Source organism: Rattus norvegicus, chromosome 13, assembly GCF_021556685.1.
Source record: "Rattus norvegicus strain SHRSP/BbbUtx chromosome 13, alternate assembly SHRSP_T2T, whole genome shotgun sequence".
NCBI lineage: Eukaryota > Metazoa > Chordata > Mammalia > Rodentia > Muridae > Rattus > Rattus norvegicus.
The window spans coordinates 8,507,911-8,579,999 of record NC_141546.1 but is presented as its reverse complement, the minus strand read 5'-3'; positions in this window follow the sequence as shown (position 1 = coordinate 8,579,999).

The following is a 72,089-nucleotide window of genomic DNA, read 5'->3' as shown; positions in this document are numbered from 1 at the left end:
GGGAAAGACATAGTCAGTTTTCCTTAAGAGTGTGACTTCTAGTTTATCCAATATATTCTAGGATAGATACATTGTCAACAATATTTGGTTATCACAGATTAGAGGAGGAGAAGCAAGGGAGGGAGGGAGGGAAGGAGTGAGGTGATAGGGAGAAGAAGAGGAGGAGATGGAGAAGAAGGAAGAGGAGAAAGAGGAGAGGAGAAGGGAAACAGTATTTAGTGTAATGAAAGGAAGGAGTGAATATCGTTGTAGTAGTGGGGGAATAAATATGGTCAATATATTTTATGTGGATCTTTAAAAATTACTAAAAAATCATTTAAATACGTTTTACCCACAATATACTAAAGCCAATCTGCATGCAAACATTAGACTGAGTCACATTTCTACCAATGCATCATATGGAATCATAGGCACTTTATGACTGACTCAAATGGCTGAAAGAATAACTTAGTGAAAGGGTTTTGTTTTATTCATAGTTACTGAAATCTCAGTCCATTTTCCATCATGGTAAACAGAATTTGGTGGGGTATCAAGTAGCTCATCTTAAGAAAGTCAGCAAGCAGCAAGGACTATGCCTTAGTATCCTCATCATTTCTCACCAACCAAGTAGAGAATTTAACTACATATCCTCTTCTTCTCAGCTTAACATCTAATTCATCTCATTAAATCATTATCTTTTGACATATAATTCTCCAAAGGCATATATCTCTCACAATGCAAAATGCATCCGGTTTATCTCCATAAATTATTGAAGATGCAATAATTCTATATTTTTTGCTTTTAGCATTTTGGATTTTATTTTGGATTGCAGAATGACAAAAAGAGCAAGAACACTAGAAAATCAGAATCAGATTTTTATGTAAAATTACTGTCTACAAAATTGTATTTGCCCTATAAAATGTGATGTTCAAAAACACAAACACACACACACACACAATATATATATATATATTTAAGGAAAAAGGTTTTGGATAAACTATGGCAGATGTAGATATAAATTCACAGTGTTTGCGACAGCATGCACAAGACATATGTAAGCTCAAGCCATAACCAATCACACCTTGAGCTATTCAAGATGAAAACATAATTGCATCCTTAGTTGCAAGATATTGAATTTAGATAACTGCTCAGAAAGACAGTTTTCTTTAAGAATGTGTCTTCTAGTTTATCCAATATACTGTAGGGTCCCCTGTCAAGAATATTTGGTTAACATCAATTAGAGGAGAAGAAGAGAGGTGTGTGTGTGTGTGTGTGTGTGTGTGTGTGTGTGTGTGTGTGTGTTTGTGTGATTGTGGTGTTTGAATACACGCATATGAAGCATATGTATATTGAGTCTGGCATGGTTCTGGAAAGGAAAGTGTGACATGGTTCTGCTCTTAGAGCCAACACAGCAGGATGTGGGTCTCCTCGAGTACTCATGGTTGATATGGGCATGAGCTTTCTTTGCATAATATATTTTACTTCACGTTCCTCCTTCAGAGAGTGTTCTCACTGCTAAGGATAATGACTCCATGGTAATCAGAAACAGCAAAGATATGGGAAAGCACAAATGTTTCAACTGATATTAAGCAAAATGATAAGGATCTGGCGCTCATGATTGCTTTTAAGGATATGGGAAAGAACTCATGAGTTCAAGAATATATATATCAGTGGAAGAGCTGTTGTTTACAGAATTCCTCAACTGTAGAAAAATATAAGGATAAAATATGAATTGTACAAGGGGCTTCATGAACCTGAAAATTCAGAGCAAGCTGCACTGATGATGCACTTTAATGATAAAGGTATTAAGGAAAGAGACATGATTTGGAAAATAGAGAAAAGAACCTGGATCCTGAAAGAGAAAGGAATAGCTAAAATAACAAGACATATATTGTCTCGCCCACCTCGTCCAGCAAGGAAGACGCAACACCGTTGGATCCTAGTCAACAGCCTTTATTGCAGGACAACTTCATTGCTGATACGGGGAACCCAAGCAGCAAGAGCACTAGCCTCATATAGACAGCAGGCTGAGGCTATGCTAATTGTCCTTCAGGGATTGGCGGAGCATGAATTAACTCATTAGCATGGTACTGCTCCCTCATTAGCATATTACCGGCCAACTGATGCCAGGTGCAAAGCCTGCCCATGTGCAGTACCCTTGTTTACCACAGGAGGGCGCCCTACATCTCCCCCTTTTTTGTTTTACTAGAATGAGGCTGGTCTAGGCCTCTTCAGTTACGTCCATCTACTATGGCTCCTGTCTTAGGTCGTTCCTCTAATGTCACAACCTTATCCGTTGTAGGGTAACTATCGCCACCGGGCCCCGTGTCTTAGATTTGTCTGTGCATGAGGAAAGTTGCCTATCTCTGGATACAGCAGTGCTGTGTGACAGTAACTGCTAAATGACCTAGGGCGAACTCTACAAAAGAGGCCAGCCAGAAAATGAGTGGGGAAATCATGATCACCCTATCGCGTGCAATGAGGAAACCAGCGATGTAGAAGGGCTGATCAAAGAATCATTGAGTCTCTCTCATCCAAGTGCAATGGATCCACAGATTCATGGGGTGCAAGAGCAGAGAACTCAGATACCAACTAATTTTTGAAGATAGATAACCAAATTTTAGGGGAAGCACTTGTTCAATTGCCACAAGTGCTTGAGTGACATCAACCTTGTCACGTTTCTCTTGAGATCTGAGTTTCAAACCATCCATAGCATGAACACTGATCCACAGCATAGGGCTGCACCAAACAGAGCCACTCCCCATAATTAGTGGGCACCTCATCTGGTTCTCCTCAGCTGTTACCACCAAGGGCCATAGTCAAGCCACTCCTATAATAAAATTTAGAATTCCCAATTGTTAGCAACTACTCCAGAAAGTTCACCCATTGTGTTTGTCTAACAAGAGATTGGGGGGAGGGTAACTCCAGACACTGTAGACACAATGGCTATAGCAGTAAATGACTGCTACAATAGCCGCGAAAGTAACAAGGTCTTTTCCAGGACAGTTCAAGGTCAGCCATTCTTTTCTGGAACAACCAGCAGGCAATGGAACCATGTCTGAGATCTGCATAACCAGGGCAGAGTTCCCCAGTCCACAGCAGCTTCACGCAGGTGGCATTCCTGTGAAGCTACAGACTGCAAGATGACAACACCAGTTAAGGCAGCAAGATTCGCCAGGGGAATGAGATGGGCAGGGGTAAGAGCTGGAGTCCAGTCTTCTCCAGCAAGCAGCAGTGCACAGAGGGTCTGAGTGTAGGCCACAGTGGGGCGGGACACACACAGCGGTAACACTGATTGCAGCAACGCCAAAATCTCTGTGATGACAAAAGATGAGGGGGAATCTTCCATCTTCCTCTCAGGGCAGAGGAATAACTCTAGGGACCGGAACCACGAGAGCTGAATCTTGATGCAACCAGGATCAGCAAGTCTCAGCAACCACCTCTGGCAGCTGGCATACTCTTGTAGCATCCTGTAGAAAAAACACAAACATTCCTTCTTCCCCATATAAAATACCTGGACAGGATCATGTCAATATGTGGATCTTTCTATTTCACCTAGGCAGAAGTATGCCTAGTTGTAGGGTGCCATAAACTTTGGCATCCAAATTTTAAAATTGAAATAAAAGGAGCATTATTTAGCATACAGGGATAACTCCCTCTTTTTATTTATTAAGATATAGATTGTCTAGTATCATTGTCCTCCCTCGTTAAGGGGCCCAGGAAATGCAGTTTGAGTTCTTAAATGTCCTATAAAGGAACAGTTGTTAGTGTTCTTAACCATTAAGCCATCTTTCTAGCACCTCACAAACTTGAGCACTGAAAGGACAGTGAGTTGTCAGACAATTCACACTGAAATCATCACTCACTGATTTCATGTAGAAAACTTGCCTCTAATAAGCACATTTCCTACGGGTTGCATGCACAAATATACAGGAAGTACAAAAGCATGCAAAGAGTAAAATTATCAATTTTGCCTGAAAAATTTGTATATGTAATAGGCCAAATAACAGTATTTTGTAATAACCAATTTGATTGCTGTTTGGAATAAGGTATGTTTCACCAGGTTTCTTTTTAAAATACTTCCATGACTCTAGCCTACAATTCTGTATTAACACAACTGAAGCTTTATTTCCAATGAGATTAACAAACAAAGACCTAAGTCCTCTGGTAAGGTGAGGTACTTAGCCAATTAACATATCCTTAGAAGTTTAAAATTAGTTTCAAATATTCTTTTCTGGAGTAGTGTAACAGCTACTCCCTAAATATTAAAGCTCATTTTAGGAGCAAAGATTTGTAGTAAAAATTTCCATATACACTGAAAGATTTAAGTTCTAACTTCTTACATTGAAGAAGCAACAAAATTACATAATATAAGGCTGTTAGCCATTCTTTTGTAAAATTTTTAATGATATCACTTTATGGGCTCTCTAAAATTATAAGGAAGCTCATGAAATGAAAACTCAAAATCAATCCTCTAAATCTATCTTGAAATGACAGTTGGAGTAAACAAACTGGCTGTAGTGCTCTCACAAGTTCTAAAACCTCATCAATCCTTTGTAAATCCTGTAACAATATCTACCTGTTTGATTTTTTCTCAATTATAAATAAGTTTGAGTTAGTCAATGTAACACTGGCAATCCTTAATCACAATCTTTAAATTCTCCTCGTAACACCAGAGCACAACCACAAGGTAACCTGAGTTCTGAGTAGTGACTATGCAGCTGTCCTTGGGGCAGTGGAATTAGCATCAAAATACAGATAACTCCAGGGCAAACCACAACATTGGAAAGCAAAACTCAACCTCCAACAAATGATCTAGTCTCCAAAATCCAGTCTCCAAAACACGGAGTCTATCTTCATGCTACAAAGTTTTACTGCCAATTCCTACATATGAACACATGATGGTGCAGTCTCCAATACCCCAACAAAGAGACATTGCCTTAAAATCTTTTAGAAGCCTGGTTTCTATGATAAGATTTCATAAAAATATCATCCCAATTTAGACCTCTTTCCCTAGAATGGCTCATGCCACATGCTTTGTAGAATAACTCTATCTAAATTTACCAGTTTTATGTCAACTTTCTGTTACCGATGTTACATTTTTTTAAACCATATCCAATAACTTAAAAGCCAATAGTCCATAACCAAGGCATGTAGAGAATATTTATACATTTAAAACCAATCAGAAACAAAATTGAAGTGGCTACACATATCTTAGCTACAGGTGCAAGACTCCAAGGACTGAATGAAACTGCTTTTTTAAGAGAAGCACCTTGTCACCTGCTAAATCTCCTTGAGACCAGGAATCCAAGTAGGCACACTCTATACAATTCTTAAGACAAAAGTTTATCTTTATGTTTGATTCTTCTGAATAAAATTCAGGTGGTCTACCTCTATCAAATTTGATCAGTATGACTCTGTGAGGTTTCCAGAGCCTAATCACATACCTAGCAATAGCCTCAACTTGAGCTACAACAAAAGCTGCACTGACACCATTTTTTATCTCTGCCTTCTCTCTGTTCCTTTTATCTCCTTTTCTTTTCCTTTTTTCTTTCGAGACTTTTTCTCCCTCCACCATACTTTCTTGTTGCTCTGCAAGGACCCTCTGACCTGTCCTAAGGGCTTCCTCACTTTGTTTATCCTCCAAGCAGGCAGGGACCATTCGCCAAAGAGGTTTTTGTCCGGGCTTAAGCTTGCTGTCTGTGGCTTCTCTATCCCACACAAAGAAGAAAAGAAACAAAATTACAAGTCCTACCCACAAAGGATCAATTGGAAACAACATTGCCGTAGTTCCCAAACCTTTTCGCCTCTATACCAAGGCTTTCAACTTCTCTAACCTCTCAGCCTCTATACCAAGGTTTTCAACTTCTCTGCTTACCTTCAGAGAACTTTATTCTTCGTCTCTGCCTACCTCCAAAGAACCTTATCTTCCCTTATCCGGGAATTTTCCGACGTCGCCATCCTGAAGCTGAAGACTTCTGGATCCACGAGAATATTCTTGGGTCCCCGTATGGGCCACCAATTGTCACGCCCACCTCGTCCAGCAAGGAAGACGCAACATCGTTGGATCCTTGTCAACAGCCTTTATTGCAGGACACCTTCATTGGATACGGGGAACCCAAACAGCAAGAGCACTAGCCTCATATAGACAGCAGGCTGAGGCTATGCTAATTGTCCTTCAGGGATTGGCGGAGCATGAATTAACTCATTAGCATGGTACTGCTCCCTCATTAGCATATTACCGGCCAGCTGATGCCAGGTGCAAAGCCTGCCCATGTGCAGTACCCTTGTTTACCACAGGAGGGCGCTCTATAATATATATTATCAGTCGTAAAATGGGAGTCTCCTCTATGACAACCATCAACAACTACATTTAATATAGATATTCTACTCACTAAATGAGGTAGTTATATGTGCAATCCAAATAGAGTTTGGAGATAGACAAAAAAGTTTAGTTCCAAGAAAAATATGATGGCTTAATTATATTCCTACTTTTTTGAATGTGTTAATAATTTCCAATAATAAGCCTTGGAGTTGCTGTGATAAAAAAAGAAAATGTCCAAAGTATATAGAATATATTGAAGTAGCTCAGAATTCTAAAAATGAACTTCAATGCTGTTTGCACTGTCCTAAACAAAAGCTTACAAAGTTACAAAAAAAGTTGAAAATAGTATTATATTTAAAACTTCTTTGTCTCATATAAAAATAGCCTCCATTTTGCAGTAAAAATAAAAACGGACCAGCGGCTATTGGTACCCTCATGTTCCCACTTCGTGCACACCCACATGAGTTGCACACTCTGGCAGTCTCTCTGCTAGCTGTTTTCTCACACTGTCACCTTTTCTGGGTGTTGCAATGCCTGACACATACATCACATTCTGCAGGCATTCTAATGTGGCATCATGCTTTGCTAGCCCCATGCATTCTATAGCTGTCCTCTCCAGACTGGTTATCTGTCCACTGGAAACTTTGCAACATATCCCCTGTAGCCTGGTAAACTCAAAGTTCTAGAAACTTGTAATCTATCAACAATATTTATCTGTTAAATTCTCAATCCACAATAAATCTACAAAATAAGTTCACTGCCATTTAATAAAGACATAAACTGTCCACCTAGACAAGATAAAATTGACATATTCCACTTGGATCTGGATCATTCTGGTCTTTCATCTCCACCTTAATTTTTCTCTCCTCCTCCTCGTTCCCACCTTACTAGACGTTTTCCCTGGCTACCCTTCCTTCTCATCCAATGACAGGCTTCACCTTTTCCTTCACCTGCTTTGCTGCACAATGACATTATCCCACACCTCTCTGTCTAGACTAGTCTACCAGAAGTACTTTTCATAGCAAATATATTTGCTGTCTGTCTGTTCTGTATTTCAGTTTCTAACAGTCAAGAGGCTAAGGTATAAAATGGTGATTTATGAGCAATCAAATGATATACTTGATAGGCAATGTCTAAGGATGTAGCTTATGCAAATAAAAGGCTGGGCTTTGTTATGCAAATTCCAGTGCTGTCAGTTTGTATCCACCAATGACTCGAATTCATTCTTCCACTGCTCCCATTTATTTCTCAAAATCTTCTATCCAGCTGACAATAGTAATCAACATATGTATGGGCATTTGAGTGACAGCCATATGTGTGTGTGTGTGTGTGTGTGTGTGTGAATGTTTTTTGTGTATGTGTGCACATACATGTGTGTGTGAGTGATGCCCATGTTTGTCAATATGAGTCATGCTTATATGTGTATGTACAAGTTATATATATTCATGTATGTGATGTGTGTAAGCATGTTCATATATTTGATTCATATGCATGTGTGTATGAATGACAGGGAGCATACTTATGCCACAATGTGTGTATAGTGTTGAGAAGATATCCGAGGCTTCCACTGTCTTTGACCCAGAGTTTATTTTTTCCCTGTACAATAGACTAGTGTCCAGATAAGCTTGTGAAGAATTCTGTAAGTACATTGGTAATTCACATCCAAATCCCTGAATTTACTGAACTCACGTTTTCATACTTGCACAGCAAATGCTTTATCCTCTGACATACCTCCCTAGTCCTCTGCCATATTTTTATACCTATAAAAATGAAGAATTAGTGACTTTATAACTGCTTCTAAATATTTGAAAATTTAAAAACAATTACATACTAATACATTTTTTGCTAGTCTACAAAGACAGGTGAAATTTCTTAGCTACAGTTGGTGAATGTTACTTCATAGGTTGATGAGAAAAATTACATTCATAAATGTAAAAGATATGTGCCTACTTGTACAATTAAAAAACAGAATCTCTGCAGTACATAGTTTAGCTCTGTGATCAGTCATGCCCTGTTTAATAATATTCTTACTGAAAATTTCCTGATCTCAGCAAAATATTTGCTACTAGTTTTTGACTACTCAACATTGCCTTTTTCAAATTCAAAGTAGATTTTTTTTTAATTTATTGAGAGATAAGATTATTATAACTGACCAGGTAATCTAGAGTCGTGAAATGTTCTATTTTGCTTAAGACTGTACAGTCTTTTTCTTTTTATCTTTTTATGTGTACTTGTTACTATTTTGCCAATTATTGCTGTCAAGACTGTCATGTTTTGCCACACTTTCACAAGATTCATGATTCCATAAAGAGTTTGGTGTATACAATATTAATTTATTCTTTTAAATTGATGTTTGTATACCTGTTTATTTTTGTATATATGGTTTGTGTTTGCTTATGTATCTGCATAGGTATACATATCCATGAAGGAATGTACAAAAACTAGAATTGGATGTTGAGTATGGAGTAATCCAAAATTGTTCTCCTTTTTTTTTCACACAAGACTTGTCATTGAATTTGATGTTACTAATTGGATATAATGTCTGCTCACTGAAATATATATATTACTGTAGCTCTGCTTCTGAATTTGTTTATTGGAAAGTTGTGCTATGCCTGTCTTTTTACAGAAGGTTTAGAGGATCTGAATTCAGAACCTCAAGCGTATAAGGTAAGCACATTGCCCACTGAGCCTTTTTTTACTGCCTTATAACACACACACCCATACACACACACACACACACACACACACACACACACACACACACACACACACACACCAACACATACACAAACACAGAGAGAGAGAGAGAGAGAGAGAGAGAGAGAGAGAGAGAGGGGGGGGGAGAGGAGAGAGAGTGATTATTGGTTAAAGGCATATTCTGGTTTTGTTGATGACCCAGTTTTGATTCAGATTATGTACATGATTGATCACAACCACCTCAGTTCTGTCTTCAGAGTATCAGATATTTTTATCTGAAGTCCTTAAACACCAAACATGTGCATTGTATACATACATGCATGCAGACAAAGCACTTAAAAACTGATAATATAAGTATGTTAGAAAATTTAAAAGTATATTAGAAGGAGGTGATATAATATGCAGTCCATATAAACATGTTAAATATGTACAGATGTAGAAACCAAGCCTTTTAATTGATATGTAGTAAAAACAAAAGCATAAAAAGCCAAGAGGAAATTTGTACAGAACTCTCAATTACAGGTTAACTCAAAGAAGTTAAGACATTCCTCATTCATTTTTTGTTTGCAGTAAAGTAAATAATGAATCCCAAAAAGATGCATGGTAATTTTTCATTGCTATATAAAGTTGACTGTGAAGCTTTGAAATGATATTTTTCTTATTTTAATAAAGGATAAAATAGGAAGTAGAAATACTGGCCACCCACTGTGGTCTAACTACGTATTAATATATACCACCAAGCCTGTAAAAACATTTTTGTGAGCGCTGTATAGGAGAAAACAAAAGATTGTCCTTTCATCTACATTGTAACCATGCTTTATTGTGTATTATGAAGGCTATTACTTGGTATGTTATTTAAATTTGCACAACTCCCTGCATTGGAGACTAAATTAGTTGCTAGTTTTCTATTTTTTGTTCGTTTTTTTTCTTTTTTTTTTTTGTTTTTTGTTTTGTTTTGTTTTGTTTTTTGCCATGAAATAGACATTTATCAAAAGCAACTTGGGAAGGTAAGGTTTAATTTCAACTCCAGTTAGAATCCATAATGAAATTAAATGAATGCAGAAACTAAAAGCTGGTATCTCAAGGCCAGACTTGATACACAGGCCATGGATATGCTGCTTACTGTTTTGTTCCTCATTGTTGATCCAACCTGCATTCTTATAGCATTCTAGAATAACTGCAGAGGTCCAAAACCAGAGACAATGGGCTAGTTCCTTCCACATCAAAAAGCAATCAAGAAAGTCTACCACAGGTCAGTCTGATAGTGTGTTTCCTCAGTTGAGTTTTTCTCTTCTCAGTTAACATTAGCTTGTATGCATTTGGCAGAAATTTTAAAACAAAAACATATATTACTGATGCTTATTCCCAAATTCACTTTCTTTTCTTAATCTAGAATTTTCCTTTATTGAGAAATGAAATAATTAAGTTAATTGCTTCCACATGTTCCTTCAACAGTTTCCACATCTAATCTTATTTATCTTGTATAGTTTCACTTTCTGTCTCTCCAATTCTCTTTGTGTGCTTATCTTCGTAACACCTGCTTTGAGGCAATGTATGTCTAAGGAAAATACACAGATATACATGTACACTAAAGCAACACATACAACATACACACAGAGACTCATCATTACCTTTATCTACCTTCCATTATATACATATATCTTCCTTCAATTAATATTTGACAAATTAAGCAAAATAAAAATCAAAAGCAAACAAACAAAACGTAAGAAGAAGCACTAGTGTCTTTTTCTTTTTCTTTTTTCTATAGTAAAATCTCATGTTAGAATTCATTATGATTCTCTGAGAGTAAGTTTGTCACCATCCATTCTAAATTTGTATTGGCATTGCACTCACAGTCCTATCTCAAAGCTCTTTTGTAGAAAAATAAAGATATTATTGCTTGCTCTACTTTGTTTTCTATACAGTAATCTAGTTTGCTTGAGGCAACATCAGACTTCTGAATTTCCCTACTTTTAAAGAATAATTGATTATGAATATGTATTTTCTTATGACATGGAACATAATGCCAAATAGGTTTCCTGGTTCTCACACCTTCATTTTCATTTCAAAATTTTTTTTGGTAATATGAATACAATGTTTGTAGTGTTATAGCTACCAGATAGTTGCTCCCATCTGACTCTCCTATGTTCTTCTGGTAGGATGTCAAGGTATGTGTGAAATTCACAGTGGCAAATCTCCAAATTCATAGATTTCTGAAGTCTGGAATATATATATATATATATATATATATATATATATATATATATATATATATTTGAAGTTTGCTTTATAAATAGCTGAACAAAGTTTAGAAAAAATATTTAAGGGGCATTTTCTTTTAATATATGACAGAAGATTAAATAAAGATCTAGTACTAAATTCTAAAGCTGGCTACTCTAGAATTTTACAAATAACTTAAAGATCCATCTTTTAGTGTATCCACTTTGAATGTAAACTAAGTTCAGTTTTGACAAAACTCTTAAGATGCAGGGATTGAGGTAAAAATACAAAGCATATAATTTACATATCCTGTGTGGGAAAGTGAGCATAAATTTCTTTATAATAATGAGAAAATATATGACTTATTACCATTAAAATGTCTTATTGTAATGCAGCTTTCAATCAGGGAAGCTAGGTTTTACTATTGAAATAATACAGAGCTACTTCTGACTTGGGTGGCATTCTATTCAGTGTGAGCTATCTTTACACTGTGTCTAATTTCAGGATACCTACTGTTGAGGAAACTTCCTTATCGATCATTTCCTGTCTCAATGACTCAAAACTAATATGAAATATTATATCACACCCAATAGAGAGATTATAGTAATGAAATACACAATGAATGAAAATGAAAACATGGCCACTGCTAAGTATGATTGAAGATATTCCCATTCCTAGTCATGGAGGAAGATATCAGTATTCCTATAGATAATAAGGGAGAAAACCAATTGAGGCATCTGTAAAATTTCAAACTGAATATAACAGCAGAATTGACTGGTGATGAGAGTAGAGAGGAGGTCAAATCAAGAAGAAAAAAAAAGAGAGAAAGAAAAGTAGGGATGGAGAAGCTGAGGGATACTTGAGATACATTGAAACTGGGCAGTTGGCACCTTCATTGATATGTTAATAAGCTCCTCTGGTAGCCTTTGTCCTCTACTTCCATGAGACTTAACACATAAAATGAAAACAGAGTTATCAATATATGGAAAAACTGAGTTGCTTTCAGTTTTCTCATATATTGAATAGTCAATGAAAACCATTCAACCTAAGATCACTCCTGAGTATTTATCAAAGGGAATGCAAATATATGTTCACCCAGAAACTGGTGCATTAATTCTTATGACAATATTATTAAAATGGTCTGACAGTGAAAACAATTTAAATACTTATGAACAAGTAAATGGATAAGTAAAACGTTGTGCATCCATTTTTGAAATATCAGTAGTTTGACAACAAGAACTGTGTACATGCTATGGTACATAGTATATTTGATACATTTATGACATGAATGAATTTCAGTTGTTTAAATGTAACTAAAGGTATCTGTTTTGGTGAATCTGTCATTGTATGATTTAATTTGCATGTAATAGATAGAACAGAAAAATTTCACACATACAAGATAAATAAAATATTAGCCAGGGTCAGGATAGACAGAGATGGAGATACTATCAGACAGAAATGAAATTGATTTAAGTTGTACCAGACATCTAAAATTACAATAGCCACCAAACATAAGTTTGTAAACCAACATACTTATTTAAATTTTGTCATCTAAAATAATCAAAGAGCAATTATCTGAGCTTATTTTCCAAGCCTATTTTACTAGAATTGAGAGTACCTTTTCTCATTTGCTTATTAGCAGGAAGGGATTCGAAGCTTTTACCTGGAATCTTAAGGACTTGGAGAAATTTACTTCAATGTCTGTGAATTCCTATAAACATTTCAAACACTCAGAGGTGAGGGCCAAGCTTTTTTTTGTTCATGAGGTGGCTCCACAATTTCTCCTTAATTTGAGCCATCTTCAAGAATATCATATCTTTTATTCACTCATTTATCATCTTTTCTTCTGTGCATATGTGCATGTATTTGTACCTACATGTTTGTATGTATGGTGGACCATGTGTTTCTTTGGGTAGTCTCTGTGCACATGCAATATCGGTTGTGTTTTATAAAAAAGATAAGGGAAAGGAATATATATGATGGATTTGTAGTCACCTGTGGAGGTTGAGGGTGCCTCTGAAGTTCCATGCTGAGGCATCCTTTCCACCTGAGGGACCAACCATAAGAATGGTAAAGTATAGTACAGAATAGAGTTTATTCAGGATATGAGGAGGAGAGTAAAGGGAATAGAAACAGAGAAAGGCAGAGGGGGGGCAGTGACACAGAGACACACACACAGAGACAAGGCAGATAGACAGACAAAGTAAAAGACAGAGAGAGACAGAGAGACCACAAGAGCCTGAGAGACAGAGAGACAGAATAGGGATAGAGGTCATCCAACCATGTGCACAGAGAGGGGTAGGGGAAAGATGAGAAAGAGGGAGCAGGAACAAGAGCATAAGCATAGAACAAGGGGAAGAAGGGGGAGGCAGTTTTATAGTGAGTCAGGCAAATCAGGCTATTGCTAGGTAACTGTGAGTAGAGCCTAGACAAAATGTCAATAATATCACCCATGATTTGCACTTTATATGACATCTTTCTCTATTGCTTTCCTTATTTTTTGAGGCAAAGTCACTGAAGTGAACATAGAGCTTTTCACTAAGTTTAAACTCTTTTAAACAGTTTTTCTAATGATACTTACCTACTGAGAGCTAGAATTACATGGTAAGTGTTACAGCCACCCAGATTATACATTATGCATTTACACTCTGGTCTTTTTTTTTTTTAATTTAATGACCAAAGCTTTATTATTGTAGCCCAAATGGAAGTATATAATTTTTAATTTTTTTTATTAACTTGAGTATTTCTTATATACATTTCGAGTGTTATTCCCTTTCCCGGTATCCGGGCAAACATCCTCCTCCCCCTCCCCTTCCTTATAGGTGTTCCCCTCCCAATACTCCCCCCATTGCCGCCCTCCCCCCACCAGTCTAGTTCACTGGGGTTCAGTCTTAGCAGGACCCAGGGCTTCCCCTTCCACTGGTGCTCTTACTAGGATATGCATTGCTACCTATGAGGTCAGAGTCCAGGGTCAGTCCATTTATAGTCTTTGGGTAGGGGCTTAGTCCCTGGAAGCTCTGGTTGCTTGCCATTGTTGTACATATGGGGTCTCGAGCCCCTTCAAGCTCTTCCAGTTCTTTCTCCGATTCCTTCAACAGCGGTCCTATTCTCAGTTCAGTGGTTTGCTGCTGGCATTCGCCTCTGTATTTGCTGTATTCTGGCTGTGTCTCTCAGGAGCGATCTACATCCAGATCCTGTCGGTCTGCACTTCTTTGCTTCATCCATCTTGTCTAATTGGGTGGCTATATATGTATGGGCCACATGTGGGGCAGACTCTGAATGGGTGTTCCTTCAGTTTCTGTTTTAATCTTTGCCTCTGTCTTCCCTGCCAAGGGTATTCTTGTTCCCCTTTTAAAGAAGGAGTGAAGCATTCACATTTTGATCATCCGTCTTGAGTTTCATTTGTTCTAGGCATCTAGGGTAATTCAAGCATTTGGGCTAATAGCCACTTATCAATGAGTGCATACCATGTATGTCTTTCTGTGATTGGGTTAGCTCACTCAGGATGATGTTTTCCAGTTCCAACCATTTGCCTATGAATTTCATAAACTCGTTGTTTTTGATAGCTGAGTAATATTACATTGTGTAGATGTACCACATTTTCTGTATCCATTCCTCTGTTGAAGGGCATCTGGGTTCTTTCCAGCTTCTGGCTATTATAAATAAGGCTGCAATGAACATAGTGGAGCACGTGTCTTTTTTATATGTTGGGGCATCTTTTGGGTATATGCCCAAGAGAGGTATAGCTGGATCCTCAGGCAGTTCAATGTCCAATTTTCTGAGGATTCTCCAGACTGATTTCCAGAATGGTTGTACCAGTTTGCAATCCCACCAACAATGGAGGAGTGTTCCTCTTCCTCCACATCCTCACCAGCATCTGTTGTCCCCTGAGTTTTTGATCTTAGCCATTCTCACTGGTGTGAGGTGAAATCTCAGGGTTGTTTTGATTTGCATTTCCCTTATGACTAAAGATGTTGAACATTTCTTTAGGTGTTTCTCAGCCATTCGGCATTCCTCAGCTGTGAATTCTTTGTTTAGCTCTGAACCCCATTTTTTAATAGGGTTATTTGTTTCCCTGAGGTCTAACTTCTTGAGTTCTTTGTATATTTTGGATATAAGGCCTCTATCTGTTGTAGGATTGGTAAAGATCTTTTCCCAATCTGTTGGTTGCCGTTTTGTCCTAACCACAGTGTCCTTTGCCTTACAGAAGCTTTGCAGTTTTATGAGATCCCATTTGTCTATTCTTGATCTTAGAGCGTAAGCCATTGGTGTTTTGTTTAGGAAATTTTTTCCAGTGCCCATGTGTTCCAGATGCTTCCCTAGTTTTTCTTCTATTAGTTTGAGTGTGTCTGGTTTGATGTGGAGGTCCTTGATCCACTTGGACTTAAGCTTTGTACAGGGTGATAAGCATGGATCGATCTGCATTCTTCTACATGTTGACCTCCAGTTGAACCAGCACCATTTGCTGAAAATGCTATCTTTTTTCCATTTGATGGTTTTGGCTCCTTTGTCAAAAATCAAGTGACCATAGGTTACACTCTGGTCTTTATACTGAATATTATGCACACTAGCCATTGAATCATCCGTACACATCTAGAGTATTATGGGTGCCTAACCACCATATCAATAGCAATTTGAAATTATTGTAAAATTGTTCAACTCAGGCTCTTAAAAGTAACAGAAATATTACTTCTGAATATGAATTATGTTAAATGCCTAACATATATAATTATGGTCATTCAAATGGGAAATAATACTTTGGCACTCATGCATGCATCTCTAGAAATTTTGGTTGTGCTAGAAAACACTATGCATTGGGTATTGTGCTTTACTATCTTTCTTTAATTTTTGCTACTGTTCAAAGGGACACTCCCCAAATAGTTCTTTGAAGCTAAAATTATGCATATACCTAAACCTCATAAGAGACCCTGCAAGAAAAGAGAACTTCAGAACAATTTTCCTTATGAATATCAATACAAAAATATTCAATAAAATTCTCACAAACCAAATCCAAGAACACATCAATATGATCATTCACCATGATCAAGTGGGCTTCATCCCAGTGATGCCGGGAATATTCAGTATACAGAATTCATCAAAGTAATCCACTATATATACAAACTCAAAGAAAAAAAAAAAAACAGGACCTGATCCTATCTTTAGATGCTGAGAAATCATTTGACAAAATTCAATATTCCTTCATAATAAAAGTCATGGGAAGGTGAGGAATTCAAGGCTCATACCTTAACACAGTAAAAGCAATATACAGGAACCCAGTAGCCAATATCAAATTAAATGGAGAGAAACTTGATACAATCCCACTAAAATCAGAGAGTAGACATGGTTGCACACTCTCTTCCTACCTATTCAATACAGTGCTTAAAATCCTATCCAGAGCAATTAGAATAAAAAGACGTTGAAGGGATGCAAATTGGAAAGGAAGAAGTCAAAATATCACTATTTATAGATGATATGATAGTATATTTAATGACCCAAAAATTCTACCCGAGAACTCCTAAACCTGATAAATATCCTCATCAAGGTGTATGGATATATAAGTAACTCAAACAAATCAGTAGCCATCCTTTGCTCGAAGGATAAATGGGCTGAGAAAGAAGTTTTAGAAATAACCTTCAAACTAGTCACAAATAATATAAAATAGCTTGTTATGACTGTATTCAAAGAAGTTGAAGATTTGTCTGACAAGAACTTAAAGACTCTGAAGAAAGAAACTAAGATCAATTTCAGAAAATGGAAAAATCTCCCATGATCATGCACTGGGATTACTATAGTAAAAATGACTGTTATTCCAAAAGTAATCTACAGTTTCAGTGGAATTCCCATCAAAATTCCATCTCAATTCTTCACAGAGTTAGAACGATCAATTTGCTAATTCACTTGGATTAACAACAACCCAAGATATTGAAAACTGTTCTCACCAATTAAAAAAAAAAAAAGAAAAACCTCCTGGGGAATTCAACATCCCTGACTTCAAGTTGTATTACAGATCGATAGTGTTAAAAACAACATGGTGTTGGTAAAGAGTAATGGAATAAAATTGAAGACCAAGAAATGAACCCACACACCTATCATCACTTGATCTTTGACATAAGAGATAAAACCATCAAGTGAAAAAAAGACAACATTTTCAACAAATAGAGCTGGTTCAACTGGAGGTCAGCAGTAGAAGAATGCAAATCTATCCATTCTTATCTCCTTGTACAAAGTTCAAGAACAAGTGGATCAATTTCTTCCACATAAAACCATATACACTGAAACTAATAGGAGAGAAAGTGGGGAAGAGCCTTGAACGCATAGGTACAGGGGAAAATTTCCTGAAGAGAACACCAATGGCTTATGCTCTAAGATCAACAATTGACAAATGGGACCTCATAAAATTGCAAAGCTACTGTGAGGCAAAGGACACTGCTATCAAGACAAACAAGCAATTAACATATTGGGAAAAGTTATGTACCAATCCTAAGTACAATAAAGGGCAATATCCAATATATGCAAAGAACTTAAGAAGTTAGACTCCAGAGGACAAAATAATTCTATTAAAAATGGGCTACAGTGCTAAATAAAGAATTCTCAGCTGAGGAATTGCAAATGGCCAAGAAGCACCTAGAGAAAATTCCAACATCCTCAATCATCAGGGAAACACAAATCAAAACAACACTGAGATTCGACCTCACACCAATCATACTGTCTAAGACGAAAAGCTCAGGCGACGGCAGATGTTGTCAAGGATATAGAGAATGAGGAACACTCCTCCAATTTTTGGTGGGATTACAACTGGTACAACCACTGTGGAAATCAGTCTGGCAATTCCTTTGGAAATTGGACATAGTGCTACTTTAGGACCAAGCTATACCAGTCCTGAACATATATACAAAATATGCTCCAACATATAACAAGGACGCATGCCCCATTGTGGTCACTGCAGCCTTATTTATAAAAGTTAGAGTTTGGAAAGAACTCAAATGTCTTTCTACAGAGGAATGGACATACAGAATTTGTTGTACATTTATACAATGGAGTACTACTCAGCTATTAAAAACCCTGACTTCATGATTTTTACACACATGAATTGAACTAGAAAAATACCATCCTGATGAGGAGACTGAGGCACAAAAGAACACACATGATATGCATTCACTGATAAGTGAATATTAGACCAAGTGTTCAGAATACCCAAGATAAAATTCACAGACCACATGAAACTCAAGAAGAAGGAAGACCACAATGTTGAGACATCATTCCTTCTCAGAATTTGAAAGAAAATACTCACAGTAACAAATACAGGGACAAAAAGTTAAGCAGATATTGAAGGAAAGGCCATCTAGAGACTGTTTCTCCTTGGGATCTATCCTATATCCAGCCACTAAATCAAGCCACTATTGCTGATGCAAAGAATTGCATGCTGACAGAATTCTGATATCAATGTGTCCTGAGACACTATGCCAGAACCTTACTGATACAACTTATTATGCTTGTAGTTAACCATCAGACTGAACTCAGGGGCCCCTATGGAGGAGTTTCAGAAAAGACTGAAGGAGCTAAAGGTTTGCAACACAAAAGGAAGAAACACAACCAGACGCCTAGAGCTCCCAGGGACTAAACCACCAAACGAAGTGTACACATGGGTGGATCCATTTGGAAACCCATGGTAATGAGTTGAGGACAGCATTGTCTGGCATCAATACAAGAAGCCCTTGTTCCTGTGAAGGCTTGTTTTCCCAGTATAGGGAAATGCCAGTGTGTTGAGGTGGGAGTTGGTGGGTGTAGGTGGAGCATCCTCATAGAACCAGGAGGGTGATGAAAGAGGGGTGAAAGGAATAACACTTGAAATGGAAATGCATAAAATATCCCATAAAATAAATAAATAATAAAGAAAAACAAACTTTGGCACTGTTCAAAAATGACTCAACTCTCAGATGGTTATTCAATATAATAGTGAGTATAATCCTACAGAATTCCCCTAAGGAAAAAAGGGGCAAGGAAGTGAATCCCTTTAATGCCAGTGGTAAGTATGTAGAAGCAGGCAGATTGAAAATGCTTACTGGTAATTTATCCTAGACAAATTGGTGATTAACAGATCAATGAAAGTTCTTGTTATGAAACTCAAGATTGATGGCACATAGGAAATTTTATCTGGAATTGTTTTCTGACTGACTGCCTGTGCACATGTGTAAAGGACCTGTATGCACATAAGCTCCTACGTGCATACTAGCATAAACATACAAAGGCATTGTCTAGATTATGCATATTATTAGATGAATAACTCTATTGTTTAATTATTTACATTATAGATAGTATTTTTTCTTAAAAAGAGTTTTAAATAATTTTCAAATATGTAACTTTTATACTGAGACATTTTCTTTATGTCTTAATCCTAGAATTATAATAAAATTATATTTTTAGACCAGCTGTCAATAAAGTCCTACACATCAAAACCCCTGGAAGCTGTTACCATACATGGAAACAAGGATTTATACTGCTCTGATATTATGCCATGTAAGTGTTCCAATTTCATGTTTCTATAATATTGTCTTTCTGAGATTACTAGTTGAGTAACAACATGCATTATAGTTGAAGGTAGCTTCTTACAATTGCCTAATTTCTATTGTAGTATTTAGTTATTTATTTATTTATTTATTTATTTATTTATATGCATTTATTTTGGTGTATGAAAGGACATGCATATGTGGTTTGTCTATGTTTATATTTATGTGCAGATTTGTGTGCTTGTATGCCTCATTGGTGACCAAAGGCCAAAGCAGATTAGATATCTTCAAATTGAGGTTGATCCTCTCCTCAATACCTACTACAACAAGGTAACCAGGGACCAAATGCAAAGAGATAGGTAAAGACCCTTGAAATAGCACATTCAACAAGAGTCAGGGCAACATGAAACCTCAAAGCACAACTAACTCAATTCATCAAGAGTGGTATCCTTACAAATCTGAAACACCAGACAATTACCTTAAATATAATCTTACTAGAATGATAGAGTAATTTGAAGGAAAAATTAAAAATCCTTTAAAGAAGTACAGGAAAATACAATCAAATGGGTTGAAGTCAATAAAGGGAGATGATTAAATTCCTCAGAGACAGAGAAAAATACAATAAATGGGTGAAATAAATAAATAAAAGTGTGCAACACATGAAAAATGAAGTAGAAAGCAATAGCAAAAACACAAACTGAGGAAGTCCAAGAGTTAGGAAACCTCGGAAAGAGAACAGGAATAATAGCTTCAAGCATCACTAATAGAATATGGGAGATGGACAGAGAATCTCCATCACAGAAGATACAACAGCAAAAAAAATTGATATATCAATCATAGAAAATGTTAAAGTTATAAAATTCCTGACACAAAACATCCAGGAAGTCTGGAGCAGTAAGAAAAAAACAAACCTATGAATAACTGGAATACAGAAAGGTAAAGAGTCCCAGCTCCACGGCCCAGATAATATTCTCAATAATTTTCTAGAAGAAATATTTTCCCAAAATAAAGAGATGCTTAAAAGAGTTGAAGGAGCTTGCAATCCCATAAGAATAACAATGCCAACCAACCAGAGCTTCCAGTAACTAAACAACTACCAAAGACTATGCATGGACTGACCTAGGGCTGCAACTGCATATATAGCAGAGAATAGCCTTGTTGGGGCACCAGTGAAAGGGGAAGCCCTTGGACCTGACAAGGATGTAGCCCTAGTGCAGGGGAATATAGGGGGCAGTAAGGGGGGAGGATGGGAGAATACACATATGGCAGAGGGGGAGGGGGAAGGGAGGGGGGCTTGTGGGCAGAAAAACGGGAAAGGGAATAACATTTGAAATGTAAATAAAGAAATATATCTAATAAAAAAGGAAAAAAATAAAACCACACAAATAGGGGAGAGATAGATAGATAGATAGATAGATAGATAGATAGATAGATAGATAGACAGACAGACAGACAGACAGACAGATAGATAGATAAATAGATAGATAGATAGATATTGGAACAGGATAGTACATGCCAAGGTCAAGGATATAGATGTCTCTAGATGAAAAGTGAAAAGCCACTGTCTTCAGGGACTATATGTAGTTCTCTGGCTTTCCAAGCCGCATTGCTCAAAGGTTAAAATTTATAACAAGGTCTAAAGAGTAACCAAAGTTTAAACATGGCACATCTTTCCTTGAAAGAATTTCCCTTTGCAATAAAATTATATGAAGATAATTTTTTCTTGCTGCTGCTTGTTATGGTAGTCTTTCTCCGTGATGGGATGTCATGCTGTACCCTAGAACCTGGGTACTGGTTTGTCTTCATCTGGTACTCATCATTCATCCCAAGTAGTCTTAAATTTACATGAATTTTTCTTCTTTAGCCTCAAGAGTGCTTGCATTTCAGGAATCAGTCACCATGTGCAGATGAAGGTAAATGTATCAGATGCTTTTTTATATTTTGGATTGGGAAGGGTGTGGTGAGAGCTCAAATTAAGTCACAAAGATCAGGCCCTGTAGAAGCTTGTTTTACTTGCTTGTAACACACTAGTACGGGAGGAAGATATCTAGGAAAGGGAGTATTATTTCCGTAGGCTATTTTGACTGTTTCAGTTTCGTTTGTAGTTCTTGACTCTATCCAAGCTGTTTCTTTAGTGTATAAAGAATGGCAGTTACATAGGACCTTAAAAAAAATTAGAGATTCATGAGAAATCCTTGAACAATTATATTCTCTGTTTTTGTAATTGTACATTTACCCTAAAATAAAAGGATTATTTAAATTTAAAGTTAAAAAAGAGATGCTTATAAATATACAAGTACCTTATGGTACACCACTTAGACTGAATAGAAAACAAAATTCTTCGAGCGTGTAATAATCAAAACAACAAAAAACATCTATAGAACAAAGAAAGATTATTAATATTGGAAAGCAAAAATGGCCAAGTAACATATAAAGTCATACCTATCAGAATTACCCCCAACTTCTCAAAAGAGAATATAAAAGCTAGAAGGGCCTGTAAAGATATCCTGCAACCACTAAAATCCACAGGTATCAAACTAGACTACTATACCCAGGAAAATGTACAATCACTGTAAGTTGAAAAAACAAGATATTTCAAGACAAATCCAAATTCAGATATCTATTCAAAAAATACAGCCCTACAGAAAATTCTAGAAGCAAAATGCCAACCCAAGGAGAAAACTTATATTTAAGAAAACATACGGCAGCTCTCTGCTCCCAGACCCGGTGAGAGACCCAACCGCCTGGTCAGGTGGGCACTCCTGAGGCTGCAGAGCGGAAGAGACCACCAACACTGCTCACCCTGCCCACATCCCTGGCCCAAGAGGAAACTGTATAAGGCCTCTGGGCTCCCGTGGGGGAGGGCCCAGGAGCGGCAGGACCCCTGTGCCTGAGACACCGCCAGAACCTGAAAGAAACAGACCTGATAAACAGTTCTCTGCACCCAAATCCCGTGGGAGGGAGAGCTAAACCTTCAGAGAGGCAGACAAGCCTGGGAAACCAGAAGAGACTGCTCCCTGCACACACATCTCGGACTCCAGAGGAAAAAGCCAAAGACCATCTGGAACCCTGGTGCACTGAAGCTCCCGGAAGGGGCGGCACAGGTCTACCTGGTTGCTGCCGCTGCAGAGAGCCCGTGGGCAGCACCCCACGAGCGAACTTGAGCCTCAGGACCACAGGTAAGACCAAATTTTCTGCTGCAAGAAAGCTGCCTGGTGAACTCAAGACACAGGCCCACAGGAACAGCTGAAGACCTGTGGAGAGGAAAAACTACACACCCGAAAGCAGAACACTCTGTCCCCATAACTGACTGAAAGAGAGGAAAACAGGTCTACAGCACTCCTGACACACAGGCTTATAGGACAGTCTAGCCACTGTCAGAAATAGCAGAACAAAGTAACACTAGAGATAATCTGATGGTGAGAGGCAAGCGCAAGAACACAAGCAACAGAAACCAAGACTACATGGCATCATCGGAGCCCAATTCTCCCATCAAAACAAACATGGAATATCCAAACACACCAGAAAAGCAAGATCTAGTTTCAAAATCATATTTGATCATGATGCTGGAGGACTTCAAGAAAGACATGAAGAACTCCCTTAGAGAACAAGTAGAAGCCTACAGAGAGGAATCGCAAAAATGCCTGAAAGAATTGCAAAAATCCCTGAAAGAATTCCAGGAAAACATAAATAAACAAGTAGAAGCCCATAGAGAGGAGACACAAAAATCCCTGAAAGAATTCCAGGAAAACACAATCAAACAGTTGAAGGAATTAAAAATGGAAATAGAAGCAATTAAGAAAGAACACATGGAAACAACCCTGGATATAGAAAACCAAAAGAAGAGACAAGGAGCTGTAGATACAAGCTTCACCAACAAAATACAAGAGATGGAAGAGAGAATCTTAGGAGCAGAAGATTCCATAGAAATCATTGACTCAACTGTCAAAGATAATGTAAAGCGGAAAAAGCTACTGGTCCAAAACATACAGGAAATCCAGGACTCAATGAAAGATCAAACCTAAGGATAATAGGTATAGAAGAGAGTGAAGACTCCCAGCTCAAAGGACCAGTAAATATCTTCAACAAAATCATAGAAGAAAACTTCCCTAACCTAAAAAAAGAGATACCCATAGACATACAAGAAGCCTACAGAACTCCAAATAGATTGGACCAGAAAAGAAACACCTCCCGTCACATAATTGTCAAAACACCAAACGCACAAAATAAAGAAAGAATATTAAAAGCAGTAAGGGAAAAAGGTCAAGTAACATATAAAGGCAGACCTATCAGAATCACACGAGACTTCTCGACAGAAACTATGAAGGCCAGAAGATCCTGGACTGATGTCATACAGACCCTAAGAGAACACAAATGCCAGCCCAGGTTACTTTATCCAGCAAAACTCTCAATTAACATTGATGGAGAAACCAAGATATTCCATGACAAAAACAAATTTACACAATATCTTTCTACAAATCCAGCACTACAAAGGATAATAAATGGTAAAGCCCAACATAAGGAGGCAAGCTATACCCTAGAAGAAGCAAGAAACTAATCGTCTTGGCAACAAAACAAAGAGAATGAAAGCACACAAACATAACCTCACATCCAAATATGAATATAAAGGGAAACAATAATCACTATTCCTTAATATCTCTCAATAACAATGGCCTCAACTCCCCAATAAAAAGACATAGATTAACAAACTGGATACGCAACGAGGACCCTGCATTCTGCTGCCTACAGGAAACACACCTCAGAGACAAAGACAGACACTACCTCAGAGTGAAAGGCTGGAAAACAACTTTCCAAGCAAATGGTCAGAAGAAGCAAGGTGGAGTAGCCATTCTAATATCAAATAAAATCAATTTCCAACTAAAAGTCATCAAAAAAGATAAGGAAGGACACTTCATATTCATCAAAAAAATCCACCAAGGTGAACTCTCAATCCTAAATATCTATGCCCCAAATACAAGGGCACCTACATACGTAAAAGAAACCTTACTAAAGCTCAAAACACACATTGCACCTCACACAATAATAGTGGGAGATTTCAACACCCCACTCTCATCAATGGACAGATCATGGAAACAGAAATTAAACAGTGATGTCGACAGACTAAGAGAAGTCATGAGCCAAATGGACTTAACGGATATTTATAGAACATTCTATCCTAAAGCAAAAGGATATACCTTCTTCTCAGCTCCTCATGGTACTTTCTCCAAAATTGACCATATAATTGGTCAAAAAACGGGCCTCAACAGGTAAAGAAAGATAGAAATAATCCCATGCGTGCTATCGGACCACCACGGCCTAAAACTGGTCTTCAATAACAATAAGGGAAGAATGCCCACATATACGTGGATATTGAACAATGCTCTACTCAATGATAACCTGGTCAAGGAAGAAATAAAGAAAGAAATTAAAAACTTTTTAGAATTTAATGAAAATGAAGATACAACATACTCAAACTTATGGGACACAATGAAAGCTGTGCTAAGAGGAAAACTCATAGCGCTGAGTGCCTGCAGAAAGAAACAGGAAAGAGCATATGTCAGCAGCTTGACAGCACACCTAAAAGCTCTAGAACAAAAAGAAGCAAATACACCCAGGAGGAGTAGGAGGCAGGAAATAATCAAACTCAGAGCTGAAATCAACCAAGTAGAAACAAAAAGGACCATAGAAAGAATCAACAGAACCAAAAGTTGGTTCTTTGAGAAAATCAACAAGATAGATAAACCCTTAGCCAGACTAACGAGAGGACACAGAGAGTGCGTCCAAATTAACAAAATCAGAAATGAAAAGGGAGACATAACTACAGATTCAGAGGAAATTCAAAAAATCGTCAGATCTTACTATAAAAACCTATATTCAACAAAATTTGAAAATCTTCAGGAAATGGACAATTTCCTAGACAGATACCAGGTATGGAAGTTAAATCAGGAACAGATAAACCAGTTAAACAACCCCATAACTCCTAAGGAAATAGAAGCAGTCATTAAAGGTCTCCCAACCAAAAAGAGCCCAGGTCCAGACGGGTTTAGTGCAGAATTCTATCAAACCTTCATAGAAGACCTCATACCAATATTATCCAAACTATTCCACAAAATTGAAACAGATGGAGCCCTACCGAATACCTTCTACAAAGCCACAATTACTCTTATACCTAAACCACACAAAGACACAACAAAGAAAGAGAACTTCAGACCAATTTCCCTTATGAATATCGATGCAAAAATACTCAATAAAATTCTGGCAAACCGAATTCAAGAGCACATCAAAACAATCATCCACCATGACCAAGTAGGCTTCATCCCAGGCATGCAGGGATGGTTTAATATACGGAAAACCATCAACGTGATCCATTATATAAACAAACTGAAAGAACAGAACCACATGATCATTTCATTAGATGCTGAGAAAGCATTTGACAAAATTCAACACCCCTTCATGATAAAAGTCCTGGAAAGAATAGGAATTCAAGGCCCATACCTAAACATAGTAAAAGCCATATACAGCAAACCAGTTGCTAACATTAAACTAAATGGAGAGAAACTTGAAGCAATCCCACTAAAATCAGGGACTAGACAAGGCTGCCCACTCTCTCCCTACTTATTCAATATAGTTCTTGAAGTTCTAGCCAGAGCAATCAGACAACAATGGAGATCAAAGGGATACAGATCGGAAAAGAAGAGGTCAAAATATCACTATTTGCAGATGACATGATAGTATATTTAAGTGATCCCAAAAGTTCCACCAGAGAACTACTAAAGCTGATAAACAACTTCAGCAAAGTGGCTGGGTATAAAATTAACTCAAATAAATCAGTTGCCTTCCTCTATACAAAAGAGAAACAAGCCGAGAAAGAAATTAGGGAAACGACACCCTTCATAATATACCCAAATAATATAAAGTACCTCGGTGTGACTTTAACCAAGCAAGTAAAAGATCTGTACAATAAGAACTTCAAGACACTGAGGAAAGAAATTTGAGAAGACCTCAGAAGATGGAAAGATCTCCCATGCTCATGGATTGGCAGGATTAATATAGTAAAAATGGCCATTTTACCAAAAGCCATATACAGATTCAATGCAATCCCCATCAAAATACCAATCCAATTCTTCAAAGAGTTAGAACAATTTGCAAATTCATCTGGAATAACAAAAAACCCAGGATAGCTAAAGCTATCCTCAACAATAAAAGGACTTCAGGGGGATTCACTATCCCTGAACTCAAGCAGTATTACAGAGCAATAGTGATAAAAACTGCATGGTATTGGTACAGAGACAGACAGATAGACCAATGGAATAGAATTGAAGACCCAGAAATGAACCCACACACCTATGGTCACTTGATTTTTGACAAAGGAGCCAAAACCATCCAATGGAAAAAAGATAGCATTTTCAGCACATGGTGCTGGTTCAACTGGAGGGCAACATGTAGAAGAATGCAGATCGATCCATGCTTATCGCCCTGTACAAAGCTTAAGTCCAAGTGGATCAAGGACCTCCACATCAAACCAGACACACTCAAACTAATAGAAGAAAAACTAGGGAAGCATCTGGAACACATGGGCACTGGAAAAAATTTCCTGAACAAAAAACCAATGGCTTATGCTCTAAGATCAAGAATCCACAAATGGGATCTCATAAAACTGCATAGCTTCTGTAAGGCAAAGGACACTGTGGTTAGGACAAAACGGCAACCAACAGATTGGGAAAAGATCTTTACCAATCCTACAACAGATAGAGGCCTTATATCCAAAATATACAAAGAACTCAAGAAGTTAGACCGCAGGGAAACAAATAACCCTATTAAAAAATGGGGTTCAGAGCTAAACAAAGAATTCACAGCTGAGGAATGCCGAATGGCTGAGAAAGACCTAAAGAAATGTTCAACATCTTTAGTCATAAGGGAAATGCAAATCAAAACAACCATGACATTTCACCTCACACCAGTGCGATTGGCTAAGATCAAAAACTCAGGCGACAGCAGATTCTGGCGAGGATGTGGAGAAAGAGGAACACTCCTCCATTGTTGGTGGGATTGCAGACTGGTAAAACCATTCTGGAAATCAGTCTGGAGGATCCTCAGAAAATTGGACATTGAACTGTCTGAGGATCCAGCTATACCTCTCTTGGGCATATACCCAAAAGATGCCTCAACATATAAAAGAGACACGTGCTCCACTATGTTCATCGCAGCCTTATTTATAATAGCCAGAAACTGGAAAGAACCCAGATGCCCTTCAACAGAGGAATGGATACAGAAAATGTGGTACATCTACACAATGGAATATTAATCAGCGATCAAAAACAATGAGTTTATGAAATTCGTAGGCAAATGGTTGGAATTGGAAAATATCATCCTGAGTGAGCTAACCCAATCACAGAAAGACATACATGGTATGCACTCATTGATAAGTGGCTATTAGCCCAAATGCTTGAATTACCCTAGATCCCTAGAACAAAGGAAACTCAAGACGGATGATCAAAATGTGAATGCTTCACTCCTTCTTTAAATGAGGAAAAAGAATACCCTTGGCAGGGAAGGGAGAGGCAAAGATTAAAACAGAGACTGAAGGAACTCCCATTCAGAGCCTGCCCCACATGTGGCCCATACATATACAGCCACCCAATTAGACAAGATGGATGAAGCAAAGAAGTGCATACCGACAGGATCCGGATGTAGATCGCTCCTGAGAGACACAGCCAGAATACAGCAAATACAGAGGCGAATGCCAGCAGCAAACCACTGAACTGAGAATAGGTCCCCTATTGAAGGAATCAGAGAAAGAACTGGAAGAGCTTGAAGGGGCTCGAGACCCCAAAAGTACAACAATGGCAAGCAACCAGAGCTTCCAGGGACTAAGCCACTACCTAAAGACTATACATGGACTGACACTGGACTCTGACCCCATAGGGAGCAATGAATATCCTAGTAAGAGCACCAGTGGAAGGGGAAGCCCTGGGTCCTGCTAAGACTGAACCCCCAGTGAACTAGTCTATGGGGGGAGGGCGGCAATGGGGGGAGGTTTGGGAGGGGAACACCCATAAGGAAGGGGAGGGGGGAGGGGGATGTTTGCCTGGAAACCAGGAAAGGGAATAACACTCGAAATGTATATAAGAAATACTCAAGTTAATAAAAAAAAATCATCAGATCTTACTACAAAGCCTATATTCAACAAAACAAAAAAAATCTGGAGAAAATGGAAAATTTCCTAGACCGATAACTGGTACCAAAGTTAAATCAAGAACAGATAAACTATTTAAATAACCCCTTAACTCTAAAAGAAATAGAAGCAGTCATTAAAAGTATCCCAACCAAAAAAAAGACCAGAACCAGCTAGGTTCAGTGCAGAATTCAATCAGAACTTCATAGAAGACCTCATATCCATACTATCCAAATTATTCCACAAAATTGAAGCAGATGGAGCACTGTCAAATTCCTTCTATGAAGCCACAATTACTTTTATACCTAAACCAAACAAAGACCCAACAAAGAAAGAGAACTTCAGACCAATTTCCCTTATGAATATCGAAGCAAAATACTCAAATTTCTTGCGAACCGAATACAAGAACACAACCAAACAATCATCAAACATGATCAAGTAGGCTTCATTCCAGGCATGCAGGGATGGATGAATATATGGAAAACCATTAACATAATCCACTATATAAACAAACTGAAAGATAAAACCCACATAATCATTTCATTAGATCCTGAGAAAGCATTTGATAAAATTCAACAACCTTCATGATAAAAGTCTTGGAAAGAACAGGAATTCCAGGCCCATACCTACACGTAGTAAAAGAAATATATAGCAATCCAGTAGCTAACATTAAACTAATTGGATAAAAACTTGAAGCAATCCCACAAAATTCAGGAACTAGACAAGGCTGCCCACTCTCTCCCTACTTATTCAATATCGTTCTCTAAGCCCTTGCCAGAGCAATCAGAAACAAAAAGATTCAAAGGGATTAAGATTGGGAAGGAAGAAGTCAAAATATCAATATTTGCAGATGATATGATAGTATATTAAAGTGATCCCAAAAGTTCTACCAGAGAACTACTAAACCTGATAAACACCTTCAGCAAAGTGGCTGGGTATAAAATTAAATCAAATAAATCAGTAGCCTTCCTCTACAGAAAAGAGAAATAAGCTGAGAAAGAAATTAGTGAAAAGAAACAATTCATAATAATCCCAAATAATATAAAATACCTCGGTGTGATTTAACCAAGCAAGTTAAAGATCTGTGTGATAAGAAATTCAATCCTCTGAAGAAAGAAATTGAAGTAGATCTCAGAAGATGCAAAGACTCTCATGGTCATAGATAGACAGGATTAATATAGTAAAAATGGCCATTTTACCAAAAGCAATCTAAAGATTCAATGCAATTGCCATTGAATTTCCAATCCAATTTTTCATAGAGGTAGACAGAACAATTTGCAAATTCATTTGGAATAACAAAAAACACAGGAGAGCAAAAACTATCCTTAACAATAAAAGGACTTCCAGGGGAATCACTATCCTTGAACTCAAGCAGAATTTTAGAGCAACAGTGATTAAAAACTGTATGACATTGGTACACACACAGGCAGAAAAACAAGTGGATTAGAACTGAAGAACCAGAAACGAACCCACATACCTGTGGTCACTTGATTTTTGATAGAGGAGCCAAAACCATCCAATGGAAGAAAAAAAGATACCAATTTCAGCAAATGGTCCTGATTCAACCGGAGGTCAGCATGTAGAAGAATGCAGATCGATCCATTCTTATGACCTTAGACAAAGCTTAATTCCAAGTAGATCGAGGACTTCCATATCAAACCAGATACACTCAAACTAAAGAAGATAAACTGGGTCAGCATCTCAAACACATGGGCACTGGAGAAGATTTCCTGAATAAAACACCAATGGCTTATGCTCTAAGATGAAGAATCGACAAATGGGATCTCATAAAATTGCAAAGCTTCTGTAAGACAAAAGACACTATCCTTTGGACAAAACGGCAACCAACAGAATGGGAAAAGTTCTTTTCCAATCCTACAACTGATAGAGGGCTTATATCCAAAATATATAAAGAACTCATGAAGATTGACTGCAGGGAGACAAATAACCCTATTAGAAATGGGGTTCAGAGCTAAGTAAAGAATTCACAGCTGAGGAATGACAAATGGCTGAGAAGCACCTAAAGAAATGTTCAACATCTTTCGTCATAAGGAAATACAAATCAAAACAACCCTGAGATTCCACCTAACAACAGTCAAAATTGCTAAGATCGAAAACTCCAGCGACAGCAGGTGCTGGTGAGGATGTGGAGAAAGAGGAACACTCCTCCATTGTTGGTGTGATTGTAGACTGGTACAACCATTCTGAAAATCAGTCTGGAGATTTCTCAGAAAATTGGACATTGCACTACCTGAGGAACCAGCTATACCTCTCTTGGGCATATACCCAAAAGATGCTCCAACATATAACAAAGACACATACTCCACTATGTTTATAGCAGCCTCATATAATAGCCAGAAGCTGGAAAATACCCAAATGCCCTTAAACAGAGGAATGGTTACAGAAAATGTGGTGTATCTACACAAAGGAGCACTATGCTCAGCTTTCAAGAGCAATGACTTTATGAAATTCATAGGCAAATAGATGGAACTATAAAATATCATCCTGAGTGAGGTAATCCAATCACAGAAAAACACACATGGTATGCACTCATCATTAAGTGGATATTAACCCAAATGCTCGAATTATCCTAGATGCACAGAACTCATGAAAATCAAGAAGGATGACAAAAATGTGGATGCTTCACTCCTCCGTTTTTTTTTTTTTTGTTTATTTTGTTTTTTTTTTTTTTTTTTTTTTTTTTGGAGCTGGGGACCGAACCCAGGGCCTTGCGCTTCCTAGGTAAGCGCTCTACCTCTGAGCTAAATCCCCAGCCCCGCTTCACTCCTCCCTTAAAGGGGAACAAGAATCCCCTTTGGAGGAGATATTTAGGCAAAGTTTAGAACAGAACCTGAAGGAATGCCCATTCAGAGCCTGCCCACATGTGGCCCATACATATACAGCCACCAAACTAGATAAGATGAATGAAGAAAAGAAGTGAAGGATGACAGGAACCAGATGTAGATCTTTTCTGAGAGACTCAGTCAGAATATGGCAAATACATAGGTGAATGCCAGCAGCAAACCACTGAACTGAGAATAGGACCCCTGTTGAAGGAAATAAAGATAGGACTGAAATAGCTGAAGTGGCATGAGACACCATATGAACAACAATGCCAACAAACTGTATCTTCCAGGGACTAAGGCACCAGCCAAAGACTATATATGGACTGACCCTGGGCTCCACCTCCATAGGTAGCAATAAGTAGTCTAGTAAGGGCACCAGGGGAAACCCTTGGCCCTGCAAAGACTGTAACTGCAGTGAATGGGAATCTTGGGGGCAGTGTAGTAATAGAGTGAAGGTTGGGACGAGAACATCCATATAGAATCGGAGGAGGAGGTGTTAGGGGGAAGGTGGCATGGAAACCTCGAAAGGGAGTGACATTTGAAATGTAAATAAGAAATACCCAATTTAATAAAGATGGAAAAAAATGATTTACATCAGAAAAAAAAGCTCTACCTCTAAACCAGAAAAAAAAAGAAAAATCAGAAAAAAATAATCCCAAAAAAATGGACCATGAAGCACACTGGAGTAGCTAATTTAATATCTAATAAAATCGATTTTCAACCAAAATTAATCAAAAGAGACAGAGAAGGACACGTCATATTCTTCAAAAAAAATCTACCAAGATTATATCTCAATTCTGAACATCTATGTTCCTAAATCATGGTTACCTGTATTATGAAAGAAATGTTTCTAAAGCTGAAATGCTCATTGAACCACACACATTAATAGTGGGAGACTTCAATACCCCACTGTAAACAATTGACAGTAAATTCAGCCAAAAATTAGTCAATGAAATAATGAAACTAACAGACAGTATGAATCAAATGGATATGTCACATATCTATAGAATATTTCACAGAAAGCAATAAAAATTTAACTTCTTAACATCCAATGAATCTTTCTCAAAAATTAACCATATATTCTGTCAAAAACCAAACTTCAACTGGTAGAATATTCAAATAATGCCTTGTATCTTATGAGATTAGCATGGACTAAAGCTGGTCTTCAACAACAACAGAAACACTGGAAAGCCTATATATTCATGGGAATTGAAAAACTCACTATGCAATGATTTCTGGAGCAACAAAGAAATAAATATATTAAAGCCCTTCCAGAAATAAAATAAAGAGAAAGCAGAGCTTACACAAACTATGGGACACAAAGAAAATACTGCTAAGAGGAAATTTTATAACACTAAGTGCCTCCATAAACAAATTAGAAAATCTCATATGATCAGTTTATAATTACATCTGAAAGCTATAGGAGGAGAAGGAGGATGAGGAGAAGGAGGAAGAGGAAGAGGAAGAGGAGGGGGAGGAGCAGAGGGAGGGGGAGGGAGGGGGGAGGGGGAGGAAGAACTATAAAGAAAGCACAAAGGTAGGAAAAACTGGAGGTAGAAAACCTAAGGAAGGGACAACGAATCATAGATACAAGTATCACCAACCAAATACAAGGGATAAAATACTCTAAGGGGCATAAGATACCATAGAAGACAGTGACACAACTGTCAAAGATAATGTAGAACGCATAACATTCCTAGCCCAAAACTTAAAGGAAATCCAGGATACAATGAGAAGATCAAACCTATGGATAATAGGTATAGAAGAGAGTGAAGACTCACATCTTAAAGGGCCAGTAAATATATTCAACAAATTATAGAAGAAAACTTCCCTAACCTAAAGAAAGGGATGCCCATAAACATACAAGAAGCCTACAATACTCCAAATAGATTGGACCAGAAGAGAAATTACTCCTGTCACATACTAGTTAAAACAACAAGTGCACAAAACAAAAAAGAATATTAAAAGCAGTAAAAGAAAAAGGTCAAGTAACATATAAAGGCAGACCTATCAGAATTACACCAGACTTCTCACCAGAGACTATGAAAGGCAGAAGATACTGGACAAATGTCATACATACCTTAAGAGAAAACAAATGTCAGGCCAGGCTACTATATCCAGAAAAACTCTCAATTAAAATAGTGAAACCAAGATATTCCATGACAAAACCATATTTACACAATATCTTTCTACAAATCCAGCCTTATGAAAGATAATAGATGGAAAACTCCAAAACAAGGAGGGAAACTACCCAGTGGAAAAAGCAAGAATGTACTATCCTTGCAATGAAATCAAAGAAAAGGGACAAAAAAAAAAACCCCAAAAAACCAAAACAAAACAAAAAAAAACCGTAATTCCCTGTATAAGTATGAAAATAACAGGAAGCAACAATCACTATTCCTTAATATTTCTCAAAATCAATGGACTCAGTTTCACAATAAAAACGACATAGACTAACAGACATATGTAAAGAGGACCCAAAATTTTGCTGCATACAGGAAACACAACTCAGTGAAATAGACACTATCTCAGAATAAAAGGCTAGAAAACAAGTTTCCATGAAAATGTTCTGAAGAAGCAAGCTGGCGTAGTCATTCTAATATCTAATTAAATAGATTTTCAACCAAAAGTTGTCAAAAAGGATAAGGAAGGACACTTCATATTCATCAAAGAAAAATACATCAAGATGAACTTTCAATCCTAAATATCTATACTCCAAATGCAAGGGCACCTACATTCATAAAAGAAACAATTCTAAAGCTCAAAGAACATACTGCATTTCACATGATAATCGTAGGATATTTCAACACCCCATTCTCATCACTGAACAGATCATGGAAACAGAAATTAAACAGAGGAATATAAAAAAAAAACTAAGAGAAGTTATCAAACAAATGGATTTAACAGATATTTATAGAACATTCTAGCCTAAATCAAGAGAATATAACTTCTTCTCAGAACCTCATGGAACCTTCTCCAAAATTGACCACATAATGGGTCACAAAACAGTCCTCAACAGATATGGAAAGATAGAACTACTGCATATTATCATATCACCATGCACTGACATGTCCTCAATAACAACAGTAATGACAGAAATCCCACATATACATGGAAGTTAAACACTGCTCAACTCAATGAGAACTTGGTCAAGGAAGAAATAAAGAAAGAAATAATAGACTTCTTAGAATTTAATACAAATGAAGACACAACATTCCCAAATGTGTAGGACAAAATGAAAGCTGTACTAAGAGGAAAAGTCATAGCCCTGAGTGCCTGCAAAAAGAAACAGGAGAGAGCATATGTCAGCAGCTTGACAACACACCTAAAAGCTCCAGATTAAAAAGAAAAAGAAAACCCAACAGGACTATAAGGCAGGAATTAATAAAACCAGGGCTGAAATCAAGCAAGTAGAAACAAAAAGGATTATACAAAGAATCAACAAAACCTTAAGGATATAAATATTTCTACTTCGAAGACTATTTAAAAACCCAACTTACGGGAGCAAGGGTTTATTTGGTATTTCTCATGTTTTTGCTGATTTATTAATGACAATACCTCACTGATACAGCTAAAATAAGAAAACATTTTCAGATTATACTATAGGATGGACAGAAAAATTAACAAATTCTAAAATAGTTAAAATTTTGAGAACCAGGGTAGTTTAAATGTTGGAAAAGCAACAGCGAAGGTGTATTATTTTGGTTAAAGTCTTCCATGCATAGACCATTAATACTTTTTGTAGAATGTCCCTAAGAGGCTAAGGCAAGCACAACTTCTGTGATTTGTGTCTGGGTATTTGATATAAAGTTGGGAATTAAACATTTCTATTGAACTCCTAGGTAAACATCTCGGTATAACTCATAATTCAGTAAGACATATTTCAGCTACATTTAAATTGTAGTTCCTTTGAGTCTTTATTACCTAATTTTGCATCATATTTTTCTTTCAGAAATCAGTTTTATTTTTCATTTGGAAAGTACCATCGTGTTTGCAGGGCTGCAATGGCTTTTATAGTGTAGAAAGTTATAATGATTTTCATAGGAAGGGTACAGACTATATATTTAGCAAGACTTTTTTGTCCTTTGTTTCTTGCACCTAATGCTGTCTAATAGTTTGCTTTCAGATGGATAAATGTCTTCTCAGAATCTTAGCTGATGTGGCACTGAGAAAGCACATGGAATAATTTGATAGTGTCCTCATTAACATTTTTGGGGTTTTGATAGCATGATGGAGTTAATAACACTTCCAATTAGAATGCAGAATATCTCAGCTTCCACAAAAACTTGAACCCCAGTGGTTTTTACTCATTTGGATTGAGAGATAGAAGATGCTGGGTAGAGGTAAGGAGGCTTCCTCTGATTACTTATTAAAATGACTTTTTAATGATGACACAAAGGACTTTCATATCTCTGTTCACAGCAGATACCAAAGCATAAATACAGCACACTATGTAGTTCTTGGCTCAAAACCAAGAAAGAACTAGAATTATTTTAAAGATGAGGGACAGATGGAACATTTACATTTGAATATGTTCACTGCTTTTTCATCTTCAGATTATTGGTTAACTGAAGAATAAAAATTTGCAAACCTCTCAACTTGCCCTTTTTATGCATGCCAAATTCTGTGTTTCAAATAATATTTTTTCAAAACATAGTCATTAATGTATGAATGCCTTAACATATTTTAAAACAAAATTTGGTTTGTAGATAGAATTAAAGAAAAATGAGCAATTTTATTTTTTATGAAATATTTAGATGTTATGTCATATTGGTTAATCATAGTCAAAACAATAGCTTTATGTTTTTGAAAGTCAGTGGTGATTCTAGTGCACTGAGGCAGGAGCGCTGGCTTCTCATACCTTGATGAGCAGCTTGACTGAGTCCAAATTCATGTGGAGGTTTTTCAGCAAGGGTGTGAATTTCAGTCATCATTCTGATGATACCAATGACACCACCCTTCCTTATCACCTTTACTTTTCGTGGTGCTTGACTTTAATCCATGATTTTGTGTGTGTATGTGTGTGTGTGTGTGTGTGTGTGTGTGTTTGTGTGTGTGTGTGTGTGTGTGTCATTCGCATGCTTCTAAGATTTTGATGGATTGAGTAAAGCATCGTGGAGCAATCAAGATAAACTCTTTATCCTCTTGTAGAGTTTGCCTTGGAAATACCAATTTGAATGCACAGTCCTTGTGAAAAGATGTGGGATAAGCAAGTAATTCATATCTCTTTTAGAAAATCAAGGATGCTTGTATTTAAATGTAATCTTATAATACCATCTGGTAATAGAGTTATCATAGTTAACTCTGGCATGTCGGATCAAACAATTTGCCTCCTAGGTGTTCAATTAATTCCTCTCATATAAGTAACACTGGCACATACTTAAAAAAGCCCTAGCTGGTTTAGTACTAAGTCCTATATGCAAAAAGCAGTATCAGATATGCAGTGGACATGGTATTTTAATTCAATTTCATGTCTGATTACTGAAGTCATGCTGAACATTATTCTCTAAATTTTTTCGATAAAATATAATAAATTAATACAGATCGAGCTGCTCGATTGATCACTGGGTAAGAACACTTTCTGTGTAGTCATGAAACATTAAGTTTTAATCTATGTTGAACTATGTCAAACATGCATGTAACCATGAAAAACTGGAACTCCAGTGCTTATCAATGGACACAGTCAATAAGAACTCATCCTATCCAATATGACAAGTTCCAGATTCAACTACATAGGCTCTCTCTAAGGAATAATGAAGAGCGAGAAAGAACACTGCACCATCTATCTTTCTCTGGCCTTCCCCTGCACTATATTCATAAAGAACAGAGAGAATTAACAAAAAATATTTTTCTTGTTTATTTTTTGTAATAGGAAACACTTTCGGCTCTTCTCCAATTTATATTTTGTTTATTGTAGGTTTGCAGTACATAGCTCATACTATATTAAGGTAAGTTTTTCTGTTCATATTTTTTTTAGAGCTCTTATCATGGAATAATTTTGAAAAGTGTTAGAGGTTGGTTTTACAATGATTAAAATTATTACGTAGTCTCTGTCCTCAGATCTATATAGTGTTTAATTATAATTATTGATTAGTGTATGTGACCTTCAATTTTTTTTTAATTTTACCAAATTGGTAACAATATAGGAACAATTTAAATGTGTTCTTGAATGCAATTACAAGAGTGTCATTCAGAATATTTGTGCTTAAATTCATCAGAAAATTTGGTCTGTAATTTTCTTATTCACTCTAATTTTCCTTTATTTTTGAAGTTATTATAGTGTATTATTTTGCTACTCTAATTAATGGGGTAAAATGTTTTCACCTTCAAAAATGTTATATATTTATATAGCATATATATGTCATAAAAAATCTGCTACCATCACCCTTAAACTCCCTGTGTTACATCCAATAGTCATGTGTTCTTTTACGTGTTTCTTCCTGTTAATAATAACACTGAGTCAAATTAATACTACTCATATAAACCTGAGTGTGTAGCCATCTACTGGGACATTAACAAACTACTAGTTGCCATGTCTATTAAAGAGAGTGAATTTTCCTCCTTCTCCAGGCATCAACTCTTATTAGCTTGTCCAATAACTTTGAGATTCTTGAATGGATCTCTTCTTCTCATCTATTTATTATGTTTATGTCAGAGTAACATCACATTGTACACTAAGTTTGGTAGTATCTTCCTTTTTCATTTTATAAAACAGTTTGAGTACCATTGGTGAGAGCTGGTCCTTAAAAGGTATATAGAGTTTGTTAACAAATCTGTCTGGTCCTTAGCTTTTCTTTCCAGATTTCTACAGTTTTTCGGGATATTTCCCACTTGATTCAGTTGTTTGTGTTATTTTATTTCTTCTGTTCATTTTAGCAAGTTTACTTGTTGGATCAGTTGAAGATGATTTAGTCATTCTTAAGATAATGCTTTTATATATAACAATGTTTCAATGAAGTTATTTACTTATAGGACTCCAACTTATTCCTCCATACTTACTGATTTGTGGATTTTTTTGCAAGGAATTCTAATGTTATTCTGTTATGTAAAAAATTAAGTGTGTTGATATTTTTGCCTTTAAGTTCTTAATAATCCTTCCTTCCATCCATCCTTCCTTCTTTCCATCCATCCTTCCTTTCTTTTTTTTAATTATTTTTTTAATTGCCAAAAGGACCATAATTCTGGGCCACTTTCTTAGGTTTCCCTAGAAATTCACTATGAGCAGCCTATGGACTACAGACTGAACATGTCAGTAAGGATCCTCTGAGCTCATAAAGAAATGGCTTTAAGGCCCAGTATGGTGGGTGGCACATCTTTAAATCCAGTACTCAGGGGGCAGAAGCAGGCAGTCCTTCTGAATTCAAGGCCAGCCTGATCTATATAGCAAGTTTCAAGTCAGCTAAAAAAAATGTAGTGAGAACTTGTTAGGAGGAGGAGGAGGAGGAGGAGGAGGAGGAGGAGGAGGAGGAGGAGGAGGAGGTGGAGGAGGAGGAGGAGGAGGAGGAGTTCGCTTTAAAACTTGATGTTAAGAATCCCTACCAAAAGACTATACATGGACTGACCTGGGCTCCAACCTCATAGGTAGCAGTGAATAGCCTAGGAAGAGCACCAATGGAAGGAGAATCCCTTGGTCCTGGAAGACATTCCACCTAGTGAAAGTGGTTGTTGGGGGGATGGTGGTAATGAGGGAGGATGGGGAGGGGAAGCCCATATAGAAGGGAAGGGGGAGGGGTTAGGGGGATGTTGGCACGGAAACCGGGAAGGGAAATTACCATCGAAATGTAAATAAGAAATACTCAAATTAATTAAGATAAAAAAAAAGAATCTGGGAATGCATGTTAAGGCTGCAAATCCATCTGGTCTTCCTTCCTTCCTTCCTTCCTTCCTTCCTTCCTTCCTTCCTTCCTTTGTTTCTTTTCTTTTCTTTCTTTATTTTTTTTAGTTCTGTTTTTTTGAGTATATTGAGTAAAAGTTGCTCTTCTCTATTCATGTATATTGGGGACTCAAAAGGCTTCTTAATCTTGAATGACCATTAAAGAAATGGATCCTAGCTTATTCCACCAATTACATTTCCTAAGACTTAGCTTCCCTTTCTGCTCCATGGACTCTAAAGCTGGTACCTATGTCATGACCAAGTTTCTTGATGCTATGATCAGCATAAGTCTTTTTCCTGGTATTGATGTTCTTTCATACCTATTTTTTTCTATTGCTCAAGGTTGTTTATCAGTGATATTTTGTACTGTACCTTTACAACTTTGATGCCTTTATTATATTTCAAATGTTTCTGTTTAACTTTTTAGAATATCTATTTTCCTTCTGTGTCTTTCTTTCCCATGGTTCACTTTCTAATATTTGCCCTGAAATGATTTTCTGATGTGATTCAAATGATTCTTTGTTTTCACTTTGAAATCCGACATTAGTTTTATGAGTACAGTGCTGAATTCTTAAACAGACTTTTAGCTCTGTTAGAAGCCTTGGATTTGGTAATTGAAGATTTATGATCTGTGGTAAAGTCATGTTGCCCAGCTTTTTCATTTCTTTTATTCTGACTTTTGTCTTATTTTGCATATCACTTTTGATAGTATAATTATTAGGATTGTTTTAGTGAGCAGTCTGTGTGTGTGTCTGTGTTTATGTGTGTAAACAACATTGCCACTGAAGAGAAGCAAAGTAACTGGTACAACAGCAACAAACTAAGAGAAAAATAATAGTTAGAAATACATTTAATAACAGTTAAATCTGGAAATATAATCCTGATAGCCACAGGGACCAGTCTCAGCAAAAAATAAAGAGAAGATGAAATAAAGTATCATGGAAGGGAAAGACTTCCACAGGCTCCCTTCAACACTATCTTAAATAGCAATCACTCTTCATGATTGCATCCCTGTTCTCCAGTTTCATGATCAAAGCCATCATAGTGAATTGACACCCTTTGAATGAAAATGCCAAAATGAATAGTTGAAACTTTAATAAAAATATCAGAAATATAAACTATATGACAGAAATTTTAGCAACCCTCATTGGAATTTGGATCAGAAAATTACCATTTACTAAGTTCTCATGTAATATTGAAGCTATTACCAAAGATCCAATGTAGTTATTCAAATATATCAATTTGCTGTAATGTCTGGGTGGGCTAAATTTTCTTCATATATTGAGAAACAAATTTCAGTTGATTAAAATCAGATGTAGCTCTGAGATAATGGTTGATTTTATTAAGATAGATATCAAAGGGAATAAAAAGGAAGCTAAGCCAAGTGCCTCTGGGATTACCTAAAATGTAAAGACACTTGAAATCAAGACTGACTTTTGATCCCTGAATTCTTCTTGTGGCAAATGCCTCTTTCCTTCTTGTTCTCATTTTCACTCTCCTTCATTCTCTCCTTCCTCTCCCTTTTCCCCTTTTCCACCTCTTTTCAGTTTTCTTCCCCTCTCCTATTTTCATTTTCACACACACACACACACACACACACACACAGAGAGAGAGAGAGAGAGAGAGAGAGAGAGAGAGAGAGAGAGAGAGAATAAATGAACATAATATCACACACTGTGGATATTTTAAAATATATATTTTTATAAATGATTACCCAAAACATACATAAGTATACTGATTTTAAATTGATTAAGCTGTAGAAATTCTCATTTTAAATTAATTATAGAGATAATTCACATAAATGCTTGTCAAATATTAAAATTTTAAGAACAAAAGGAATCTTGGGAAAACTGAATCACAAGCATATGTTTTCAAATAAGAAAGAAGAAGAGGATGAATAGCAGTCCTCCATGGATCTCTTCTTTTGTGAGAAATGCTGTTATAGAGAACTGAAGTAGCACCCACTATTATAAATAAATAAATACACACACACACACACACACACACACACACACACACCTATCATATCTACCTATCACATACCCCCATACCCCTCCCGTTCTTCTGTGAGGGTATTCCCCCAACCACCAACCCACCTCCTCCAGCCTCCCTGGCCTGACATTCTCTTACATTGAGGGGTCAAGCCTTGGCAAGATTAAGGGTTTCTTCTCCCATTGGTAGCCATCAAGACCATCATCTTCTGCATATGAAGCATGAGCTATGGGTCTATGTGTACTCTTTGGATGGTGATTTAGTTACTGGGAGCTCTAGTTGGTTGGTATTATTGTCTTTATGGCTTTGCACGTCCTTTCAGCCCCTTCAATCTTTTCTCTAACAACTCCAATGGGGACTTGGTTCTCAGTTCAATGTTTTGCTGTGAGCATCTACCTCTGTATTTATCATGCTTTGGCTGAGCCTCTCAGGAGTCAGTTATACCAGGTCCCTATCAGTATGCACTTCTTGGCATCAGCATCATATCCTGGGTTTTGTGGCTGAATGTGTTTGGACTGGATTCCCAGATGGGGCAGTCTCTGGATGGCCTTTCCTCCAGTTTCTATTCAAACATTGTCTCTTTTTCTTCTCCTATGAATATTTTTGTTCCCCCTTCTAAGCTAAGCTTGGGTTCTTTGGGGCTAAGATTACCTTATCAGTGAGTTCACACCACGTGTATTTTTTGTGATTGGATTACCTCACTCAGTATGATATTTCCTAGTTCCACACATTTGCCTATGAATTTCATGAAGTCATTACTTTTGATAGATGAGTAGTAATCAATTTTCTAGTTCCATCCATGTGCCTGCAACACTCAGAATGTCCTGGTTCTTAGTAGCTGAGTAGAATTGCATGGTCTAAATGTTCCACATTTTCTGTACCCATTCCTTTCGTGAGAGACATTTAGGCTCTTTCCAGCTTCTGGCTATTCTAAGTAAGGCCACTATGAACATGGTCAAGCATGTGTCTTTGTTACATATTGGAGCATCTTTTGGGAATGCTGTGTATCTTAATTATGATTTATTTCTAAGAAAAACTTGTTGATGAATTCACAGGAAATAATCACTATATTAATTGAATAGCCTTAGAGGCAAGTTTCTGAAGTTTAAAAATATGTATAGTATAGTCAATAGAACTCTCATTCTACTCACAAGCACATATCTGCCAAATATTTCTCCACAAAATTGTTTTACATAGCATATGCTGTATATGTATGGAGCATATACTTGCATACATATATATACACATATTTTACTTCTATTTGCACTATATTAATTTCATTGATGTATATATTATATCTGTTTATGTATTCATTCATATTTTTTAAGTGTAGATATATTTCTTGGTATTTAAAGATACACCATCATCAGGGAAATATTGGGTGCTAAGACAGTGAATTCTTCGTGTATTAGGTTCTTTCTGCAGCTAACAGAATATATTATCTTAAACATAGGCAAATCTTAACTCTAGGAGCTTGTTAATATGTTAACTTTCTAGACCAGAGTCATTTTTAAAAATGGAATTGGCATCTGTGTATAGAGATATGCAAATTACTACAAAATATGCAGTAATGATAAAGAATAACTCTTGAGTTCATAAAACCAGAAATGCGTTGAAATGATGGTACACACCTACAACTCTAGCTCCTGAGGATAGAGGAAAAAATTAAAGATCATCATTTAACTGCATAATGAAATGGAGGCTAGCCGAGGCAACATGAGATGTTGTTTCCAAAGAAAGATATAAAAGAAAGAAAGAAAGAAAGAAAGAAAGAAAGAAAGAAAGAAAGAAGAAAAGAGCTGTATCTAAATAAATAGTTTTTGCTATTCTCAGAAAAAAATGTCAAGTTAATGACAAAAAATGACAAGTTAAAAAATGTCAAAAATAATGAAAGTTTAAGTGGTTTTAAACATGAAATTGGGAGAACATGTACCAAAGTGTCTGAGGGGACTATGTTAGCTTAAGAAAGTAAAGATATGAGTTGATAATCTTCTGAAATATTAAGAAGTGATTACCAGCCTGATAAATTTTTCACTAGGATTCATTATGCAACTTATGTATTTTGGGTAAGCCACTGTGGTAATTTATCATAATATCTATGGGCAACCAATGCATTAGCATTTTTTGTGACTTAGCCAAATCCTACTATATCCTAGTCCTATACCGCGTGGTCCTAAAGAATTCATTTACTGCTTTAGATATTATGATAAATTACCAGAGTGGTCATTATATTTCTACATATCCCTGTCTGACAAGTCCACTTATACTCCTATGTCCTACCAAACTTGTAACTTCTTATAGAATCTGTTCCTAGTTCCTAAGGAACTCAAGCAAATCAAAATAAATCTTTCTTATATGAGTACACACACACACACACACACACATACACACACACACACACACACACACACACACACACACCACACAAGTTGTTTCTGTGCTTTCAAGAGTATAAACATATATATATGACACATTATACATGTCTGTGGAAAACATCGGAATTGGGCACAATGACTAATATCTTACAAACATTCCTATAAATTTCGATGGAACCATTTTCTCAGTTTTAGTTCTTCTTCTCAGATGTCTCTAGCGTCTATCAAGTTGGCAATCAAAATCTGTCCAGTTTGAATGGGGGAAGTGTTGTTTCACTTATCAATTGAGGAATGCTACAGCACCTGGATAGATGAACTTATCAGGGATATTTCAGGTAAGAAAAAATCCAATTCCCTATTTCTTGTATTTTACTTGATCAGCCTCTGAAACATGCCTCACAGATCTCCTTGCTTAATTAACATGATAAAATATCCCTAACAGAAATGCTTTTAGTTTGAGTTTTAGTTGATTACAGATGCAGTTATGTTGACAATGAAGATTAGTTATCAAAAATTCCACTTTTGAAAATTTTACACAATCATGTATCTTTATGCTATGCTTTATTTCCAAATGAATACAGTAACCAGGTCATAATTTCACCTAATATCATATAGTTAGCCTTTGTACAACCACAAATACATTATATATTTGACAATAAGAGCAAAGTTATTGATGGATGCTTAGCCATTTGCATAGGATAACATATATTTACAACATTTAATAACTAAGATTATTTCAGTTAATGTAATATTACATGATAAAGAAATAAGTCAGAAAGCATGAATATCAGTTTAATATATGTCCACATATACATAATCTTGTTCTTAACAATACAGGATTGATAAATTCATCTTAGTAACAAATCTTGTTTTTAAAAGTAATCATGTGGATTTAGTTACTCTTTATAATTATTTTCTTCTGCAACCTATTATATATTTCCTTTATCTTTAGCAATCTCTTCAGTATATATTTGTTCTTTTTCTGAAATATTATGCATAAATTTATCCTTAAAGAGTCTAGTATTGTTATGATCCTGCCTATATTGGGTTGTAGTTTCCCATTGACTTTAATCAGAGAATATGGTAACACCATGAGAAACCCTGAATGTCCTCCAGTGGCTATCTTTTTTGCCTCTAATATTAAGACTCAAGCTAATACTTCGTAGACCATACAGTCATTTATACATTTATTCCTTGCTAATCCTGTTGACTATGGATGTGAAAAAAATGGGTCAGAAGATGTCTAATATTTTGCTCAGTGGAATGGTTGTATATTTTTGTAGGAGAACTATCTATTTGAAACCAAAACTTCCAGATCAGCAGAACCAGGTCATAGGAACAGAATGTGTTGCTTCAACACCAGAACTATTTCTCTGGAGAAATACGAACATTTAAAGTTTAACTATGTGAATTTTGTATTATGATACAACATGATGCCATTAGGCTAGAGAAAATAATGAATGTGGTAGTTTGAATGAAAAAGGATTCCCATAGGCTTAGACAACTGAACACTTGTTAATAGTTAGGAGTCCTATTGAGGGAAGAAAAGCGTATTGGATAATTTGGAAATAAAGAATCACATGGTTGAAAGCTTCGATATTCTGCTAGAAATTGAACATGGGCCTTCTGTAAGAGCATCCGCTGCCCTTAATAATCTATCTCTCTAGATGAATATATACATATATAACATACATATACTTTCCATCAATCCATCTACTTGCATTCTTTAAAATCAGGTACATTGTTCTTAGAGTATTGAAAGTTTTTTGGCCATTAATCTTTGAAAAATTTATAATTTTCTTTTCTATTTATGATATAAGACAGGGCTCACTGTGAAATAATCTATTCATGTTGTTATTAATATATATTTCTATATTTTATAATTTTGTATTATTTTGTATCCTCAAAGCAAATCTTTATAATCTTTTGATAAAATGATTTGTGGTTCATTTAATAAATGGCTTGGTATTTCATTTTTCTTGGCAAAGGAAGAAACATCTTAAATATCATGATGATTTCTTTGCATTAAATTTTTGCAGTAAACGATTCATTGGTGAATAAAAATGTGTTTGAAAATGTTTCCATGATACTCTAAATCAATATTTACTTATCCCAGTTTAAATTAAAGGAAGAAAAACTGATATCATGTAATCTTTGCCATATCATGCATCAAGGTACTTGAAAATTATCAAGACTTTATTAAATGATGGCATATCCAGCGATACAATGAAATTTCTATAGAAAACTAAAATAGAGTTATAAACTGATAGTGAAAGAACCATAATCAATCATGAAAATATAGAAATGAGTGAACATCATAAAAGTGAATTCACTAAATGTAGTATAACAAATGACATTTATTTTGTAAACCATTCTAGCCAGAGATGCTGATGTAACAAGTTCTAAATAGAAAACATAGAAATCTTTTCTGGTTGTAAGAGAAAAATGCCAAACTAATTTGTGTTTACCACTAAATTCAGAGAAATCAAAGGAGTACATGTGTATGCCCTCTCTTATGGGGTATACTCATTACCCTCCTAATGAGTACTTTAAATTATGCACAGGTTCTGCATTAGTGTAGTCAATGTATTGAATATTGATAACATGCCAAACTTCTCTATTCCCATTTACTCTTATGGCACAGGGCAATAATCATGTTTGTTTAATTCAGAGTCTGTTGTCTCTAATAAGAGTACTAAGTTTGAAAGTTTTGAGTCATATTTAAAAAATTCCATAGTCAAACATCTCCCCCATTTTCCCCACTCTACATAACATGATGAAGGTTTACATTTTAAGAATGATAATGTCTCGGGATCACATTAAGATAGATGAAAACCTGAGGTAATAGAAAAATTTATAAAATGTTTACAGTGTAACTTGAGAAGTGTAATTAGTTATTTTTCTGTTGCTATAATAGAATAATGTGTCAAAATCATATTAAGAAAGAATAAGATTATTTCATCATTAAGTTCAGAGGGGGATTTGGTCTATCATGATACGGAAGATACAGCGAAAACTTTTTACGACAGCAAGAGCTGGTACTTACAGGGTTTTATCTTCTTTTAGGAGTCATGGATTTAACTCACAGTGAGATCAGTGTATAGAAACTCAAAGCCTCCATTTTTGGTGGGATTGCAAACTGGTACAGCCATTCTGGTAATCAGTCTGGAGGTTCCTAAGAAAACTGGACTTTGAACTACCTGAGGACCCAACTATACCTCTCTTGGACATATACCCAGAAGATTCTCCAACATACAACAAAGACACATGCTCCACTATGTTCATAACAGCCTTATTTATAATAGCCAGAAGCTGGAAAGATCCCAGATTCCCTTCAACAGAGGAATGGATACAGAAAATGTGGTACATATAAACAATGGAATACTCAGCTATCAAAAACAATGACTTCATGAAATTCATAGGCAAATGGAATCAACTAGAAAATGAATGCGAGCAGCAAACCACTGAACTGAGAATAGGACCCCTGTTGAAGGAATCAGAGAAAGAACTGGAAGAGCTTGAAGGGGCTCGAGACCCCATATGTACAACAATGCCAAGCAACCAGAGCTTCCAGGGACTAAGCCACTACCTAAAGACTATACATGGACTGACCCTGGACTCTGACCTCATAGGTAGCAATGAATATACTAGTAAGAGCACCAATGGAAGGGGAAGCCCTGGGTCCTGCTAAGACTGAACCCCCAGTGAACTAGACTGTTGGGGGGAGGGCAGCAATGGGGGGAGGGTGGGGAGGGGAACACCCATAAGGAAGGGGAGGGGGAGGGGGATGTTTGCCCGGAAAAGGGAATAAGACTCGAAATGTACAAAGGAAATACTCAAGTTAATAAAAAAAAAAAAGAAAATAGGTAACCCAATCACAGACAAGCACACATGGTATGTACTCTTTGATAAGTGGATATTAGCCCAAAAGCTCAAATTACCCAATATGCACAGACCGAATGAAACTCAAGAAGGATGACCAAAATGCAGATGTTTTACTCCTTCTTTAAAAGGGGAACAAAAATTCCCATGGGAGGGGATAGGGAGGCAAAGTTTTTTGCTTCTGTCTCAGACCCACAGAAAAGAGTGACGACACAGAGCTCTTCTCAAAGCAGTTTATTCAGGAATCTTACAGCATGTAAGCAGGAATCTTTTTTTTTTCTTTTCTTCTCTCCCCCTCAGCCCCAGATCACACTCCCTTATATCCTCCCTCAACTCTGCCTTGTCAGTCCAGTCTGCGTAATCTCAGTTCATAGGTCCATGTCACATGGCCTGATCTTGTGTCATGGTGCCCCTGCACAGCTCTCACAATGGATGTGGCTAGTTTCGGGTGTGTGAGGAAGTCAGGTGCTAGTCATGAGACTTAGGTGCAGTCCCGGGTGCCATCTTGGGACTGCCGCCACACCCGCTCGCCACAAAAGGATAGAACAGAGCCTGAAGAAATGGCCATTAAGAGCCTGCCTCACATGTGGCTTATACATATACATCCACCAAAACTTAGCTGAAGCTAAGAAGTGCAGGGTGACAGGAGCCGGATACAGATCTCTCCTGAGAAACACAGACAGAATATGTCAAATACAGAGGTGAATGCCAGCAGCAAGCCACTGAACTGAATTAAAGAAATGACTGAAAGAACTGAAGGAGCTTGAGACCCCATAAAAACAACAATGCCAACCAACCAGAGTTCTCAGGGACTAAACCACTATGCAAAGACTATACATGGACTGAACCTGGGGTCCAACTGCATAGCTAGCAATAAATAACCTTGTTGTGGCACCAGTGAAAGGGGAAGTCCTTGGTCCTGCCAAGGCTGAACCCCCAGTGTATGGGATTGTTGGGGGAGGTCAGGAATGGGGGGTGGATGGGGAAGAGAACACCCATATTTCAGGGGAGGGGTTAGGTGGCTGATGGACTGGAAACCAGGAAAGAGAATGTAGATAAAAAAAAATACCCAATTTAATAAAAATGGGTGGAAAAAAAAAAGAAAAAAAAAAACTCAAAGCCTGCCCTGGAAATGTTATGTACTTTTTCCAGCAAGACTCTACTTGCTAAAAGTTCCCTAAATATTCCATTAACAATTCCTTGGGATTAGGTATTAAAGACATTAGCCTATGGTAGACATTTCTCATTTAAAACATCACAAATAGAAAACAGGGATTATACATTATACAGGTGATGTATTAATCTGTAATACTTCAATGTCTTCTCATTAGATCCAATAAATGTAATTAATTAGCCTGTAGTCCATGTGCATTACTTACTTTTGTATTGTTGCAGTAAAATTGGGGAACAGTTTGTTTAGAATACAGTTGAAGGGAAAACAGGTTGACTCTAATGGGAATGACATAGAGTGGATGCAACCCTATTATACCAAGAATGAACAACTGGTTCCCTTACATTTTGAAATGAGAAGGAGAAAACAAACAGCTAGTGAATTTAGTCTCTAATACTTAAAGGTCCACTTCTAATAATTTACTTCTTTCAGTGCGTCTCCAACTACCAAATATTTCAATTTTTCTATACAGTGCCACCAGCTAGGTAATAAGTGTTTTGTTACACAAGATTATGTGGGGCACTTACATTCAAACCACAACACACACATTTACCTAATACTTTTAAATTAGCATCTGAAATTCCTTAGAAATATCCTTTACTAAACCATCAATAAATATCTGGTTCATGACTTTTTATATAGACACCTCTCCTTTTCCCTCTCCCTCTCCATCCAACACCCCGCCCCTTCATAAAAATTGATCTTCTATGTTCATATCTTTGTGTATAATTCCTTTAGAGAAAATTCATGATGCATAAATCTGATATTAGTCATGTGGAATGAAAGCTTTTCAAGATAAAATCTTTTGAATTGCATTCAGTGTTACTTGGTTAATAATAGAGAAGGGTTGATTCCTTTGTTCAGTAACATAGTCGCACTTTATTCAGGAATAGATGTATGATTTGTTTAATAATGCTGAAATTTTCTGTTAAAAATGATCATATGCTGGCACCTATGATTGGAGGCACTGGCATTAACCATTGTCTGAAGAAACCACGGAACCAATTTGCATATGTATTTTAGTTTAATATCCCTTACCCCTTTTGACTTTGCTCATGTGAAACCCCTTGAGATAGTTATTACTGTCCTCGAATTACACAGATAGTACAAAACTGTCTACAAAAAAACAGGTGAAGTGTGATCTGTTCTTCATTCTCCAATTATGTATGCATAAAAAGGCAGAAAATTAATCCTCCCTGAGCAATTTCTCTGTGTACCTAGAGAGCAACACCTCTGCTAGAGCAAAGGCCATGGCATGAAAGGGTCCAGGGATTCTCTTAAAAATGTATATATGACTGAAATCCTGTAGTTTTTTAAAAATTTAATATTCATTTGAACACTGTATGGTCATCATGTCTGAAACATAAACATGTCCCCTTCTTCAGATCCTCTATTTCAGTGACTATTGACCTTCTTAAAGGAGACCTAGAGAACATTTTGCACTTGGTTTAGAAAATAATATCAGATTAAATTAAGAATTCATGCATTTATGAGTCAGATAGAGAAGAAGGAAAATATAAATATGGGGTAGGTAGTCAATAGAGAAGTTGTTGATTAGTTCATTGGTTATTCACATTGTGACCTAGTGCTACTACAGGGACCTTTAAATGTTGCCATTGTAACAGTATTTCTGACATTTACAACTTTTATTTTTCATGTTAAAATTTATGTAAAATATTTTCCTCAAGAAGTAATTATTCTTTTAGTAAATACTTTTTGTCACTGAGTTGCTTAAACACTTTCTAGAAGCTTAAAACTGTGCTAAAATAGGAGCAAAAAGATACAATTCTGAATTTTGAGCTGCTTTTTATTTTTATTTCCTGTTAGTTTTTCCTATTTTTTCTTTTATTGAATATTTTTTTGTTTACATTTTTATGTTCTTCCCTTTTCCGGTTTCTAGGACTTAAGCCCCCATCCAATTTCCTCTCCCCTTTTTCTATAAGGGTGTTCCACTCCAAATCCACCCCCAATGTCTTTTGCCCACACAGGGGTGTCCTGCCTTGGCAGGAACTAGGGCTTCTCCTTTCATTAGTGCCCAACAAGACCATCCTCTGCTACACAGGCAGCTGGAGGCATGGTTGAGTCCATGGGTAGTGGTTTAGTGCCTGGGAGCTCTGAGTGGTTGGCATTCTTGTTCTTATGGGGTTGCAAGACCTTTAAGCTCTTTCAATCCTTCTCTGATTCCTCCAACTAGTATCTTGTTCTCAGTTAAATAGTTACCTACCAGGATTCACTTCCAGCTCTCATCAACATGCACTTCTTAGCTTCACCAATCTTATCTAGTTTTGGTAGCCTATATATGTAATCGGGCTATATAGTCATATGGGGCAGGCTCTGAATGCCTTTTCCTTCATACTCTGCTCCAAACTTTGCTAACATATCCCCTCCTATGAATATTTTTGTTCCCCGTTTTAAGAAGGGGTAAAGCATCCACACTTTGCTTGTCCATCTTCTTGAGTTTCATGTGGTCAATGGGTTGTATCTTGGGTAATTAAAACTTTTGGGCTACTATCCAATTAACAGTGGATACATACCATGTGTGTTTTTCTGTGATTGGGTTACCACACTCAGGATGATATTTTCTAATTCCATCGATTTGCCTCTGAATTTCATGAAGTCATTGTTTTGATAGCTGAGCAATACTCTATTGTGCAGATGAACCACATTTTCTGAATTCATACATCTGTTGAAGGACATCTGGGTACTTTCTAGCTCCTGGTTATTTTAAAAAAGGCTGCTATGAACATAGTGGAGCATGAGTCTTTTGGTATGTTGGAACATCTTTTAGGTATATGCACAGAAGTGGTATAGTTGGGTCCTCAGGTAGTGCAATGTCCAATTATCTGAGGAACCTCCAGACTGATTTCCAGAGTGGCTGTACCAGTTTGAAATTCCACAAACAATGGAGATGTATTCCTCTATCTCCACATCCTTGCCAGCATCTGCTGTCACCTGAGCATTTTATCTAAGACATTCTGACTAGTGTGAGGTGGAATCTCAGAGTTGTTTTGATTTACATTTCCCTGATGATTAAGGATGTTGAGCATTTCTTTAGATACTTCTTAGCCATTCGATATTCCTTAGCTGTGAGTTCTTTGTTTAGTTCTGTACCCCATTTTTAATAGGGTTATTTGATTCTCTGGAGTCTAACTTCTTGAGTTCTTTGTGTATTTTGGATATTAGCTCTATATCATATGTAGAATTTGTAAAAATTCTTTCCCAATGTGTTGGTTGCCATTTTCTCCTAATGACAGTATCCTTTGCCTTACAAAGATTTGCAGATTTATGAGGTTCCATTTGTTGATTCTTGATGTTAGAGCATAAGCCATTGGTGTTTTGTTAAGGAAATTTTCCCCAGTGCCCATGTGTTTGAGACTCTTCCTCACTTTTTCTCCAATTAGTGTAAGTGTATGTGGTTTGACCTAAGCTTGGACTTAAGCTTTGCACAATTAGTATTAGTACGATTAGAACGATTAGTATTCTACATGCTGACTGCCAGTTGAACCATCACCATTTCTTGTAAATGCTATCCTTTTTCCTTTGGATGGTTTTACCTCCTTTGTCAAAGATCAAGTGACCATAGGTGTGTGGGTTCATTTCTGCATCTTCATATCTGTTCCACTGAAATATCTGCCTGTTTCTGTACCAATACCATAGTTTATATGAATATTTCTCTGTAGTACTGCTTGAAGTCAGGGATGGTGATAACCAAGAATTTCTTTTATGTTTAAGTATAGTTTTCACTATCCTGGGTATTTTGTTATTCCAAATGAATTTGCAAATTGCTCCTTTTTTTTAAATTAACTTGAGTATTTCTCATATACATTTCGAGTGTTATTCCCTTTCCCGGTTTCTGGGCAAACATCCCCCTCCCACTCCTCTTCCTTATGGGTGTTCCCCCCCGACCTTCCCCCCATTGCCGCCCTCCCCAAAACAGTCTAGTTCACTGGGGGTTCAGTCTTAGCAGGACCCAGGTTTTCCCCTTCCACTTGTGTTCTTACTAGGATATTCATTGCTACCTATGAGGTCAGAGTCCAGGGTCAGTCCATGTATAGTCTTCAGGTAGTGGCTTAGTCCCTGGAAGCTCTGGTTGCTTGCCATTGTTGTACATATGGGGTTCGAGCCCCTTCAAGCTCTTCCAGTTCTTTCTCTGATTCCTTCAACGGGGGTCCTATTCTCAGTTCAGTGGTTTACTGCTGGCATTCGACTCTGTATTTGCTGTATTCTGGCTGTGTCTCTCAGGAGCGATCTACATCCAGCTCCTGTCTGTCTGCACTTCTTTGCTTCATCCATCTTGTCTAATTGGGTGGCTGAATATGTATGGGCCACATGTGGGGCAGGCTCTGAATGGGTGTTCCTTCAGGCTCTGTTTTAATCTTTGCCTCCCTATTCCCTGCCAAGGGTATTCTTGTTCCCCTTTTAAAGAAGGAGTGAAGCATTCACATTTTGATCATCCGTCTTGAGTTTCAAATGTTCTAGGCGTCTAGGGTAATTCAAGCGTTTGGGCTAATAGCCACTTATCAATGAGTGCATACCATGTATGTCTTTCTGTGATTGAGATAGCTCACTCAGGATGATATTTTCGAGTTCCAAACATTTGTCTAAGAATTTCATAAAGTCATTGTTTTTGATAGCTGAGTAATATTCCATTCTGTAGATGTACCACATTTTCTGTATCCATTCCTCTGTTGAAGGGCATCTGGGTTCTTTCCAGCTTCAGGCTATTATAAATAAGGTTGCGATGAACATAGTGGAGCATGTGTCTTTTTTATATGTTGGGGCATGTTTTGGGTATATGCCCAGGAGAGGTATAGCTGGATCCTCAGGCAGTTCAATGTCCAAATTTCTGAGGAACCTCCAGGCTGATTTCCAGAATGGTTGTACCAGTCTGCAACCCCACCAACAATGGAGGAGTGTTCCTCTTTCTCCAAATCCTCGCCAGCATTTGCTGTCATTTGCGTTTTTGATCTTAGCCATTCTCACTGGTGTGAGGTGAAATCTCAGGGTTGTTTTGATTTGCATTTCCCTTATGACTAAAGATGTTGAACATTTCTTTAGGTGTTTTTCAGCCATTTAGCATTCCTCATCTGTGAATTCTTTGTTTAGTTCTGAACCCCATTTTTAATAGGGTTATTTGTCTCCCTGCTGTCTAACTTCTTGAGTGCTTTGTATATTTTGGATATAAGGCCTCTATCTGTTGTATGATTGGTAGTGATATTTTCCCAAACTGTTGGGTGCCGTTTTTTCCTAACCACAGTGTCCTTTGCCTTACAAAGTTTTGCATTTTTATGAGATCCCATTTGTCGATTCTTGATCTTAGAGCATAAGCCTTGGTGTTTTGTTCAGGAAACTTTTTTCCAGTGCCCATGTGTTCCAGATGCTTCCCTAGTTTTTCTTCTATTAGTTTGAGTGTGTCTGGTTTGATGTGGGGGTCCTTGATCCACTTGGACTTAAGCTTTGTACAGGGTGATAAGCATGGATCGATCTGCATTCTTCTACATGTTGACCTCCAGTTGAACCAGCACCATTTGCTGAAAAAGCTATCTGTTTTCCATTTGATGGTTATGGCTCTTTTGTCAAAAATCAAGTGACCATAGGTGTGTGGGTTCATTTCTGGTTCTTCAATTCTATTCCATTGGTCTATCTGTCTGTCTCTGTACCAATACCATGCAGTTTTTATCACTATTGCTCTCTAATACTGCTTGAGTTCAGGGATAGTGATTCCCCCTGAAGTCCTTTTATTGTTGAGGATAGTTTAAGCTATCTTGGGTTTTTTGTTATTCCAGATGAATTTGCAAATTTTTCTGTCTAACTCTTTGAAGAATTGGATTGGTATTTTGATGGGGATTGCATTGAATCTGTATATGGCTTTTGGTAAAATGGCCATTTTTACTATATTTTCCTGCCAATCCATGAGCATGGGAGATCTTTCCATCTTCTGAGGTCTTCTCCAATTTCTTTCTTCAGTGTCTTGAAGTTCTTATTGTACAAATCTTTTACTTGCTTTTTTAAAGTCACACTGAGGTACTTTATATTATTTGGGTCTATTATGAAGGGTGTCGTTTCCCTAATTTCTTTATTGGCTTGTTTCTCTTTTGTGTAGAGGAAGGCTACTGATTTATTTGAGTTAATTTTATACCCAGCCACTTTGCTGAAGTTGTTTATCAGCTTTAGTAGTTCTCTAGTGGAACTTTTGGGATCACTTAAATATACTATCATGTCATCTGCAAATAGTGATATTTTGACTTCTTCTTTTCTGATCTGTATCCCCTTGACCTCCTTTTGTTGTCTGATTGCTCTGGCTAGAAATTCAAGAACTATATTGAATAAGTAGGGAGAGAGTGGTCAGCCTTGTCTAGTCCCTGATTTTAGTGGGATTGCTTCAAGTTTCTCTCCATTTAGTTTAATGTTAGCAACTGGTTTGCTGTATATGGCTTTTACTATGTTTAGGTATGGGCCTTGAATTCCTATTCTTTCCAGGACTTTTATCATGAAGGGGTGTTGAATTTTGTCAAATGCTTTCTCAGCATCTAATGAAATGATCATGTGGTTTTGTTCTTTCAGTTTGTTTATATAATGGATCACATTGATGGTTTTCCGTACATTAAACCATCCCTGCATGCCTGGGATTAAGCCTACTTGATCATGGTGGATGATTGTTTTGATGTGCTCTTGGATTCGGTTTGCCAGAATTATATTCAGTATTTTTGCGTCGATATTCATAAACGAAATTGGTCTGAAGTTCTCTTTCTTTTTTGGGTCTTTGTGTGGTTTAGGTATAAGAGTAATTGTGGCTTCATAGAAGGAATTCGGTAGTGCTCCATTTGTTTCAATTTTGTGGAATAGTTTGGATAATATTGGTATGAAGTGTTCTATGAATATCTGATAGAAATCTGCACTAAACCCTTCTTGACCTGGGCCCTTTTGGGTTGGGAGACCTTTAATGACTTTTTCTATTTCCTTAGGAGTTATGGGGTTGTTTAACTAGTTTATCTGTTCCTGATTTAACTTTGATACCTGTTATCTGTCTAGGAAATTGTCCATTTCCTTCAGATTTTCCAGTTTTGTTGAATATAGGCTTTTATAGTAAGATCTGATGATTTTTTTGAATTTCCTCTGAATCTGTAGTTATTTCTCCCTTTTCATTTCTGATTTTGTTAATTTGGAAACTCTCTCTGTGTCCTCTCGTTAGTCTGGCTAAGGGTTTATCTATCTTGATGATTTTCTCAAAGAACCAACTTGTGGTTCTGTTGATTCTTTCTGTGGTCCTTTTTGTTTTTACTTGGTTGATTTCAGCTCTGAGTTTGATTATTTCTTGCCTTCTACTCCTCCTTTGTGTATTTGCTTCTTTTTGTTCTAGAGCTTTTACGTATGCTGTTAAGCTGCTTACATATGCTGTTTCCTGTTTCTTTCTGCAGGCACTCAGCGCTATGAATTTTCCTTTTAGCACAGCTTTCATTGTGTCCCATAAGTTTGGGTATGTTGTACCTTCATTTTCATTAAATTCTAAAAAGTTTTTAATTTCTTTCTTTATTTCTTCCTTGACCAGGTTATCATTGAGTAGAGCATTGTTCAATTTCCAAGTATATGTGGGCATTCTTCCCTTATTGTTATTGAAGACCAGTTTTAGGCCGTGGTGGTCTGATAGCACGCATGGGATTATTTCTATCTTTCTGTACCTGTTGAGCCCCGTTTTTAACCAATTATATGGTCAATGTTGGAGAAAGTACCATGAGGAGCTGAGAAGAAGGTATATCCTTTTGCTTTAGGATAGAATGTTCTATAAATATCTGTTAAGTCCATTTGGCTCATGACTTCTCTCAGTCTGTCTACGTCTCTGTTTAATATCTGTTTCCATGATCTGTCCATTGATGAGAGTGGGGTGTTGAAATCTCCTACTATTATTGTGTGAGGTGCAATGTGTTTTAAGGTTTAATAAGATTTCTTTTACATATGTAGGTGCCCTTGTATTTGGGGCATAGATATTTAGGATTGAGAGTTCATCTTCGTGGATTTTTCCTTTGATGAATATGAAGTGTCCTTCCTTATCTTTTTTGATGACTTTTAGTTGAAAATTAATTTTATTTGATATTAGAATGGCTACTCCAGCTTGCTTCTTCCGTCCATTTGCTTGGAAAGTTGTTTTCCAGCCTTTCACTCTGAGGTAGTGTCTGTCTTTGTCTCTGAGGTGTGTTTCCTGTAGGCAGCAGAATGCAGGGTCCTCGTTGCGTATCCAGTATGTTAATCTATGTCTTTTTATTGGGGAATTGAGGCCACTGATGTTGCGAGATATTAAGGAATAGTGATTATTGCTTCCTGTTATATTCATATTTGGATGTGAGGTTATGTTTGTCTGCTTTTCTTCTCTTTGTTTTGTTGCCAAGATGATTAGATTCTTGCTTCTTCTAGGGTATAGCTTGCCTCCTTATGTTGGGCTTTACCATTCATTATCCTTTGTAGTGCTGGATTTGTAGAAAGATATTGTGTAAATTTAGTTTTGTCATGGAATATCTTGGTTTCTCCATCTATGTTAATTGAGAGTTTTGCAGGATACAGTAACCTGGGCTGGCATTTGTGTTCTCTTAAGGTCTGTATGACATCAGTCCAGGATCTTCTGGCCTCTATAGTTTCTGGTGAAAAGTCTGGTGTGATTCTGATAGGTCTGCCTTTATATGTTACTTGACCTTTTTCCTTTACTGCTTTTAATATTCTTTCCTTATTTTGTGTGTTTGGTGTTTTGACGATTATGTGACAGGAGGTGTTTCTTTTCTTGTCCAATCTCTGTGGAGTTTTGTAGGCTTCTTGTATGCCTATGGGTATCTCTTTTTTAGGTTAGGGAAGTTTTCTTCTATGATTTTGTTGAAGATATTTACTGGTCCTTTGAGCTGGGAGTCTTCACTCTCTTCTATACCTATTATCCTTAGGTTTGTTCTTTCATTGAGTCCTGGATTTCTTGCATGTTTTGGACCAGTAGCTTTTCTGCTTTACATTATCATTGACAGTTGAGTCAATGATTTCTATGGAATCTTCTGCTCCTGAGCTTCTCTCTTCCATGTCTTGTATTCTGTTGGTGAAGCTTGTATCTACAACTTCTTGTCTCTTCTTTTGTTATTCTATATCCTGTGTTGTTTCCATGTGTTCTTTTTTGATTGCTTCTATTTCCATTTTTAATTCCTTCAACTGTTTGATTGTATTTTCCTGGAATTCTTTCAGGCATTTTTGCGATTCCTCTCTGTAGGCTTCTACTTGTTTATTAATGTTTTCCTGTGTTTCTCTAAGGGAGTTCTTCACGTCTTTCTTAAAGTCCTCCAGCATCATGATCAAATATGATTTTGAAACTAGATCTTGCTTTTCTGGTGTGTTTGGATATTCCATGTTTGTTTTGATGGGAGAATTGGGCTCCGATGGTGCTATGTAGTCTTGGTTTCTGTTGCTTTGGTTCCTGCGCTTGTCTCTTGCCATCTGATTATCTCTAGTGTTACTTTGTTCTGCTATTTCTGACAGTGGCTAGACTGTCATATAAGCCTGTGTGTCAGGAGGGCTGTAGACCTGTTTTCCTGTTTTCTTTCAGCCTGTTATGGGGACAGAGTGTTCTGCTTTCGGGCGAGTAGTTTTTCCTCTCTACAAGTCTTCAGCTGTTCCTGTGGGCCTGTGTCTTGAGTTCACCAGGCAGGTCACTTGCAGCAGAAATGTTGGTCTTACCTGTGGTCCCGAGGCTCAAGTTCACTCGCAGGGTGCTGCCCATGAGCTCTCTGTGGTGGCAGCAACCAGGAAGATTTGCGCCACCCTTTCCGAGAGCCTCAGTGCACCAGGATTCCAGATGGTGTTTAGTGTTTTCCTCTGGAATCAGTTATGTGCGCAGAGTGCAGTTTCTTCTGTTTTCCCAGGCGTGTCGGCTTCTCTGTAGGTTTAGCTCCCCCTCCCACGGGATTTGGGTGCAGAGAACTGTTTATCCAGTCTGTTCCTTCAGGTTCCGGCTTTATCTCAGGCGCAGGGGTCCAGCCGCTCCTCGGCCCTCCCCCACGGGAACCCAGAGGCCTTATACAGTTTCCTCTTGGGCCAGGGATGTGGGCAGGGGTGGGCAGTGTTGGTGGTCTCTTCAGCTCTGCAGCCTCAGGAGTGCCCACCTGACCAGGCGGTGAGGTCTCTCTCCCAAGGGTCTGGGAGCAGAGAGCTTCTGCGGGCCGGGACCCGCGGGTGTGGGACTCCCGGTAAACACAGGAAGTGTCCAGTCCTAGAGGAATTCTGCCTCTGTGTGTCCCGAGTTCACCAGGCAGGTCTCTTGCAGCAGAGAAGTTGGTCTTACCTGTGTTCCTGAGGCTCAAGTGTGCTCGCGGGGTGCTGCCCATGAGCTCTCTGACACGGCAGCAACCAGGAAGATCTCCAAATTGCTCTTTCTATGTCTATAAAGAATTGAGTGGGAAATTTGACATGGATTTCATTGACAACCGGTATATTGCTTTTTGTAAAATGACCATTTTTCCTATATTCATCCTGCCAAACCAAGAGTGTGGGAGGTCTTTCCATCTTCTGAGATCTTCAATTTCTTTCTTCAGAAACTTGAAGACATTGTCACACAGATCTTTGTCTTGCTTAGAGTTACACCAAGGTATTTTATGTTATTTAGGACTTTTGTGAAGGGTGTCATTTCCTTTAATGCTTTCTCTACCTGTATACTGTTTGAGAAGAGGAAGGCTACTGATTTGTTTGAGTTAATTTTATACTGAGATACTTTACTGAAGTTATTTATCAGGTTCAATAGTTCTCTGTTGGAACTTTTGGGGGTCATTTAATTATACTATCATATCATCAGCAAATAGTGATGTTTTGACTTCTTTCTTTCCAATTTGTATCCCTTTTACCTCCTTTCATTGTTTCATTGCTTTGAATATGAGTTAGAGTACTATATTGAATAAGTAAGAAGAGAGTGGGCAGCCTTGTCTAGTCCCTTATTTTAGTGAGATTTAGTTTCTCTCAGTTTAATGTTAACTACTGGTTTGCTGTATATTGCTTTTACTGTTTTTAAGTATGGGCCTTGAATTACTGATCTTTCTGGGACTTTTATCATGATGGGTATTGAATTTTTTCAAATGTTTTCTCAGCATCTAATGAAATGATTACATTATGTTAGTTTATGTAGCAGATTATATTGATGAAGTTCTGTGTGTTGAACCATCTCTGCATCCCTGGGTTGAAGCCTATTTGATCATGATTCATGATCACTTTGATGTGTTCTTGTATTTGGTTTTTGAGAATTTTATTGAGTATTTTTGCATCAATATTCATAGGAGAAATTGGTCTGAAGTACTCTTTCTTTGTAGAATCTTTGTGTGGTTTAGGTATAAGTGTAATTGTGTATTTATAGAAGAAATTGCCAGTGTTCTGTCTGTTTCTATTTTGTGGAATAGTTTGGATAGTATTGGTATAGCTTTTTATTTTTAATTAATTATTTAATTTATTTACTGTCTAAATGTTCTTTCCTCCAACCCCCTCCCAGAATTCTTCACCCTATCCTCCTTCCCTTTGCTTTGAGAGATTGCTTCCTCGCCCACCCTTCATTACCTTTCTGGGTTATCAAGTCTCTATACGATTAGGTACATCCTCTCGCAATGTGACTATACAAGGCAATCCTCTGCTAAACATGTTCCAGGGGTCTTGGAATAGCTCCTTGGTTGGTGGTTTAGACTTGGTAAGCACTCAGGTGGTTCCTGTTAGTTGACACTGTAGATCTTAAAATGGGGTTATCATCACCTTCACCTCCTTCAATTCTTTCACTAACTCATCCATAAATATCGGCATTTGTCTGAGTCAGTTGCTGATATAGTCCTTCAGAGGACAGCCATGCTATGATGTCTTCACAAATTAGCATCAGTAATAATGTGAGAGACAGCCATTCTATGCTGTCCTCATAACATATCTTCAGTAATAGTGTCAGGTTTGGTGTCCAACCATGACCAAGCTGTGCTGGTCACAGGATAACCCTTCCTTAGTTTCTGCTCCACTTTAGTCCATGAATTTCTTTTAGACAAAAACAATCCAGGGTCAAAATTTTGAAGCTGTATGGGAGGACCCATCCATTCACAGGGGGCATTGTTTACTAGAGTTTCTTTCTTCAGGTTTCATCTTCCTACATTTAGGCATTTTTGTCTAAGATCATAACCATTGAGTCATATCCAAGTTGTCTGGGACTTTCTAGCAGTTCCTCTGACATCCCACCCTTAAAATCTGCATGTTTCCATACATTTTCCTGGACCTTTGGTCTTTAGTCCTGTCTCTTGCATAACTGATTCTGTCTATCTTATCCCTGCCCCCTGCCTGATTTCATCCTGATCCCATTCTGCCTCTGCCTAATACGTTATATCATTTTTTTCCCTTTCTTAGTGGGATTAAAGCATCCTCACTTGGGCCTTCCTTATTGTTAAATGTCTTGGAGTCTGTGGGTTTTATCATGGGTATTCTGTACTTTTTGGCTAATATTCACTTATCCATGAGAACATACCATATATGTCCTTTTGTGTCAGGGTTACCTCACTTAAAATGATATTTAATTGTTCCATCCATTTACCTGCAAAATTTATGATATCCTCACTTTGGATAGCTGAATAGTATTCAGTTGTATTAATGAACATTTTCTAAATCCATTCATCCAAATGGGTTGCATCCAGTTTATGGCTATAATGATTAATGTTGGTATAAACATAGTAGAACATATGTCCTTATGTTCTGTTGGAAAATCTATTGGGTAAATACCCAAGAGCAAAATAACTGGGTTATCTGCTCAAAATATTTCCAATGATCTACAAAACCATGAGATTTATTTCCAATTGGTGTTACCATTTTGCAATCCCACTAGCATTGGAATAGTGTTCCCTTTACTCCATATCCTCTACAACATATGATGTCACTTAAATTTTTTACCGTAGCCATTCTAATTGCTTTAAGTTAGAATCTCAGGTTCATTTGATTTGCATTTCCCTAATGACTAATAATGTTGAACATTTCTATAAGTACTTCTAGGCCATTCAAGATTCTTCTGTTGAGAATGTGTTTAGCACTGTACTCCATTTAAAAAATCGGGTTATTTGTTTTCTTGACTCTAACGTTTTATGTTCTTTACATAATTTGGATATACCTCTATCAGATAAAGTGTAGTGAAGATTATTTGCTTCTCTATGTGTTCCTGATTTCTCCTAAGGACAGTATCCTTTGCCTTATAGAATCTTTTCAGTTTCAAAGGGTCCATTTATCAATTCTCAGTATTAGAACCTTGGCCATTATTGTACTAATCAGGAAAGTTTCTCCTGTGTCATGTGTTTGAAGCTATTTCTAAGTTTCTCTTCTATTTAATTCAGTGTATCTGATGTTATGTTAAGGACTTTAATCCATTTGGACTTGAGCTTTGTGCAGGGTGGTATATATGGATCAATTTGTATTCTTTTTCATTAAAACCGCTGGTTGGACCAATACCATTTATTGACGATTCATTCTTTTTATCCCACTGTATGGTTTTAGAATCTTTGTCAAAGATCAAATGATTATAGATGTGTAGGTTTTTTTCTGGGTCTTTGATCGTATTCCATTGATGACCTTCTTTCTGTAAAAAATATCATGAAGTTTTTAATCACCATTATTCTGCAGAACTGCTTGAGGTCAGGGATGGTCATATGCGAAGAAGACTTTTTATTGTTGAAATTTATTTTCACTATCTTCGGTTTTTGTTTTTCCATATAGAAATGAGAACTACTTTTTCTAGGTCTATTAAGAAGTGTGTTGGAATTTTGTTAAGAATTGCATTGAAGATGTACATTGCTTTTGACTATGGTCATTCTATAAATCCATGAGCATGAGAAATATTTCCATCTTCTGAGCTCTTCTTCAATTTCTTTCCTCAGGGTATTAAAATTCTTGTCATACAGATCTTTCATTTCTTGGTTAGAGTTACACCAAATTACTTTATAGTAATTGTAGGAATTTTAAGGGTGTTGTTTCCACAATTACTTTCTGAACAAATTTATCATCTGTATAAAAGAAGGCTATTGAGTTATTCCAGTTAATTTTATACTGAGCCACATTGCTGATGCTGTTTACCAGCTGTAGAAGTTCTCAAGTAGAATTTTGGGGGTCACTTATGTTTATACCAAATTATCTTGTAATAGTGATACCTTAACTACTTCATTTCTGATATTATATTCTTGATCTACTTTTGTTGTATAATTATTCTGGGAGAAGCTAAAATACGGTGCTGAATAGGTAGAGAACGAGTGCTCAGCTCTTTCTTGTCCCTAATTTTGATGGGATTGCCTCAAATTTTTCTCCATTTAATTTGATATTGGTTTTACTGTTGGTTTGCTGTATAATCCTTTTATTATGAATAAATATGTAAGATTAATTTCTGATATTTCTAAGACTTTTAACATGAAAACTGTGGGATTTTGTCAAAGGCTTTTGGGCACCTAATGAGATGATCATGTGACTTAAAAATATTTTATGCAGTGGATGATGTTGCTGGGTTTTCATATATTTAACCATCCCTGCATCCCTGGGGTAAACAGCACCAAACACCAAATGAGATGATCATATGACTTAAAAATATTTTATGTAGTGGATTTTGTTGCTGGGTTTTCATATATTGAAACATCCCTGTATCCCTGGAGTGAACACAACTTGACCTTGTTGAATGGTATTTTTGATGTGTACTTGAATTCAGTTTTTGAGGACTTTATTGAGTATTTTTGTATAAATATTCATAAGCACATTTTGTATGGAGTTCTCTTTTTTTATTGGGTCTTTGTGTGGTTTAATGTATCAGAGTAACTGCGGCTTGTAGAATGAATTAGATAGTGTTCTATCTGTTTCTGGTTTTTGGTATAGGAGGAGGGATATTTGTGTTAGCTGTTCTTTGATGATCTGGTAGATTTCTGCACTAGAACCATCTGGCTCTGACCTTTTCTTTAGAAAGTTGTTAATGACTGGTTCTATATCCTTAGAGGTTATAGGACAGTTTAGTTTACCTGATCTTGATTTAACATTGGTACATACTGTCTATAAAATTATCCATTTTGTCTAGGTTTTAGAGTTTTGTTAATTTTAGGCTTTTGTAATAGGATCAGATTTTTTTTTTTAATTTTCTCAGTTTCAGTTATGTCTCCCATTTCAGGTCTGACTTTATTAATTTGTATACTGTATTAGAGCCTTTTTTCGTTTAAGTATTTATCTATCTTGTCGGTTTTCTCAGTGAATTAACTGTTGGTTTTGTTGATTATTTGTATTATTCTCTTTATTTTTAATTGTCTGATTTCAAATCTTAGTTTAATTATATCTTGCTGTCTTCTCCTCTTCAGTGTGTTTGCTTCTTTTTTCTAGAGTTTTCAGGTATTGAGCTGATTGTACGGGATTTCTCTAATTACATTTGTTGTTATTGTTGCTGTTATTTTATTTGTTTTTTATTAAACATTTTTCAAATGATATCCCACTTCCCAGTTACTCCTCCAAAATCCCCATATTTCATTCCCCTCTCCTCCCTCCCTTTTACCTCTATGAAGGTACTCCTTAACCCACACACCCACTCATGACTCAGTCCAATAGCATCCCAGTACACTGGGGTATCAACTCTTTATCCTCTCCCATTAATGTCAGATAAGGCCATCCTTTGCTACACATGTGTCTAGTTATGGCTCCCTTCATTTTCTGGGCACTCTGGGTGATCCAGTTAGTTGATATTGTTATCCATATGGGGTAGCCGTTCACTTCAGCTCCTTCAATACTTCCCTTAGGTCTTCCATTGAGGCCCCTGGAATCAGTCTGATGATTAGCTCTGAGTATCTGCATTTGTATTGGTCAGGTGCTGATAGAACCTCTCAGAGAATAGACATATCAGATTCTTGTAAGCAAGCACTTCTTGGCATCAACAATAGTATGCTTTGGTGTCTGAAGATGGGGCATTCTCTTCAGTCTCAGTTCCATCTGTTGTCTCTGTCTTTCCTTTGGACAGGAATATGTCAGGGTTAAAAATTTTGAGCTGCATGGGCAGTCCTATTAAAATCAATGACATCATGAAATTGGTAGGCAGATGAATGGAACTAGAAAATATCATCCTGATTAAGTTAGCCCAGAAACAAAAGAAAAATATGGTATATACTCTTTTATAAGTGGATATTTGGCTAAAAGCTCAGAATACTCACAGTGCAACTTATGAACCATATGTGGCTTAAGAAAAGAAGACCAAAATATATACGTTTCAACTCTACAGAACAAATAACCTCAAAAGTTAAAGGGAGGGAGGGACAGAGGAGTGGGAGAGAAAGAAGGGATCAGGAACAGGTTCCTGAAGGGACAGGAAATAAGTACATAGGGTCAGAAAATTGAATAGAAACATGTAGCAGCATGGAAGGGAAAACTGGGAAATCCCACACTTCAGGAAAGTGAGAGCCTCCCAGGATCCAATATCAGTGGTTTAACCTCCTCCATTGTTTTTATGTAATCATTTAGTACTATGCATATTTCTCCTAACACTGCTTTCCTTGTGTCCCATAAGTTTGGCTATGCCTTCATGTTCATGGAAGTATAAAAAGTCTTCTGTTTCTTTCTTTATTTCTTCCCTAAATCATTGAATAGAGGGTTCCTCATTTTCCATGAGTATGTATGCTTTGTGTTGTTTCTGTTGTAACTGACGTGCAGACTTAACCATGTCAATCTGATAGAATTCATGGTTTTATTTTAATTTTTGTGTATCTGTTTTGTCTTCAATTATATGGTGAATTTTGTAGTAGGTTCTAAAACATTCTGAGAAGATATATCCTTTTATTTTTGGGTAAAATGTTCTGTAGATATTTTTTAAATTCCTTTGGTTCTTAACTTCTGTTAGTTTCACTGTGTCTCTATGTAGCTTCAGTTTCAATGATCTGTAAATTGATGATAGTAGGGTATTGAAGACTTCCACTATTATTCTTTAAGATTCAGTGTGTGTTTTGAGCTTTAGTAAACTTTCTTTTAGAACTGTGAATACCCTTGCACTTTGGGCATAAATATTCATAACTGAGTGTTTATGTTGGTAGACATTTTCTTTGATGAGTATGAAGTGTTCTTCCCCAACTCTTTTGATTATTTTGTTTTAAATTCTTTGATATTAGATATTACTCTAGCATGTTTCTTGGCACAATTTACATGAAAAATATTTTTCAAGCCCTCCACTCTGAGGTAGTGTCAGCCTTTGTTGCTTTTGTATGTTTCTTGTATGTAGCAAATGATTAATCTTGTTTAAGAATCCAATCTGTTTGTGTCTTTTTATTGGAGAATTGACTTCATTGATGCTGAGAGATATTAAATACCAATGATTGTTAATTCCTGTTATTTTTTGTTGGAATTGTTTGCGCGCGTGCGTGTGCGTGTGTGTGTGTGCATGTGTGTGTGTGTGTGTGTGTGTGTGTGTGTGTGTGTGTGTGTGTTTCTCTTCTTGTGGGTTTGCTGCGATATGATTAATTCATTGTTCTTTGTGGGTGAGGTTACCTTTCTTGTGTATACTCTATAGGGATGTGTTTGTACAAAGATGTTTTAATATAGTTTTGACCTGGAATATATCTATGGATATAGACATATGTGAAGTATAAGGAATGAGATGAATCATATATCTATATATGATGATTGAGAGGTTTCCTAGGTATTTTCGCTATGACTGGCATCTGTGATTTCATAGGACATACTTGGCATATGTCCAAGATCTTCTGGCATTTAGTATCTCTCTTGAGAAGTCTGGTTTAATTCTGATAGGACTGCCTTTATCTGATACTTGATGTTTTTCCTTTCAGCTCCTAATATTTTTTCTTTGTTCCATATATTTACTGATTTGACAGATATGCAGTTGGTGTATTTATTTTCTTGTCCAAACTATTTGGTGTTCTGTTGGCTTCTTGTACATTTATGGCCATACCTTCCTTAGGTAACAAAAGTTTTCAGGAGTTGGAGATTTAGCTCAGTGGTAGAGCGCTTGCCTATGAAGCGCAAGGCCCTGGGTTCGGTCCCCAGCTCCGAAAAAAAGAACTAAAAAAAAAAAAAAAAGTTTTCATCTTTTCTGTTGGTAATGTCTGCATCTGTATCTGCTGTTTTTTTTCCTATGTTTTCCATCTCCAGAGTTCCTTCCATTTATGATTTCTTTACTGTATTCATTATCCTTACTATGTCTTGGACCATTTTTTTCAGATCCTTAACTAATTTGATTGCATATTCTGTATTCCTTTAAGAGATTTATTTGTTTCCTCTTTAAGACCTTCAGCCTGTTTGTGTTTGCCTTTATTTCTTTAAATAATTTATTTTCATCCTCTTTTGATTTGTTTATCATCTTTGTGAAATGAAGGTTTTGGTTAGAATCTTCTTTTTCAGGTCTTTTAGGGAATCAGAGGCTTGCTATGGTAAAACGTTGTTTGGATGATGCCAAGTTACAATGACTTCTATTGGGTATGTTGTTGTGCTTGCCTTCCACCATCTGATTATCTGTTGTTTTAAGTGTCCTGGGTGTCTTGAACTGCAACAGCCCTCTTTAGAATCAGGTAGAGATATGTGACCTGGCGTAAGGTAAGCCTCTTGTGAGACAAGCAGTGCTGTCTTTGGTTAGAACAGGCCTCTTGTGTCTCAGTTTAGAACAGACTCACTGTCTCTCTGGTTAGAGCAATTTTCCTGATTCCATGGCTTTGGCAGACCTCCTGTGTCCCTGGTTAAGGAAGACTTCCTGGGAGACATGTTGGCTCTGGGGCCTGTGGGGAAGAGGGGGTGAAATGCATGTTGATTTTTCCTGTGTATATGTGAAGGTTAATTCTCAATTCTTAATATACAAACATTCTTAAATAACCCCTAACTATATTATTAATATTTCTCTTTATAGTTGCATTCAATTGTAGTCCTTACTCTACTTCAAGAGAAATTCCCATATGACAGGTTAAAACCATTACAGGAAATCATTGTGGAAATAGTGAGTAGAATTACTATAAGAGGCAGAGGAGTAGGAAGTCTACTATGAGAATGTGTTTCCTAATAATATCTGAAAATGCAACTGTATCACTAACTATATCACCAACAATATTGATTAACCATGAGTTGAACAAGTTCAACATCAATAGATATGCAAAAATGAATAAGAAAATTTTACTGAATCTCCCACCCTACTCAAAGAACTATAGACAGCTAAGAAAATCTAAGAGTGGAAGAAATAATTTTCCCAACTCAGAATTTTCACACAAAACTAGACAGTGTTGCAGACACTATGTGTCTGAGAAAGCTAGGATGATGCTGCCTGATCCTTAACAAAAGTGATGTTTATTAGCTACTGATTTATTGAAGTAAACAATTTTCTAAGTAATAAAACAAAAAAGGTCGTCAATCATTATTCTTCATATATGTTTATATCAAAATGTGCAGATAAATATAAAGAGAAATTTGTGAAAAATAAAGGCATAAACCATTTTCCCCTCACAGTACTGAGAATCAAAGCCTAAGCTTATATATCAGCAGCTACTTCCCTAGTAAATCATGCTCTCTATCTCAAAATACAACCATTGTTAAATAAGGAGCAAATAGGTTTTCACCAAGGGGATCAACCAGCTAAGTATAAGAAATGACAAATCAAAAGAATAACAAATTATAAATAAGGGCTGGAGAGATGATACAGTGATTCAGAGTACTTGCTGCTTAGTCATGAAGACCTGTGTTCAAAACATGTCAATCATCAGGGCCAATTTGTAACCACATGTAACTCTAACTCTAAGGAATTCAACATCCTGTACTGGCCTCATTGGTACCTTACTGCCATATGCATGATTATATACTTACAGAGGAACTCACAAAGCTCATGTAAATCTAATAGCTCAAAATAACATATTAGCAATTACAGACATGCACACACAGAAACACACACACATACACACGTGCACACATGCACACACTTGCTTAATTCTAAAATATTTCTTCTAATGCTTTTGTAATATTATACTTTCAGTTTTTAGAAAAGTAAAATTATGTATTAATAAAGTAATTTTGACAAACATCTTTCTATCGATAATGGTTATAGCATCATCCTCAATTTTTGTTATTTTCTAAACATAAGAGCAAAGAAGATAGAATCACCTATGTTTTTTTGTTGGAAGAAAACTGACATTATGTTCATTAGGGTGTTTGTTACTGACAAGCCTTGAAGCAGCTGGAAGACAAATCTGAGAGCTTCAATTCCCTATATTGCTTCTGAGAAATCCTGACCAAAAATAAGAAAAAATTGCTTGTAAAATTTTGTAATATTCAAGTAAGTCATGGCCAGAACCAGCTGGCTTTAGACCTTCTCTCTTCCTTCTCTTTACTGATCTGTCCAATTTCATGATCTTATTTCACCCTGACTCCCACTCAAGGCAGTTGACAGGATTCTTATCTCATGCTTTTATCTATAAATGTGAACATATCCCCACCCACTGACCATACACAATATTTTCTAAATAATACTGTTATAAAAATATTTTTCTAAATTATATACTAAAATTTTAAATAACTTTTCCTAACATATCTTTTCTTTTTGATTTGTTATTTTTAATGTACAGTTTGTGTAATTTAATTACCTTCTCTGAACTCAGTAATTGAGTTTTGACTCTGATGGTCTTTTAGGATCCTATAAGTAATGAAGGAAACTATGTGGCAGAGAAGCCATAGTTTTTCTAGACCAAAAGATTGGAAAATAAATTCAAAAATATGCAAGAACAACAGGAGCAATCAAAGCTACCTGGGGTTGGGGACTTAGCAGAGCGGTATAGCGCTTTCCTAGCAGGCACAAGGCCTTGGATTCAATCCCCAGCTCCAGAAAAAAAAAGCTACCTGGGGAGAGAGTAGTGCAATCCACACTCCCATTGTTGACAGGGAACTATTACTCCTGTAGTCAACAAGATTGTCTTTTGTAATTGTGTTGGCCACCCCACACTTGGTCAGGTTGCAATAACAACAGGACTGATCTTTACATTGAGTGACCTCTTGAAGTTCAAAGGTTACTGAGACCAGGATAGATTTCTGAGTTAATAAATTACCCTGCCTCTAGAATTGAATTTCTATTTCTATGTCAACATACCTTGACATAAGCTAATATTCAGGACTAATTATTTGTGTGGTTTATAATTCTAGGTCATTTTCTAGTATTGAGTGGAAGCCAACTTAGGAACTCAAAGTAAACTATCACATCACATCCAAAAACATGCACACCCGTACATATTCATTTCCTTCTGTATCCTCAGCTCAATTTTTCCTCAGTAGAGAATGGTTTTACTCACAATGGACTGTGTGTTCAAATATCACCTAACTTATTACAATTTCCAATGGATACAGGGCAACTCAGTATTTCCACATTGAGAATTCTCCTCTCAAACGATTTTAGTCTGAGTCAATTTTACAAAACTAAAGGTGAAGATTGTAAAACCAATAATGAAATTTTACTCCTTCCACCATGGATATAGAAGGAAGATCTTAAAGGGTTGATTAGTTCCTAGAATAAGAGGAAGATAAATAACCTTGATCCCGGACCTGGTTTAGAGATCTCCAGAGTATATCCTTACACTATGACGTTTCTCGTTAACTTCTGTTTCATCTGTATGCTTGTTTTCTTTTTATTTATTCCAGCATATTCTGATTGCTGTATTATGAAGTCTTGGAAAGATGCAGCTACTGTATCTTAACTTAAGTACCTATTCTTGAAACCAGGAGCAGAAGGAGCTACTCTTCCTCATAAACCATTCAGACATAGGTATTGATTTGTATGACAACTAAAAAACAGACTAAAACATCTATGCCACTTTATATTTGGCACATTCATAGGCAAATGGAATGAACTAGAAAATATCATCCTGAGTTTGAAAACCTAGTCTCAGAAATACACACATGGTATACACTCATTGATAAGTGGATAATAACTGAGTGGTGGAAGTGATAATTTATCCCTTTCAGAATTAGTGTGGAAGTGGTATTCAGCTGGTATGCATCCTGAAGAGGATAATGATGAAACTTTAAAAAATGAAAGGAGAAGGGAGAGTTCCCTGAACCCAAATCCCATGGGGAAGAGAGCTGAACACCCAGGTATGCAGACATCCTGAGACCGCAGAACACACTGCCACTTCTGCATAACTCTGCCCACATTCCCAATCCAAAGAGAAACTGCATTATGCCTCTGGACACAGGAATATAAGAACAGTCAGCCACCAGTACCTGCAGCTCTGTTCTGCACCCAGGACCGAACTGACTGGCCAAACATCTCCCTGCATCCAAATCCCACAGATTTGTGAGACTGGACATTCAGAAGTGTGTACATTCCTGAGAATTCAGAAGAGACTACCCTCTGCCCACTTTCCAGACACAAGAGGAAGTCAACTTGTGCCAACTGTGTCCCTGGGTGCAAGGTCCTAGGAGCAATCATGGGCAGGACCCTTTTATTCCTGCCAGTGCCTAAAAGTGAAAGACAGTCATCATGAGCACTTATGCACCTGTTCAGAGAACCTCTTCTCAGGAAAGTCTGAAAGAAAACAGTTCTACAGGAGTGCTGACACAAAGGCCTACATCAGGGTCAAGTTACTCTCAGAAACACCAAGAAAAGGAAATACCAGAGACAACCCAATGGCTAGAGGCAAAAGCATGTAAGCAACAGAAATTAAGAGTACTTGGCATAATCAGAGTCCAATTTCTAACCAAAGAAAATACTGGTTATCCAAACTCACATGAAAAACAAGATTTAGATTTAAGGTCACATATTTTTGATAATGATAGGGGACTTTAAGAAGTACATAAAGAACTCCCTTAAAGAAATTCAGGAAAACACAAGTAAAGAAGTAGAAGCCATTAGAGTGGAAACACAAAAATCCCTGAAAGAATTACAGGAAAATACAACCAAACATGTGGACGAATTGAAAAAAACAGTTCAGGATTTAAAATGTAACAAGAAAGAATAAAGAAAGCACAATGGGAGACAACTCTGGATATAGAAAACCTAAGGAAGAGACAAGGATTTGTAGATACAAGATTGACCAATAGAGTACAAGAA